The sequence below is a fragment of the Pleurodeles waltl genome, chromosome 2_1 (genome assembly GCF_031143425.1).
Source record: "Pleurodeles waltl isolate 20211129_DDA chromosome 2_1, aPleWal1.hap1.20221129, whole genome shotgun sequence".
Taxonomy (NCBI): domain Eukaryota; kingdom Metazoa; phylum Chordata; class Amphibia; order Caudata; family Salamandridae; genus Pleurodeles; species Pleurodeles waltl.
In genome coordinates, this window is record NC_090438.1 from 872,731,068 (window position 1) to 872,803,156 (window position 72,089).

Sequence of the window (72,089 nt, forward strand, 5' to 3'; positions counted from 1 at the left end):
TTCTCCACCACTGAAGCAGATGGCTTAGTGGAGGGAGTTGTACTGGCAGATTTCCTTACTGCTGACCAGAAGGACAACTGCATGTATCTCACTGGACAATTCTTTGACCTCTTCTGACTAGTTCCAGGTACAACTACCTGGTGTGAGCACACTATTGACACTGGAGACAGTTTACCTGTCAAAAGTAACATTTATGGACAGCCTGACCATGCCAGAGACTGTATCAAACAAGAGGGGCAGAAAATGTTGGACCTTGGAGTGATTGAACCCTCTGAAAGCCTCTGGGCCAGCCCAGTGGTGCTTGTCCCCAAACCCCATAGTAAAGGAGGAAATAAATACATTTGGTTTTGTGTGGACTATAGGGGTCTCAATCAAGTAACAAAAACTGATGCCCACCCTATACCCAGGGCAGATGAGCTGATAGATACACTGGCTTCTGCCAAGAATCTAAGCACTTTTGATATAACTGCAGGGTATTGGCAGACTAAGTTATCGGAAGATGCAAAACCAAAGACAACATTTTCAACCATTGGGGGCATTATCAGTTCACAGTTATGCCCTTTGGATTGAAAAATGCACTTGCCACTTTTCAAAGGTTGGTGAATACAGTCCTCCAAGGACTGGAAGTCTTTAGTGGAACATATCTAGATGATATTGCTGTCTTTAGCTCCACCTGGGATGATCACCTGGTCCACCTGTAGAAAGTTGTGGCGGCCCTGCAAAAGGCAGGCCTCACTATAAAGGCCTCAAAGTGCCAGATAGGGCAGGGGAAAGTGGTTTAACTTGGCCACCTGGTAGGTGGGGAACAGATTGCAACACTGCAGGGGAAGATCCAAACCATTATGGAATGGACTCCCCCTACAACTCAGACCCAAGTCAGAGCCTTCCTAGGCCTCACTGGGTACTACAGAAGGTTCATCAAGAATCATGGCACTATAGCTGCCCCTCTTAATGACCTCACATCAAAGAAGACGCCTAAAAGGGTATTATCAACAGCTAGCTGTTAAAATGCTTTTGATGAGCTCAAATAGGCCATGTGCTCTGCACCTGTCCTCAAAAGCCCTTGTTACTCCCAAAAGTTCATAGTACACACTGATGCTTCTGAATTAGGGGTAGGGGCTGCTCCATCACAGCTAAACACAGAGGACCAGGATCAACCTGTTGCTTTTATCAGCAGGAGGTTGGCCCCTAGAGAAAAGTGTTGGTCTGCCATAGAGAGGGAGGCCTTTGCTGTGGTCTGGGTCTTGAAAAAGTTGAGACCATACCTCTTTGGGACTCACTTTATTGTTGAAACAGACCACAAAGCTCTATTATTGTTTAAACAAATGAAAGGTGAATACCCTAAATCGTTGTGGTGCTCCATCTCCCTACAGGGAATGGACTACACAGTGGAACATAGACCTGGGAGTACCTACTCCAATGCAGATGGACTCTCCAGATATTTCCACTTAGACAATGGAGATTCATCTGGACAAGGTTAGCCTTATTGTCCCTTGTTTGGTGGAGGGGGTTGTGTAGGAAAGTACTATCTTTCTTGTCATGTTACCCCCAATTTTACATGTATGTCAGTATGTTTTTGCCTGTCTCACTGGGATCCTGCTAGACAGGACCCCAGTGCCCATAGTTTGTGGCCTAATGTGTATGCCTGTATAGTGCCTAACTGTGTCACTGAGACTCTGCTAATCAGAACCTTAGTGCTCATGCTCTCTCTGCCTTTAAATGTGTCACTATAGGCTAGTGACTACATTTACAAATTCCGATTTGCATACTGGACATCCCTTATAAGTCCCTATTATATGGTACCTAGGTAGCCAGGGCATTGGGGTTCCAGGAGATCCATATGGCCTGCAGCATTTCTTTTGCCACCCACAAGGAGCTCAGACAAACCTTTACACAGGACTGCCACTGCAGTCTGAGTGAAATAATGCACACATTATTTCACAACCATTTTCACTGCACTTAAGTAACTTATAGGTCACCTATATGTCTAACCTTCAGTTGCTGAAGGTTAGGTGCAAAGTTACTAAGTGTGAGGGTACCCTTGCACTAGCAAAGGTGCCCCCACATAGTTCAGGGCCATTTCCCCGGACTTTGTGAGTGCGGGGTACCATTACACGCTTGCACTACATATATGTCAATACATATATGCAGCTTCACAATGGTAAGTCTGAATATGGCCATGTGAGGTGTCTAAGATCATGTAATTGTCCCCCAATTCCAAATCTGGTAGTGGGGGGCCAATCCCATGCCAATCCCATGCATCCTGGGGACTCCACCATGGACCCCCAGTACTGCCAAACCCCACTGTAGCCCCAGCTGCTGCCACCTCACAGACAGGTTTCTGCCCTCCTGGGGACTGAGGAACTCAATCCCAGAAAGGCAGAACAATGCATTTCCATTGGGACGAGGGTGTTGCACCCTCTCCCTTTGGAAATAGGTGTTACAGGCTTGGAGGGGTAGCCTCCCAGAGCCTCTGGAAATGCTTTGAAGGGCACAGATGGTGACCTTCTTGCATAAGCCAGTTTACACCGGTTCAGGGACCCCCAGCCTCTTCTTTGAGGTGAAACTGGACAAAGGAAAGTGGAGTGACCACTCCCCTGTCCATGATCACCCCAGGAGCGGTGCCCAGTGCTTCTCCAGTGTGTTCCTGGCTTTTGCCATCTTGGATTCCAAGGTGTGGGGACACTCGGGAGACCTTGGAATGGCCAGTGCCAGCAGGTGACATCATAGACCCCTCCTGATAGGTGCATACCTGCGTAGGTTGCCAATACCCCTCTCAGGGCTATTTAGGGTCTCTCCTCTAGCTGTTTCCTCAGATTTAGCTTGAAAGACTCCTCCAGGAATCCTCTGCATTCTCTGCTTCAGCTTCTGACCGTCAGATCAAACGCAGACTGCTCCAGGAACCAATGTAACTGCAACAAAGTATCCAGGACGACTCCTGTGACCTGCAACTTCAGCTACAATCACCATTTGCAACAGTTTCCAAGGTGTACAGGCTCTGAGGACTGCCTGTCTTCACCCTGCATCAGAGAAACTGAAGGAATCTCCCGTGGAGTGACGGAGTCACTTCCCAGCTTCTGCAGGCAAAATTCTGCGATGACGACCGGTACTCCTCTCCTGATGACGAGCCTGCTCCCTGGAACACAGGTGGTGGACCGACGTGACCCAGACTGTCCTGAGGTTCAGCTGTCCAAATTGGGTGGAGGTAAGAGCTTGCCTCCCCATGCTTTGACAGTACCCCTGTGCACTGTGTCATCTCCAGCTCCTTGGGCATCTGTGCACTTCTTCCAAGACTCCTTCGTGCACAGTGTAGCCCAGGACCCCCAGCACTCCACACTGTGATAAAAATGATACCTCACTTGTGTGGGTAGGGCTAGTGCCTGCAACAGGAAATGCCCCAATATGCAATGTGGCACGTCACATTTTCCACTGAAAACTGGCTTGTTTTTTGCAAAGGGCCTAGCTGTGGATTTTGGATTCTAGCTCAGCCGGCACCTGAGAAAACCTAGCAAACCTGTATATTTTTGAAAACTAGACATCTAGGGGAATCCAGGATGAAATGACTTGTGGTGCTCTCTCTAAATTCTGTCACCCAAAATCCTTTCCAAACCTCAAAATGTGTCTAAAAAACATATTTTCCTCACATTTCTGAAATTCAAAGTTCTGGAATCTAAGGGGAGCTACAAACTTTCTTACACCCAGCATTTCCCCTAGTCTCCTCATAAAAATGGTACTTCACTTGTGTGGGTAGGCCTAGTGCTCATCACAGGAAATGCCTCAAAACAAAATGTGAACATATCACATTTTTCCACTGAAAAATGACTTGTTTTTAGAAATGTCCTAGATGTGGATTGTGGGCTCTAGCTCAGCCGGCACTTAGGGAATCCTAGCCAATCTGTAGATTTTTGAAAACTAGACTAATAGAGGTTTACAGGGTGGGATGACTTGTGTGGCTCCAGTCACATTTTTGTACCCAGAATCCCTTGCAAACCTCAAACGGTGAGAACAAAACATCTTCCTCACAATTCAGTGATGGAAAGTTTGGGTAACTTTAGAGAGTCACAAAAATCCTTCCCCGCGGCATTCCCCAAAATCTCTTCATAAGACTTCACAAGAGTCTCTCTGACCCTTTACCCATTAACCAATTCACGTAGCTTTTTCTTGACTCTCCCCTACAGACACAGATTTCTGAAGCATCTTTTGGCTGGAATCGATTATACTCAATCTACTGAAAGCTGTTTCACGTGCAATGTTCAGATTAATTTACTCTTAAAGAAAACTTGGCCATGAATTAATGAATGAGGGGGGCTTGTAAAGTGCACAACTATTCTGAGGAATGTCCTGGTGCTAATGGCAGAGCCCAGGTAGACAACCCTAAGCAGAGAACTTGCTGCCTCCCGGTGAGGAGCAAAGTTTTTATTTTTTTTCACAAAAAGAGAACTCAGAAGAAATCACGCATAATCCACAAAGAAGCTCATTCTAAACCTTGGCCACAAGGAAGGAATAGGCTTTACCACCACTTTGTGCCTATTTGAAGCACAGGATAATGAAAAGTGAAGCAGAAGAAGAGCGCAGCACTCTAGCGGGAATATTGTGAGCGAATCTTGCAGCCAGATATCCGGGACTAAACTAACCTACTGCCCTGGGAACAGGAAGAAGACCATGTGCCCCCTGAAATATTTCCAGCAGGATACACTTCAAAATCTGCCATGCAGTCCACAAGGCCAGTCATGAAAATACTCCACCTTAACATGGGAATATCCTTACCATTTGAGGAGGGTCAGGGCATCTAAAGTGTCACAAAATTCTTCTTTAAACTATCAAATTTAGAACTGCAGCAGCCAAAAAACAGGACTTCCTTGATGCAGCCTTGAGCGCTTGAAACTCTCTGAGACCTGATATTAGAACCCTACTGCTATTTCTTTTTTATATTCAAATTGATTAAGGTCCATTTACTCAGACAATACGGATACATACACTCAAGGTGATACTTATATATCACAATCAAAATATACCGACTACTACATTATGGCCCATATTTATACTTTTTGACGCAAAACTGCGCTAACGCAGTTTTGCGTCAAAAAAATTAGCGCCGGCTAAAGCCATTCTGAAGCGCCATGCGGGCGCCGTATTTATTGAATGACGTTAGCCGGCGTAGGGGAAAATGGAGCTTGGGCGTCAAGAAATGGGGCATGTCAGGTTGAGGCAAATTTTTCGCCTCAACCCGATTTGCGCCATTTTTTTTTCACTCCCAACCCCCATAGAAATGACTCCTGTCTTAGCAAAGACAGGAGTCATGCCCCCTTGCCCAATGGCCATGTCCCCTGGGCATGATCATTGGGCATAGTGGCATGTAGGGGGGCACAAATCAGGCCCCCCTATGCCACAAAAAAAACAAAAAAAAAACACTTACCTGAACTTACCTTAATGTCCCTGGGATGGGTCCCTCCAGCCTTGGGTGTCCTCCTGGGGTGGGCAAGGGTGACAGGGGGTATCCCTGGGGGCATGGGAGGGCACCTCTGGGCTCCTTCAGAGCCCACAGGTCCCTTAACGCCTGCCTTTTGCAGGCGCTAAAAAACGGCGCAAAAGCGGCCGTACGTCATTTTTTTTGACCCGCCCACTCCCGGGCGTGAATTTTGCCCGGGAGTATAAATCCGACGCACATGCCTCGGAGTCGATTTTTTAGACGTGAACGCCTACCTTGCATCTCATTAACTCAAAGTAGGTGTCCACGCTAAAAAATGACGCAAACTCCATGGACTTTGGCGCTAGACGCGTCTAACGCCAAAGTATAAATATGGAGTTAGTTTTGCGTCGAAATTGCGTCAAAAAAACGACGCAATTCCGGCGCAAACGGAGTATAAATATGCCCCTATATGTCTCATTCTAATCTCATTATAACACTAACTGAGCTAGGTTCTATGTACTATAATTATATGGTTGTTACAAATGGTCAAAATTTTCCACATAAATTACCCTAATACCCTTGTGGTCCAGGTTTATTATACATTGTTAAAAATCACTCCATACCCCCACAGATACCTTACATATTTCATAATTAGCTCACCACAAAAAAAGTTAAACGACATAGGAATCTCTATCCTATTCAAAGCTATGGATATAGACATGTATACGTTTTAATCAGAGTTTGAAATTGTGGATTTGGGTCACGTTTCATTCATTCACTTTGTCCTTTGATTTTCCTCTTCTAGTATACTGCTGTCTTTGAGTCATTCAACAATCACCTTCTTGATGTGAACTGCACATTTATGAGCGATTGGGTTATTAGTTGAGAAGACTGAGGGCCATATTTATACTTTTTGACGCAAAACTGCGCTAACGCAGTTTTGCGCCAAAAAAATTTGCGCCGGCTAACGCCATTCTGAAGCGCCATGCGGGCGCCGTATTTATTGAATGGCGTTAGCCGGCGTTAGCCGACCGGCGCTGCCTGGTGTGCGTGAAAAAAAAACACGTACACCAGGCAGCGCCGGCGTAGGGAAAAATGGCGTTTGGGCGTCCAAAAATGGGGCAAGTCAGGCTGAGGCAAAAAAATCGTCTTAACCCGATTTGCGCCATTTTTTTTTGGCGCCCAGACGCCATTAACATGACTCCTGTCTTAGCAAAGACAGGAGTCATGCCCCCTTGCCCAATGGCCATGCCCAGGGGACTTCTGTCCCCTGGGCATGGTCATTGGGCATAGTGGCATGTAGGGGGGCACAAATCAGGCCCCCTTATGCCACAATTTTTTTTAAAAAAAAATACTTACCACAACTTACCTTTTCTTCCCTGGGATGGGTCCCTCCATCCTTGGGTGTCCTCCTGGGGTGGGCAAGGGTGGCAGGGGGTGTCCCTGGGGGCAGGGGAGGGCACCTCTGGGCTCATTCTGTGCCCACAGGTCCCTTAACGCCTGCCCTGACCCAGGCGTTAAAAAGAGGCGCAAATGCGGGGTTTTTTGCCCCGCCCACTCCCGGGCGTCATTTTTGCCCAGGAGTATAAATACCACGCACATGCCTGGGAGTCATTTTTTAAGACGGGAACGCCTACCTTGCATCTCATTAACGCAAGGAAGGTGTTCACGCCAAAAAATGACGCTAACTCCATGAACTTTGGCGCTAGACGCGTCTAACGCCAAAGTATAAATATGGAGTTAGTTTTGCGTCGAATTTGCGTCTAAAAAAACGACGCAAATTCGGCGCAAACTGAGTATAAATATGCCCCTGAGAGTTTGACTCAAGTAATAAGCACAATCCTTGTTAGGGTGAACCAGAAAAGTCACTTACTTAACCCTCTGGTAGCTTCGCACAAAAGCAGTGAGGTTTGACTTAAAGACAAATTGTAAAGTATTTATGCAGCACTCAAACAGTAATAAAGAGAAAACACAACCCAAGAAGAATCCAAAACCAAGTTATAAAAAGTAGAAATGTGTGAATAAATAAAATGAAAGAAATCCTATAAGAACCAGAGTTATGAATTTTTAAAGTTTCAGGTAAAAATACCACCAAGACACACAAAGTGCCATTCATGGTTATGTGTTCTCACTGGTCTGGGTCCACATAACAAGTTCAGGCCAACCACAATGGGGCACGGTTTGGATACAAGGACCAGGTTTGTCTCAATGGAAAGTTCACCTTGTCATTCCATCGAGTTCCAGGCAAAGAGCCTCAACTAGAGTGTCTTGATGATCAGAGCCACAAGGAGATTGTTGTTGCCATGAAGAACTGGTTGCTATTGGAGCTTTGTGTTGGAGAGAGAGGTAGAGGATTGTTGTGATGTGAAGAGCAGGTTGCCATAAGATCCTCACATTTGTGGCCACCAGGAGCCCAAAACTTCTGGATTTTCACCCTGAGTCCAGTTCTTGCAGATTGGAGGGTTAAGGAGTACACTCTGAAACCAGGCAAGAGATCAGGTCCTAGGCAGGCGTTTCTTGGGAGTCAGACTCCAACCGAGGCCAGCAGCAGGGCTCAAGTAGGTCCAGTTGACACTGGTCAGCTGGGTTGTTGCAGGGTGGGCCTCTGGAAGCTTATTATGTCCCTATAGCTCAAATGGGAGGTCAATCAACTAAGCCTTGGATTCACCTCTTAGATCCCGGGTTCACGGCAGACTGGTCCAGTCTTTTTTCTTCAGGCTTCAGGGCAGTCCTTCTGAATCTTCCAGGAGTGTGCTAATGAGATGTTCTGAGGGTGCTTCTTTTATACCCAGTGACAGCCTGTGTGTGGGTGTTACTCTCTTTATCTAACTCTAAACTGGCTGTGGTCAGTTCTGTTTTCCTCTTCCGCTATGCCTAGCTTCAAACCGCTTAGGGAAACAAAGGGCATACAGGGCCAGGTGTTCAGCTGCATTTGCCATTGACAGAGTAGACAGTATCAGAAGTGAGGGAGGGGATGGTCATAGCTCTTATGCTACCCTTTGAAGCTCAGGCAGGGCTGAGTACAAACCTCCAGGCTCAGGAGAAAACACACCCCTCCCCGTACCCAAGTCCATGTTGTCCCCTGCCTGGACAAGATACACATTACACCACAGGAGAACCATTACAGTCATGTGACCCAGGACAATGGCAGAGAGGCACATTTGATTTAGGCAGTTAAATTGCAACTTTTTAAAAAGATTTTCAGAATAGTAACTTAAAATCTGACTTTACCATAAAAAAGATTTTAAATTACAATTAAAATGAGTGAAAGACGGACTACTCTAGCTGCTCCCAAACTGAAGTAATCACTTATTAATTGTAATAGGGTAACCCACAGTTAGTCTATGGGACAGTTACCTTGCTACAGTGAAAAATGACATTGGAGTTTTTCACTTCTAGGACATTTAAAACGTAAGTACACATCCTGCTTTTTAATACCATGCACCCACACCTATGAGCCTTTAAGGCCTATCTTAGGGGTGACTTACACGTGTTTTAAAAGGAAGGTTTACACCTGGTAAAAGGTTTATTTTTCTAGGTCCAAATGGCAGTTTAAAATGGTATTACATATTTTGTAGCGGCACTTTAGTGGATGGCACAATGAGTGCTACAAACTACTTAGTGCATTTAACTTACAGGCCCTGGAAGCCTGTAGTACCATTTGATAGAAAGTTACCAGTATATTAAGGGGCATATTTATACTCTGTTTGCGCTGAATGTGCGTAAAAAATTTGGACACACATTCGGCGCAAACCGTGCACCATATTTAAACTTTGACGCCTGACCCCGCGGACGTCAAAATCCCACTGTGTGCGTCATTTTCTGGATGCGGGAAACCGCCTTCTGTTAATGACATGCAAGGTAGGCGTTCCCGTCCAAAAAATTACTCAAACACCCATTCACCTTATTTATGCTACCGCGCAAAAATGACGCACGGCCGGGAGTCGGAAAATGAAGAACATCCCGAATAACATACAAAAATTAACGCCTGGGTCAGGGCAGGCGTTAAAATGGGGCAAACACACCTATATATAATGAAAACACACAGAAGAAACAGCAGAGCTCCAAAAGTAAGACATGGAGGTGCTTCTCATCCAGCGTGCACACAGATGCAGAGTACAGGACCAGCAACAGCAGCTTCCACAACACCACCGGGGACCCCAAAGGCAACGCAGAAGGCAGGAAAGTATATTCCACACCAGGACAACCCTTCATGGCCTCAGGGAACATGACATCATCCACAAGTACAGGTTGAACTGGCAAGCCGTTCAGCAGCTCCTGCACAACATTGAGCCACAGTTGGCACCCACCTTGCAGACACCCAGCACCATCCCAACAGAAACCAAGCTGCTAGCTGTACTACACATGTTGGCGAGTGGCTCCTTTCAAACCACTGGCACCCTGGTTGCTGGGATCTCATAGCCATCATTCTCCGCCTTCCTGCCCAAGGCATTGGATGCCATCATCACACTCACACCCTGCCACATCTGCTTCCCCAACGGGGATATATATTACTTCAAAAATTTGTGTAAGTCAGCGTCCAACACGGCAGGCTGCAACAGGGTCATGAAACCCTATAAATTATTCAAAATACTTCTTAAAAAGAAGACAGTGTCACAGCCACTTACTTGCTACAGTCCCAGTGTTCTTTATTCAGGCAGAAAAGCACTGAAAAGACAAAACTAATATTCTCCAACGCGTTTCAGGAGACTCTGCTCCCTTGATCACAGAGATATTCAGAAACCCCTTTCCATTATAACTAACATAATAAACATAAAAAATGGACTACATTTACTATCTAAAAACAATGGCAGCCATCTTGAAACCAAAAATTCTACACTAACCAATGTAACTAAACATTGAAAATAAAAATAAAAAATAAAAAATTAGTGCTTGAAAGTTGGAAATTAGTGTGACTTACTTAACCCACAATTACTACATGTTATTTTCTCCTTGTTATGTTGCGAATAGACTTAATTAGCTAATCCAATCTACCTAGTATGTATATACACATGTCTTAATAACACAATTATATTTATATTTCCTCCATACTTATTCAATTACCAATATTATAAACCAGTTATTACCTATACAATTAGTCATACCTCTTATGAGAATACTCATTTTATTAATATCCTTGTATTTGTGGGTAATCCAGCAATACCCTGGAGATATAATAGATCCTTTGCTTCTTATTTAATTTACATCTTCAAATAGAATCAGACATCATGTTTCTGCCATATATTTGTAAAAAGTCCAAGTGAACCTTTACATCCTTCCTGCCAATCATGGAAAGAGAAAATGTTAAAATTAACTAATTGCTAAATTAATAAACAGCTGAGTTTCAACAAATAATTAAAACCTCTGAAATTCTAAATACATTTATATTTTACAATAAATCAATGTAAATGCACTGATGATTCTTCATCCTTATTCAGACCCATAGGTTCCATTGTATTGCAACTGATAATCAACCTCGATTCCAATTTTCTTAAGTCCAAAGTCCAATTGCCACCTCTTGTTTTTCAATATAACCCTATCCAGGACCATAAATTGTAATTTACTTTCATTTTTATTGTAAAATTCTTTGAAATGTCTTGCCACAGGATAAGATTTATCCTCATTTCTAATTGCTCTAATATGTTCCAAAATGCGCTTCTTTGCTATATGTATGGTACTGCCAATATAACAATTATTGCAGGGACATTTTAGAGCATAGACACAATAGTCTGATATACATGAAACATGCTTTCTTATTTTAAACAATTTTTTAGTCCCGGGAAATAGTACCTCCTTGCAATTGGAACTGTATTTACATGCCTTACATTTACCGCATATGTAGAAGCCTTGAATAGGTTTTGTTTTCTCATTCTTGGATATTAAACTGTGGCTTAGCATATCTTTCAAGGACCTACTTCTTCTAAATGTGAAAGCCGGGTATTCATCCAGTAATTTACCTATATGCTCATCAGTCCTAAGAGCTAGCCAAAATTTTACAAATGCTTTCTTAATTTCATTTACTTTGTCATGATATGAAGTTATAAATCTTATCTGAATGTTTTCTTTCTTAATATCTTCCACCTTTTCTACCAAAAGGTCCTCCCTTTTGAACTGTCTAATCCTCATCACAGCTTTATCTATTACAGCCTGTGAGTAACCTCTTTCAGTGAATCTTTTGGTCATCACTTCAACCTCATTCTCAAATGCAGCTTCCAAACTGCAGTTTCTTCTAGCCCTTAATAGTTCCCCGTAGGGGATACTATTTATCAAGTTTCTTGGGTGACTACTCCTAGCATGTAATAGACTATTACCTGCGGTGTTTTTCCTATATGATTCACATTCCAATTTATCATTAACTACCATGATTCTCACATCCAAGAATTCCAATTCAGTTGAATCAATAATACAGCTGAACCTAAGGTTCAGTTCATTATTATTCAATTCTTCCACAAAATTCAAGGCTGATTCTTTACTTCCTTTCCAAATACAAAAAATATCGTCAATATACCTCACCCACAGGACTGCTTGGTTTTCAAAACCTGTGATGTTCCAGACAACATGCTCTTCCCACCAGCCCAGGTATAGACCCGCATATCTGGGGGCGAAGCAGGTTCCCATTGCACTCCCCTGGTCCTAACGGTATAGAGTGTTATTGAAAGTGAAAAAATTGTAAGTCAAGCACATCAGTACCATATCTAATAACATTTCTGTATGCAAAAGGTAAGACAATGAACTCGCCCTTAGAAAATGTCTAACTGCATCAATTCCCTTTTCATGTGGAATACACATATATAAACTATTCACATCTAGGCTCAATAGAAGAAAATCCTTTCCCATCCAATTCCATTAATTATACGTAGGAAATCTCTCGTATCCCTAATATAAGAGGGTAGGGCCTCCACGAAGGGACGCAGAAATTAATCTACATACTTAGAAACATTTTCCAACAAACTTCCCATAGAGGACACAATGGGCCTCCCCTGTGGTGTTTTTGCATTCTTATGTAACTTGGGTAAGAAATAAATAGCTGCCGTTATAGGGAATTCTACCTTAAAAAACGGTATTCTTCCCATTCAATCAATCCTGATTCTTTCCATTCATCTAGTTTCTCAAAAACCTTCCTCTTAGCCATTAGCATTTCATTTTTATCTACCACTGAATAATTCTCTTTATCTTGTAGTTGTCTTAAACCTTCCTTTATATAGTCATCCCTAGATAGGATTACAATATTTCCACCTTTATCGGATTTCTTAATTACAATGTTTTCGTCTTTTTGTAAGGACTCTATTGCTTTACGTTGTTTTCTTGATACATTATCATACTTAGATCTCCTTTATATACCTAAGAATTTTTAGACAACCAATTAAGCCCTTCGCAAAAACATTAATTGCATCACAAAAAAAAAGTTGATTTGGATTTGAAATTACTTGGACACCTCATGTCAACTTCAATACCCATCTGGGATAAATTTAAAATTGGGTCCTGTTCAGCCACAGTATTCTCATCTAATTCACATAACGTATGTAATAATCCAATATCTCCAATTGCCAGATTTGATGCCTTATTGGTACTACTTACATCTTGATCTTTAACTTTCGTTTCAAACTATTTTTTCAACTTTAATTTTCTCACAAAGAGAAAAAAGTCAATACGACTCTGTGTATAGTTGAAGGGCATAACTGGACAAAACGATTGTCCTAATGATAGTACTTCACGTTCAGTTTCCGAAATATATCTACTAGAAAGGTTGACAACCGTCCTTTTTTGCATTACTTCATTTACAGTTGACCTCTTGTCTGTACCCCCTGTGAACCATCTCTTGGTTCCCTGAAGCCTCTTCTTGGTCTTCCTCCTCTTCCTCGACCTTGCTGAGCTCCTCTTCCTCATACCATTTGGCCCATTGATCTCCCTTGGGCTATCAGGTCGAATTCCTTTAAAACACCGTCTTTTATTCCATCAAAATCCGATTGTGAGGAAACATCACTTTCACTTCCCTCACTGTCATGTGCTACTTGGGTCCCTTCTGATTGTTCTTTTGTTGCTACTTCTCCTGATGTTAAGTTTCTATCTCCTCCAGTTTTCATCATAAAGACATCTTCTTTTGACCTGTTCCTAATGACTTCATATTTTCTACCAAAGGTGAGAATCTGCCCTCTTTCATAGTCTGTAAGATCTCGTACAAACTTCTGTTGTTTCTTTGCCTTTAATACATCTTCGGCTTTACGCAATTTTTCATTGCATTTTTCCATTTCTTTCTCAAAAACCTCTGCAGTACACAGTTCTTTCAAATCCTTAGTTATTGTTGCAATTTCATCACTCAATCTTGATTGATCTTTTTAAGCATATTTGACTAATATGTTTAGCATGTTGATACTGCACTGGTGGTTATTTTCCATCCATTCCACCACCATTTCTGGATCAGGATTTTCATGAGTTAGTGTTATGAAAATCCTTAAACCTCTAGGAATTCTTCCACAGTCTATGTATTTTTGCAGAGTTACAGCTTCCCACCATTTTGACTGCTCTTTTTTACAATTTTTCCATAGTTTATTCCATAGTATCCACTGATTTTTCGATCCTCCTTCTTTATTCACGGATTCCAAATCGATTTTATCGACTGCATTGAATAGTGCCTCAGCTGCTGCTAAACGTGTAACATTTTTGTCTAGTGCCATAGTGCTTTCTGCCTGAATGTTCAAAATTATGTATATATAATTTGTAGCAAAACACTGTGATGATTCACAGTGTTCTTCCGTTGCTTTATACCAAACTTATGATAACGATAGCAAAAAATGCTGATAATACATTTTATAAGACCTTTTATAATACAGCGGTGTTTTTCTTATGTCTTCACAAGGGCACGTCTTGAACGATCGTGCCTCAAAATTGCCAATTCTTTGATGTACACATGAAAACCACGTGTATTTTAAACACAGAGTCCGACGTGCAATGTGTATTAAACTTCTAAATACACACGCGCGTGTCGAAAGACGTTCCACTAGCTTTCACCACTTCAGGTAAAAGAGACGAAACATTTTTATAATGCGCGCAAATATCTTTAAGCGCGTGTGGCTTAAATGTTTGTTATAGCACGTCTCCTTTTCTTTGTGTAAACGTGTTTTTTTGGCCGGTGACAACTCACACTACTGGCTTACACTAACTTCAAAGAGAGAAGGGGAAACAAATGTTTCAAACACTTGCTTCAGTTATACTGCACGCGTATTGCCTTATGCACGTCTGTCTTGAATGTTTACTTTAGCGTATTCCATTTGTTTAAACAAACGCGTGTAGCCGGTGCCTTCTCTCGCGCTGAGTCTTTGACAAGACGCACTTCAGCTTACAGTTTTTTATTGCCGTCCTTGCAGCCGATTGACCTAATTCCACTTGTCAGGATGAGCTAACATAATAAACATAAAAAATGGACTACATTTACTATAAAAAAACAATGGCAGCCATCTTGAAACCAAAAATTCTACACTAACCAATGTAACTAAACATTTAAAATAAAAATTAAAAATTTAAAATTAGTGCTTGAAAGTTGGAAATTAGTGTGACGTACTTAACCCACAATTACTACATGTTATTTACTCCTCGTTATGTTGCGAATAGACTTAATTAGCTAATCCAATCTACCTAGTATGTATATACACATGTCTTAATAACACAATTATATTTATATTTCCTCCATACTTATTCAATTACCAATATTATAAACCAGTTATTACCTATACAATTAGTCATACCTCTTATGAGAATACTCATCCACAAAATTCCTACCACCCAGTGATTCCTCACCTATTCTGATAAAAACACTACCCCACTTGAGTGCCTACACCTAGTGCCTGCGTCAGGAATGGATCACCCCAGGGTCTACAGCTGCCTCATATAAGGACCAACATTGACCGTTGTGTGATCTATTCCTGTCACGGGTACCAGGCCTACCCACACAAGTGAGGTACCATTTTTATTGGGAGACTTGGGGGAACACTGGGTGGAAGGAAATTTGTGGCTCCTCTCAGATTCCAGAACTTTCTGTCACCGAAATGTGAGGAACATGTGTTTTTTTAGCCAAATTTTGAGGTTTGCAAATGATTCTGGGTAACAGAACCTGGTCAGAGCCCCACAAGTCACCCCATATTAGATTCCCCTAGGTCTCTAGTTTTCAAAAATGCACAGGTTTGGTAGGTTTCCCTCGGTGCCGGCTGAGCTAGAGGCCAAAATCTACAGGTAGGCACTTTGCAAAAAACACCTCTGTTTTCTGTGAAAAAATGTGATGTGTCCACGTTGTCTTTTGGGCCATTTCCATTCATGGGCGCTAGGCCTACCCACGCAAGTGAGGTACCATTTTTATCGGGAGACTTAGGGGAACACTGGGTGGAAGGATATTTGTGGCTCCTCTCACATGCCAGAACTTTCTGTCATCGAAATGTGAGGAAAATGTGTTTTTTTAGCCATATTTTGAGGTTTGCAAAGGATTCTGGGTAACAGAACCTGGTCAGAGCCCCACAAGTCACCCCATCTTGGATTCCCCTAGTTCTCTAGTTTTAAAAAATGTGCTGGTTTGCTAGGTTTCTCCAGGTGCCGGCTGAGTTAGAGGCCAAAATCCACAGGTAGGCACTTTGTAAAAAACACCTCTGTTTTCTGTGAAAAAATGTTATCCACTCTGTGTTTTGGCCATTTCCATTCGTGGGCGCTAGGCCTACCCACACAAGTGAGGTATCAATTTTATTGGGAGACTTGGGGGAACGCTGGGTCGCAGGACATTTTTGGCTCCTCTCAGATTCCAGAACTTTCTGTCACCGAAGTGTGAGGAAAATGTGTTTTTTTTAGCCAAATATTGAGGTTTGCAAATGATTCTGGGTAACAGAACCTGGTCAGAGCCCCACAAGTCACCTCATCTTGGATTCCCCTAGGTGTCTAGTTTTAAAAAATGCCAAAGTTTTCTAGGTTTCCTAAGGTGTAGGCTGAGCTAGAGGCCAAAATCTACAGCTAGGCATTTTGCAAAAAACATGTCAGATTTCAATGTAAAAATGTGATGTGTCCATGTTGTGTTTCCTGTCGCGAGCTCTAGGCCTACCCACGCAAGTGAGGTACCATTTTTATCGGAAGACTTGGGGGAACACAGAATAGCAAAACAAGTGTTATTGCCCCTTGTCTTTCTCTACATTTTTCCCTTCCAAATGTAAGACAGTGTGTAAAAAAGACGTCTATTTGAGAAATGGCCTGTAATTCAAATGCTAGTATGGGCACCCCGGAATTCAGAGATGTGCAAATAACCACTGCTTCTCAACACCTTATCTTATGACCATTTTGGAAATACAAAGGTTTGCTCGATACCTATTTTTCACTCTTTATATTTTAGCAAATGAATTGCTGCATACCCGGTAGAGAATTAAAACCCATTGAAAGGTGCTGATGAACCTACAAGCCCTATATATCCTCGCAACCGGAAGAGTCCAGCACACGTAACGGTATATTGCTTTAAAAAATCTGACATTTCAGGAAAAAGTTACAGAGTAAAACGTGGAAAAAAATGGCTGTTTTTTTCAGCTCACGTTCAACATTTTTTTATTTCAGCTGTTTTTTTCTGTAGGAAAACCTTGTAGGATCTACACAAATGACCCCTTGCTGAATTCAGAATTTTGTCTACTTTTCAGAAATGTTTAGCTTTCTGGGATCCAGCATTGGTTTCGCACCCATTCCTGACACTAACTGGAAGGAAGCTGAAAGCACCAAAAATAGTAAAAATTGTGCTGAAAAATGTGGTTTTCTGATTCAAGTCTGTCCATTCCTGAAAGGTGGGAAGATGGTGATTTTAGCACCAGAAACAACCCTTTGTTGTTGCCATTTTCAGGGAAAAAACCACAAGCCTTCTTATGCAGCCCTTTTTTCCCATTTTTGTGAAAAAAATGAAATTTTCACTGTATTTTGGCTAATTTCTTGGTTTCCTCCAGGGGAAACCAAAAACTCTGGGTACCATTAGAATCCCTAGGATGTTGGAAAAAAAGGACACAAAGTTGGTGTGGATAGCTTATGTGGACAAAAAGTTATGAAGGCCTAAGCGCGAACTACCCCAAATAGCCAAAAAAGGGCTCAGCACTGGGGGGGGGGGGGGAAAGGCCCAGCAGCTAAGAGTTAATGGATTCCCACACGTCATTGGTGCCATTAATTGCAAACATGTACGCCTTGTGCGACCTGCTACAACTGAACATCTATACTGCAACAGGAAGCACACACACTCCATCAATGTGCAGGCCATTGTGGATCACCAGGGATTGATCACCAACATTGTGGCAAAGTATCCTGGGAGTGTACATGATTCATTCATTTTTTCGTCACTACACCATCAGTCAACACTTCCAGGATGGACGATATGGAAATGGACTACTTGTTGGTAAGTATAGAAGCCTACTTATGTACACACTGCACAGCAACCCTCTAGGACATATAATACATACACCACGACATCGACATGTGGTCAGGAACACACTGAGGTTGTGACACCTCTAGGCATGTCTGATATCCTCACCCAATGGGAGATACACCTAGGGACAAAGTACCGTTCCAAATAAAAACTGATGCCACTCCACAGACACAAGTGGAAAATGTAAAACAACACAATGACAAACACATGGCGCCAACTGGCATTACATCTGCGAAGATTAAAATTCAATAACACATCAATAACCCCCAATCAAACACCCTTCAAATCCATATGTACTGTGTAAGGGGTGTGGAATGTTATTTGCTGCAGGTCAAACACCATAACACACATAGCATTATGATGACTGCAGTAAAGGTCACATGCAATCATTATTCATCAAAATTAACACACACACAACAGATGTACTGCCATACGGACCTTCTGAAACTCAAAATGACAACCTCACAACCAAGTTAGCCAGCTGAACTAGACCATGTGCAGTAGTCTAGGTAGATGTTACAACCTGGGTCAACTTGCCAAGGGCAGAGAAATAGGTCTGCAGTGAACTTGTCACACATGTGAAATTAGTGTACAGTCAAATGTTAAGATCACAAGGTACGGAGAAGTTTGGCTAATTGTCACCTGGCAAAATCTAAGCGTCTCACTGATGGTTGAATTAATCTATGGCATATGTCAAAATGTATAGGATGTCCAAGGTACATAGATGCAAATGTGTTACCACCACTGTTGATTTGATTCTGTGCATGAAACTATCATCTCACCCCCAGTGAAGACACAGTGACACCTGTGTCACAAGTCACAATGCAAGGGAGTACACACTGTACTGCAACTCTCAAAATATACTGCTGACAACCAGTCAGCAGCCAAACACTCCTTCAGCTAAGGAAACAACCCAATGCTGATGGTACATCCTAGAAGCCTAGGAATCGACACAATAACACAAACACAAATGAGTCACACAACACAAGAGAACTACTGCCACGCAAGGTGATATTAATGGGGCAAGCTACATCAACATGATCTCAATCATTTTCTCTTTCAGCTGATCAGGAGTATGGGATCCAGCCATGGATTATGACCCCATTTGCCAACCCAAGCACTGCAGCACTTAGGAGGACACCCACCATAGTCGAGAGGACCTTTGGCATCCTGAAGTCAAGATTCAGGTGCCTCGACATCACTGAAGGCAGCCTCCTATACTCACCTGAAATGGTCTGCAAGATAATTTTAACCTGTGCCATCCTAAACAAAATTTGTGCATGAAGGAACATTCCCCTATTAGAACCAGAGCCACAAATGCCTGAAGAGGAGGAAAAGGAGGATGCTGGTCATCAACATGAGGGGGACCAACCAAACACAGCTGCAGGATTGCATAGGCGCCAACATATTGTCAACAATTTCTTTTGACTCAACTCACCATCACCACTGTTTTAACATATGTAAATAAACACCTATAATAATCACCATATCATGGTCTGGGTAATCATTTTTGCATAACATTATCTCTAACTAACAGAATAAAAGTGTAGCCTCATGAAGCATTGCTGATATACCGATCAGGACACAGAAATTTCCAAAGCAATTGTGATGCGTATGAATCAACAGTCACATTCACACACACTGTAAATGACATATATCCTGTACATTTCACCTTTGAAGGGCAATAGCAGAGGACCACACCTATTTCACACATACATGTTGGCAACATGGTTCATTGCAGCATATGGGCCACAACTAAGACACCATCAGTCAATAATGGAACAAAAAGCATAATACATGAGGCAGTGGATGTGCAATTGCATTAGTAATAGGACTGTATGACCAGACCCTTGACAGCAGTAACTGTTACATCACCTATCTTTGCAAGGACTATGTGTGACTAGAATTCCATATAAGCAGAAAATAGATAGCACAAGTGCCACAGCTATGACAAGCATTGCGCACATGACATTCCATGTACATGTCAGCCCATGTCCTAAGTCCTGACACACCCATGTTCACGGTCTCACCCAACCCGTCTTTAAGAGGTCCCTCGAATGGTAATATGTGTACCCAGATACTCCCTCCTCTACACACACCCATACTCACAATGTTAATCCAGTGTGCTTCACTCTTTAGTATGGTATGCCATAGTCATTTTACTTCTGTCTGCATGGACGTCAAGTTAAATAATGCACTGGCTTGTAGTCTCTAAGCCCTGTTATCACCTGTAGATTGCTTCCCATGTGAAAGGTACTGTTGGCCATTTGAACTTGAATCTCACCTACAGGACTTGTGAGAGACTGATGCAGCACACACCTGTGAGCACCTCCATGCAGACCAGCCATTTGAACATGCACTGCCCTTGAAGATGCTTGGAACAGCATAGAAGCTGCCATTTTTTTTATTACACTGTTATGCATTGCCATAAAAATCTGAGTGTAACACAGCCGTTGGGTTAATGTGTCACCTTCCAAAACAGAGGACAAACACAGTTTTCTATTTCAACTGTCTTGTTCCTCCTCTAACCAGTCTTAGTCAGATCTGTGAGTATGTACCTTGTGAAATGTCTGGATCCTGATTGACCCTGCATCCTGTTAGCCTGACTGGCTCCTGTCTGTGCGTTACCCTAAAGGTTCCTTGTGGCTACATTTGTATCATAGTTGCTTTCCCAACCCTCACATTCCTCCTGGGGTATTGTGCCAGGTGGGTCTACAATGCATACTCAAATACATTGTATAGCATAATCTGTTTATTTACCGTACCATTGTTGGGAACTTGTCTTCAAATACCCAAATCATGGCCTATCCCTTGTCTGGGTCTCATGTATGCATGAGTGGCAAATTGTGACAATGTACCATGGCCGTATGCAGAGATTGGGTATGGTGCCTCCAGCAGAACCAGCAACGTCAGATAATGTGCATGAAAAGTCCACACATGTTAGGACCCTTACAGTATACATGCTGATTCACTTTGATCACAACATATTGATGGGCCGTGCATGGTGAATAGCTGCGAGAATAATCAGCACAGAGGCTATGATGTTCCCAGATGCAGTGGGAATTTTAGAGGCCAACCTGTGTAGAAATGTTGTGATAACACCTGCCGGTACAAAAATCCTGAGATATTATCTTACTCAGCACATCAAGGTTGCCCTGTTGACAGTCTCATAACTCGTCTGCAGTTACAGGGTAGGACCATCCCCATGTGGGTTCTCAAATCCTCATTGGCTTGACTTCCATTTATATCAGAAGGATACTTAGTACATACAGGAATAGCCGCCACAGTCTCATGACTAGACCTGGACGTAACTGTGACAACATAGACCCCTAGAAATATACAGGCTAAACATTGACCCACACACATGAACCAGACACCTCTGTGCATTTGATAACTGGAAATATGTGGCCACGTGCTGCTTGGTCTGCTGGTCCTCCACTGCCACAGGAGAGTTGTGGCTCAGTTATATGACCTCAACTGTGGCGTGACATTATAAATGTGGTTTATCTTTGGCTCTCCGTGTCACAAACACAGTACCAACTAAGTAAGTACATATGCCTGACTCATGGTTGGTTCACTAATGTAAATGTAAATTAGCACTTGTATAGCGCACTACTCACCCGTTAGGGTCTCAAGGCGCTGTACTCATACCGCTATGGAACCCCTCCTGGCTTTTCCTTGTGAGGCGCCCACTCCTGAGCACCCCCAGGGTGAAGCCAGGCATCCAAGCGCTGTTGGGGCCGTTGTGGAGATTAAGCAAGCTATTGCCCAGAGTTGCAGAGTGGGACCCATGAATTAGATTAGGCACCGAGGCGAGAATTATCTGGTCAAGGGGAATTGAGCCCAAGACCTGCCGAAGCGGGACTTGAACCCTGGTCTTGAGCCAGATCTCTGCTTCAGGGTCTGCCGCTCTAACCATTGAGCCACACTTCTCCCTTTGAGCCACACTTCTCCCTAATAAGTGCCTAGGAAGCAGTATCCAACATTCCAGGACATGTGATGGCCAAGATTTGGACCATTGACATGAACAACCGTCTGCTATCTATACAGTGCATGCTTTGTCATTTGTGGTGTTTATGTTACCCAAAAAATAGAAATTGCAATAGTTGTTGCTACATGTGTGACTAACACATGTCCTCTCTCATTTCCACACTGACTTGCATCTGAGGGTTGGACACATTCACTCCACATGCATACAAGCATATTTGCTATAATGCATCTTGTGATGGTCACCCAGTGGGTCAACAACAATATTAGCAGCCAAAGCACACACATTGACCCATAGGCATTGAGTTATTGTACTTATGTGCGTCACCTTGCTATCCTCTCCTGATGCCAAACATGCCCAATTTGTGTAATACATATAGGTTGGCCACACGTTTGGCCATCTATTGCGTCAGTCAAGAGTGAAAATCCTGTACATGAAGTAGCGGATCATGGTCCGCAGTAGTATGATGTGTCACATGTGCCCATACACCATCATGCCCAAAGTGGGTGCAATCAGCCTGTCTCAGTATTGTCACAACCGTAATGTACCATTAAAATGGTAAACTGACCCAAACCAAGTTAATGGCTGAAATTTTACAGCATACGCGTAAAAAAATGACACTTATGCCCAGAAAATGATGCATAATGCCCTGAAAGGACCATTGGCCCTGAGCGGTATTTTCCACACTGTACCTCCGAAAATTGGTGAAGTTTGAAACAATTTTGAACCATATAGATGTGGGGTTACATTTTTTCCTGTGCGTCAATAAAAAATGACACGCAGACTGAATGCGTCATAATATTTTGACGCATGACAATAAAAATGCATCGCATTTTAGGCAGGAAGTGATGTCATAGGATATCCTGTTTACAGATTAGGTACAGTGGGTGTACTTTCACTTTGCAGTCTGTGATATTTCCTGACTGTGTGGCTGTGTCTCGATTTGTCTCTGTGCATTTAGTGATTTTGTCTCCAGTGTGGTCTTTTAATTGTCTTTTTGTGTATAATAACTGTCTGTGGTATCCTGTCTGAGTGTTTGTGTGGTCATTTGTGTTGTCAACAATTGTCTTTGTGTTGTTGGGAGTCTGTTGTGGGTAGTGGTAGTTTGGGGATACTTGGGCTGTGTTAGCAGTTTTTTTTTTTTTTTTTCCTGTCCTACTTTCCCCCTATTCTTCTTTGTTCCCCTTTATCCCCTATTTCTATTTGTATACCATTATGTTGGGTAGGCCTCGTCTTGGCAGGATGGGAGAGTAGAAGCTGGGTGGGTTCATTTGGCTGGTGTGCCATTTCCTACCCCTGATGATTGAGGTAGGTGGGTGTGTGATCCAAGGGTATCACACTGAGGCACGGAGGCTCCGGTGGGCAAAGGTGTTGCATCATCTGCATAGGATACACAACACACCAAGAAACGACCACCAGCTGAAGCACCGCTGGGATTACCTTGTCTCCAGGGAGCAAGATCTGCTGGACCACCTGGGGATTGTGATTGGTGGCCCTGTTGGTGAGTACAAATCATGTTCATGTGCACATTTAAATGCTCTGTAGTAGCAGTAGCTGATTTTTACAATATCTGCCAGCAATGTTATTGAGCGTGTGGAATGCTAGTGAAACATCCAGGACCATATTTCTACTTTGTTAAGGACCACAATTGCGATCTGTTTGGAAGAAAGAGCTCCACAAACTTACTGAAAACATTTGTATTTAGTAAGTCAGTGCCACCTTTGTGTCAAACAGCAACACAAATCAGGTATAAAATATGTATAGATATAAGCCACAGTTGCCTGTGAGGTATAGACTTTTCCAACACATTACCGTCATTTGTTGACGCAACAGCTAGACTAACTTTATAAACACAACAGGAGCCTGAAAATTAGTGCAGGCTTCACGTCAATTGATGATAGCAATGTGGCGCAAACATATGTCTCATGTGTGTTCGTGAGTGTGTCAGGAAACCGATCATGGAAATCCCGAAAATATTAGGAATTATTGTGCCCCTCCATTCATTTCAGATACATGTCTGATCTGGATTTGGACACATACATAACAAGTTCTAGCTGCGCTCAGCTAACATCTTAGACTGGTATTTGGAGTTTGTAGTGCCACATTTAAATTAGAGATGGCAGGCAAAAGGTATGCACGTGGGTTCATATCTCTATGGTTGGTGCAACTCATCATAGCTATGCCAAATCAAATGAAGAAATTGATACAAATTGAGGACTAACAACTGTCCCTGGCCCTCTGTACATTGTACCTGTGTGTCATAAATTGGTCATAGTCACAATGGCTGGTTGACTGGTAATGCAGTCCTCACGAAAAGTAGCTTTGGATGTCTCTCATGGATACACATAATGAGACGAATACATTCCATGATTTTGTCTGCCCACTAATAAAGGAGCATGTTTGCCACCACATGATAGTTAGGGCCATTGCATCTGTGCAGATATGTGTGTATCACTCACTGTAGTCACTGGGTCTGTACATGTTTGCCGTGGTGTGTAGGATGCAGTTTCATCTTGTTTGAAAGGCTTTACTTTCTGATTTAATCTTTCACATAGTATTTGTCTTCTGATTTGTTGTACAGTGCACAGACATTGAGCACATTTCTCCCTTCCATGCCTTCCAGGTGGACCGGCACCCTACACTGTTGGCAAGGTGGCTCGATTTGAGGACCCAGACATCTCCAGTAAGTGTTGATATTTCTGTTATGCGTTGTGTTTGCTGGTGATGTGTGATGGACTCCTGTGTGTTGGACACATAGCAAGGTGTGATGTGCTGGCCAATCATTTGTTTTGTTCCATGAGTGGAATATCATTTTATCACCATCTTTGAGTTGGCCAATCCTTATCGTATTGTCATATTTTGGTATTCTACAGTCCTGTAGGCACGGCAATGTGAATAGGGATGAGTCATGTGGATAAAACCTGATTCAGAAAAAGTCGCAGTGGACCATATTAGTGAATTAGTCAGCCAGTCAGACCCTGATTCTCCCACAATAGGGATGCCAAAGTCTTACCCACAGTCTTCTGCTTCCCTATTCACTAATGAACATGTCGAACTGTATGTTAAACTTCCTAGCAGCATGTAGCTCCACATGTAGTGCTACAAGTATGTGACACTTGAGTACAATGGCCTAGGTGTGCATGCAACTCATGGCCAGAGGTGTTCTTGAATCTCCCTGTTTGTTGTAAGTCATGGCATACTGGTAGTAAATGATGTGGACAAAGGTTTGCATTTCCAAATATGAGTGTTGATGGGATTGTCCAAGTGTTAGCTGTCTCCTATTTGGAGATCCTCCTTACCTGTGGTGTGTGTGCCTGGCCAAACCCATGTCCAGCTTTCCTAAGCTTCCTGGGTGTCCTTTTTGTTAGAAATTATTAGTTGATTGTCTACCTCCCCATCAGACACAGGCGTAGGGTTGTGAATAGTGTACCTAGGACTGATGATACGAGTTTGGTACACAGACATGTAAATCAGTAAATCACTTGTCTGAACCTAATATATCCACTCATGATTAGCACATGCTTTCTGTACTGGAAAGTCCATTTACAACTCGCAGATCTTGTGGCCCTGGATTGCCATCCAGAACTATGACATTTGTTGCCCTGGCAGTGGTGGAGGATGTGCAGCATGGTTTTTAGCTGACAACTGGCAGAACTTTGATGCCAAAATCATGCCAGTTGTTACCCATCTTGTAGGGTTTGGATGTGCTATGTGTAATAGGACCTTTGTAGGCTGACTTGCCATGTACTTCCTCAGGGACAATCAATGATCTCTATGATGATATGTCCTGTTACAAGTACATTAGATGTATTGTCTGATTTACTTCTTGTGCCATTTCACACAATGCAGTACCTAATGTTTGATTTTCTATTTGTCTTAACAGCTGCAAATATGACTCCCATCCAGGTCAGGGAGTTTCAACGGCGGGCAATGCGATACTGCCACATACTTGATGTTGAGTCTGGGTACCGCAACATGGCCCGCAGATATCGCCATGAACGAGCCTCCGGAGCTTGGAGGGCATTTGCACAAGGGGGCCCTTCTGTGTCTCCCATGGCCACCACCAGCAGCACCACCACTACCACCCAGGTGGCACCACAAGCAGCTGGGACCTTTGCGGGACCATCAACTGCAACTGCTCCAGGACCAAGCACAGCACCACATGCAAAGCAGCCTACAGCCATTGCTACAACACGGGCCCATACTTCCTCGGCTGGCACCCAGACCACCCCTGCTGCAGCCATTGACCCTGCTGTTTTTGCTGAGATGCAAATGATATTGGACTGTGTCCTAAGAAAGATGACCAGACTGCAGCAGGAGGTGGCACAGGTCATCCGGCTGGTGCGTTCCATCAAGAAGACCCTGAGGAGGGCCATCTTGTAGACATATAGACGGACATGATTCCCTCCCCACCGTCCTCTTTCCTGGTTCTTACACTTTGTGGGTTTAGGGGGCTTAGTGTCAGGTTAGTATAGGCTGTTAGTTAAGTTAGCGGTAGTGGGTGGGGCGTGGGGTTTTCTGAATATTTATACTGTCTATTTTTATGTGTGTGGGTGGGTGGGTGGGGGCAATGTTGGGGTTCTTGTGTTTAAAAAAAAAATCAATTACAAAATAAAAAAATACAAAAAAATATATATTTGTTTAGTATAGGATAGTATGTGTTTAGGTTAGTATCTGTTGTCCTCCATGTGTCCCGTCTCATAAGAGGGGTGGGGGGTTGATGTTTAGATCGTTTCGTTAAATGTGATAAGTAAGTTTAGCTTAGGTTAGTTAGGGACAGTTGTGGGTAATGAGTAGTTAGAGTAGATGAGGTTAGGTAAGGTCTTTCCCCGAGTTTTCACTTCTGTTTTTACTGTTTAATAAATATCTAGGTAACCCTTTACAGTATGTGTCAAATGCTTGTAGATCAGGGCCTTGGAATGAGTGAACAGTGTCTCTTTTGTATTAGAATTTGTGTCATATGCTGCAAACAAATCCCAACTGAGCTGTAACATTGGCAGCTACCCCAAAGCTACTTAGCGAAGATTCGGACATTCATTGCAACCACCAATCATGGTTACTATGGATCCCAAAGTGTGGTTATTTCATGATGTATGTTTTCAATGTCACATACTGTGCTTCCAGATTTAGTATTGGGAACACTGTGTTAAGTCTGACTGCAGTCTGATGTCCAAGGAAATCCTTATAAGGTGAGTGGTAGTAAGCTCTCTTGTAGTATAGTGTACATAACTCACATAGATCATTTGTTACACTGTTTGGCATGGTTACTTATTTGGATGTAAACTCCTACATCTTCATTCATGCAGTTTGGTGTGTGTTAGCTTAAATTTGTGGGAAATGTCACATACTTCACTGATCTACTGCACGGTTGATGTGTCACATTACACCGAGACAACATTTTTGTGTAAGTGTTATTTATTGAAAAGTGCTGTAGTGCTGTATATACATTGTCCATGATTGTGAGTCCATTATAGTGACATCTTCCATTGTGATCCTACACAAGTGCAAAAGGATATGCCATTGGACGTACTGGGGTGAAGTGTCAGACAGTGCAGTACAGGATTTGCCAATGAGTTAGTGAGAGACAATCACAGGGCAGGCTGACAAGATAAACAGTGGGTTGCAGAACAGTGCTTGAGTACATTTGTTGCAAGACTGGCATGTTACAAAGCGCAGGACCTTGGTAATAGGTGGCCATGTGGCAGGGACCAGTGCTACCAGGTACTCTTACGTGTGAATGGGATCTGTTCCTGGTCTTCATCTTCTGATGTGTGTGTTGCGTCCTCTGCCCTTGGTGGTGGTTGTGAAGGGGCAACACACACCTCAGTGTGTGTAGACGTGGAGTCAGACATCCTGGTAGCTGCTAACTGTGAGGGTCTTAAGGGCAGTACTGCAGCAAGGAGGAGCTGCTGGTTCTTAAGAATAGCAGCCACATCACGGTGGTAGGCAGCCAGGTCGGCCTTGAGGGGTTCATTGTTGCATTTGTGCACGCGTTGACAGGATTGCTGTTGTAGGTGTTGGGTCAACTGAATTACAGCTGTGCTGATTTCCTTCAGCCTTTTTTCTACTTCCTGCAAGATAGTTGTTCACCATTGCATAGCTGCTGCCTGTTCTTCAGATGATATCATGCACGAACGCACCCCCTCAAGGCTGGCTGCCATAGTTTGCATCCCCACCCGCACCTCCCTGGCCAGCTCCCGCTGTACTCCAACTACAGTTCTCTCAAAGCTGGTGCCAGTGTCATCAGAGTCCTCAGCTGTATTGGAGCTGGCAGGTCGTACAATTGGGGTGGTGGGTGGGTCCTCTGTGATGGCTGCTGTATCTGTGCTCCTCCTTGTGACTGAAGGTGGGGTCTGGAGGGTTTCAAGGACCTCCTGGAGGGTCTGCTGGCTGATATTTGTCAGCTCGTCATCATGTCATCAGGGTAGACAGGCATATCTGCAGGAGATCCATCGTCCTCTGCAATGAAATACAGTACAATTAGTGTGTCTGTGTTGTATCATTTGTAATGTGACATGCCTGCCTTGTGATTATTTTCACATTGTGATCTTGGTTCCTGTTCATTGCTCCTGTCTTTCAGATTAGCATTCTCCCAGTCCTATGCCCCACCTGCATGTCACATGTATTGTGGTCAGTTTGTGGACTTGTCAGCATCATCTCCTCTAGGTGTTGGTTCAGGCCAAATAGTGATTTGCCACATTCTTGTCCTACTCAACCCTCCGTCTACTTCCATTCTCATGGTGAGGCCTTTCACTGGCTGTGGGTGCTCTGATGGCACTAGCACCACACTTAACAATCTGGACCTGCCCCTGTCTCTGATCTTTCACAGCCACCTATATCTGGTTGAAATGTAGCATATACTATGTATAGCATTGTTGTGGCACAATATGGATGTCAGCATTGGCAATGTGTATTGCTGATGTTGGGGAATGTGTGGTACATTGGATTGCCCTGATAGTCGTAGCAGTGTCCTATTTCCTCCTCTGACTGTGCAGGTGTATTTCTGTGACCAGTTACATGTGTCCTAACCCTCAATGCTGTTGTCTGAGCAGTATGACATTTGGGATGTTGCATTGTGACCCAGGCACAGGGTGGACCCTGACATATGCAGCATGGGTATGACATTAGTGCTGTGTACCTCCTAATGTTGATGACATTGGCTGACGTTTTCCGGCAACGATGGACATTCACATTTGACAGGACTAGAACATTTGTCTTGATTTCAGGGGATTGTAAACGTTGTCATCCTGAACCCTCTAATTTGGGTGTTTTAGATCCATGGGGACGTTACTGCCATTAGCTACTTGACCAGCACACACAGTGGAGGTGGTAGTGGCAACTGTTGTCAATGTTACATTCCAGTTGTCGGTATGGCCAGAGGTTTTTAATTGGGTCCTAGTTCATGTAGGGAGTATAGTGGCTGACGTGTGACCGGATGCCAGTTTGTTGTTGTGCCCTTCCCTCCTGGCCTGGCTTTACCTTTGCAACATCCTTGGCATGGCAGCATACCCCCATGGAAAGGTTGTTGGTGTTGTGTAGTGGTGTGCCCCAGGTTTTCTCTGAATGGGCCATGCCCTGGTGCTGTGCCCCTTTACCCATGCCACTCCCTGAATATCATGACTTACATGCATTGTGTAGTAGGTATTTGTGCATTTAAATTCCCCATGCGACTTACCCTGCATGTGCGTTGTCTCCTGGTAGTCTGCGCTCTCCTGTCCTTGAATCCCTGTGACAATCTCCTCAGGAATGACGCCTGCGACCATCTCCTCCATGTGGTCCAGGGCCACCTGGTGTGCTGGACTCCCACCTCCAGTCTGCAGTGCTGCCTTCCTGTTCCTGGCCATCTTTTCCTTGGTCCTGCGCTTGCAGTCATGCCAGCGTTTCTTGCACTCGATGACTGTTCTGCAGACTTCTGCCACACTGTTAATCTTGTCAACAATTTGTTACCATATTGCCTCTCTCCTACTGATTGGCAACTTTGAGGTGACAAACATTTGGTGCTGGTGTGCCGTCACCTCTTTCACCAGAATTTCCTGCTCCTCTGCACTGAAGGAACACTTTCTTTTCTTCTTTTCCCTGTCCTGGGTCTAGTGTGGGTCCTCCTGGCTGGTTCCTGGTCTGTTGTCATCTTCCTGGGGTCTGTGCAAGCATCTGGGATCCATTTTGGCTCTCCTCTGCACAAATTGCTGTGTTTACGGTGAATTTTGGTGCAATTGAATCGAAAAACGCCTCATATCCGGTTTGCGGTGTCGTAAATCGTCTCACAGTCATTTCCGCTGCGTTAACGTCGTTTGCCTTTACGACGTGATGCTGTGGTGTGCTTTAGAGAAAATGACTCACATCTGTGGTTTGCGCCGCTGTGCCTCAAAGTATAAATTTGATGCCCGCACGGCGCAAAGAAATGGCATTAGCCGGCGGTAATATTTTCGGCGCAAAACTGCGTCGGCGCAGTTTTGCATAAAAAAATATAAATATGGGCCTAAATGTGCTGATAAGGGGTATATCAATATTATCCTGTTTAAGGGAGAGAGCACAAGCACTATACCCCTGGTTGGCATGTTAGAGTGCACAGCCCTAATGCCAACTAAAATTAGATCAGTTGAAACAGGTTGGGGAAGTCAAGAGGTCTGGGTGAATACCACCCAAATGTGTTAGGTCTAACAATATTGACCATAGCCAAGCCCAACAGTTGTTGTGTCAGGGGTTGAAGATATTATTTTCTTTTGCTTACCTTATATTACTATCCTTAACAAAATAATGTATCCTTTGAAAGTTGGGTTGTAAAGTTTGAGCACATGTAAGGATCAGCATAATGGTTTTGTGTATTTGTTCAAATCATATTGGGATAACTATGACACATTGCATTTTACTAACACACTTGTCCTGATGCCACCTTGAAAGGCTTTTTGATAATAGTCAAGTTGACCAGGAAAAGAGAAGTATACAACCACCAGAAAATGTGAAAACAATCCTTCACAATCATTGTACTGGATCCGAAGCCACAATGGAATTTGTTTCCCCTGTTGGGACTGTGAATTCCATTCCCTGCTCAATGGAAACATGCGATTGTGCAACCCCTTCCCTAAAAAACAAATCTAGATCCCTCAATTTTACAAAACTATAGACCCATCTCTTTGCTGCCAGCATTTGCTAAAATATTAGAAAAGCATGTAAATAGCCAGTTGTTCAACTATCTGGAGGACAATAACATCTTACACCCCTCACAAACGGGTTTTAGACCATTCCACTGCACCGAATCGTCTCTGATTGCTGTGATGAAAGGGGCGAGATGGCACCTTGATGATGGGCAAGCATCGGCAGTAGTGCTACTGGACCTGAGCGCCGCCTTTGATACAGTGGATCATAGTATTCTTCTCCGTCGGCTAGAAGAGATAGGTGTTACAGGCGCGGTATTAGGCTGTTGTAGTGAGTTCATAAACGCACGATCAGGCCAGGTACTGGATAGATCCTTCTACTCACAAAGTTTCAAAAGAAGATGGGGTGTACCTCAGCGCTCCTCCCTTAGCCCTGCATTATTCAATCTATATATGCGGCCTCTCGCCAAGGTTGTGGAGCCATTAGGTCTCTCTCTTATAACCTACGCCGATGACACACTATTGGGGTTTTCATTGACCTCTAACCAAAATTCTTTAGATAGTTCATTGGTTCCTGGCCTGTGTGCTATTTCCACCGGGATGTCAAAAGGTAAACTAAAACTTAATACAGACAAATGGAGGTCATGTTTTTGGGCCCTCCAGTTTTGCTATCGCCATCCTCTTCTGCTCTGCCTTATTTGAGAGAGCTCCCAGTTCCAAAGGAATTGTTAAGAGCCTTGGGATTTGGCTCGACCCATGGTTAGCCATGGACCAACAGGCAAAGAAAACCTCAGCCGTGTGCTTTGGCATATTCAGACTTTTGAGGAAGGTGTTGAAAATTCTTCCCTCCATGGCCAAGAGACTAATTATTCAGGCACTGATCAGTTCCCGATTGGACTATGGGAATGCCCTTTTTTTAGGGTCCCCAAAGTATGTTAAGAGGAAGCTTCAAGTGGTACAGAGTACGGCTGCTAGATTGATTTTCAATATCCCCAAACATGAATCTGCTCAACCAGCTCTTCATACTTGCATTGGCTCCCAGTTGAGCAGCATATCAAATTCAAGGCCTCATGTTATATACATAGGTCCTTACATGATAAATGTTCCCCACAATTGTGATCTTTGGCCACATTTACAACCCCTCGAGAAACCTCAGGTCCTCATCAGCAGCCTTAGCAACAGTCCGGCTTATAAAAAAGGCCAGATGGGGTGGTAGGCCCCTGTCGTTTCTAGCGACAAGGCTATGGAATTCTCTGCCTCTACCTCTTTGTCTCATCGACCAGGAACTAAGTTTTAGGCGGCTACTGAAAACATGGCTATACTGACTTCCCTCACTTTCGGCCGTCAGGTTCTGTTGAAGCTCTGGGAGGCCTCCGGGTAACTTTGCACTATACAAATTGATTTAACATAACATAACATTTTGTTAAGGAGTTTGTTGTTGGCAGGTCATTTTTGACTTTTCAATTGGAGTATATCCTTGACAAACTTCCTTTGGTTTCAGCTTTATGAATTACCACACCACACTACTGACATTGCTAGTCATGGGGGATCGAAGTATGTAGTACAAAAGTTATACCTACTCACAAAACACTGCAAGATAAAGCATGTGAGTGACACCATGCTAGTAAGCTTGTTGGTCACCCATGGGAGAAAAATACTCTAGAGATCCTTCTACAATAGTTTTGGTAGCCATCCATATCCAAAGATGCACAGGCCATTGTAGCAAATTGTGTAACCTGCACACAAGGGAAGAGTCCACATCAAGACCCTGCTGGCCTGTTACAGCCCATGCCCACACCACCTGTGCTTGGCACACTATGGCGGTCATTCTGACCGCCGCCCGCCATGTGGTCACCGCCAAATGGCTGCTCCGCGGTCAGGAGACCGCGGATGCCATTCTGGCTTTCCCGCTGGGCCGGCGGGCGACCGCCAAAAGGCCGCCCGCCGGCCCAGCGGGAAAGCCCCTGCAACATAGAAGCCGGCTCCGAATGGAGCCGGCTTTGTTGCAGGGGTGCGACGGGTGCAGTAGCACCCATCGCGATTTTCACTGTCTGCAAAGCAGACAGTGAAAATCTCCATGGGGCCCTGTTAGGGGGCCCCTGCACTGCCCATGCCAGTGACATGGGCAGTGCAGGGGCCCCACGACACCCGTTCCTGCCATCCTGGTTCTGGCGGTGTAAACCGCCAGAAATAGGCTGGCAGGAAGGGTGTCTGAATCCCCAATGGAGCGCTGCAAGCAGCGCCGCCATGGAGGATTCCCTGGGCCGGGGGAAAACCGGCGGGAAACCGCTGGTTCCCCTTTTCTGACCGCGGCTTTACCGCCACGGTCAGAATGGCCCTGGAAGCACCGCCAGCCTGTTGGCCCATGTATCCCTACAATTAATAGTCCATCTACATGGTCTTCCTTTGGTAGTCGTGTCTGACCGAGGAATGCAGTTTGTGTTAAAATTTTGGAAATGCCTTTGTCAGGAATTGGATATGGATGTCCATTTGTCATCAAGTCACCACCCACAATCAGATGGGCAAACTGGAAGAGTTAACCAGTAAAAGGAGCAATATTTGCATTATTATCTCCTAAATTCAGAAGTGGATTGGGCTGAGTTATTGTCGGCAGCCAAATTTGCATATGACAGTGTAATCCATGTATTCACTGAATAATCACCCTTTTATTGCAATTATGAGTATCATTCTCAAATGTTGGATTTGAGAGTAATACATCAGCTACAAGACCTTTTACAACAACTGAGCGGCATTCAAAAAATGTGCAAGACAACATTAGCAAAACAGACATACAAAATAAATGCAGACAATGGAAGACGTCAGGGACCAAACTATGAAGCAGGACAAAAGGTTTGGTTATCAACTGGACACTTACATTTGAAGAAAGCACAAAAGTTTAATCCAAGATCTGGGTCCTTTTACCATCATCAAAAAGATTATCTAGGTGGCAGAGAAGCTAGAAATTCTCACTTCACTACTGATTCACTCAGTGTTCCACGTCTCCTTTGTAAAACTGGTAGCAGACTCTATGCGGTGCCCAAAAAGACCCCTTCAGATATCAGTGGATAAAAAACTGGAGTGTGAGGTGAAGGCCATATTAGACTCGAAACAAGTATGTAAGAAACTTTACTAGTTGTTGGACTGGAAAGGTTATGGACCAGAGGATCGTTCCTGGGAAGCGGCAGGACATGTGCATGCTCCCTGATTGGTTTGAAGGTTCCACGATTGATACCCAAAAAAAACAAAACCAATTGGGAGGGCCTTGGGAGGGTCGTAGTGTTAGGCCTGCAAACCTGGATGTGCTGCAGTAAAGAGCTCTTAAACCAGTCATCTGCCTTTGCAATGTTTGTTGTAATCGCATAAGACTGTTTTACAGGTACCATCGCTTGTTTACAAAGACCAATGCTTTTTGGAACCAATGCTTATTTAGGACACAATTTGCTCGAGCCTCCAGCATCCCTATGACTCAAACTGGGTGTGGCTGGATGCAGCAGGTATTTAAACTACACCCGGCCTGAGTGAATTGCTAGCTGTAAAGGTCACCGGGTGTAGAGAAGGAGTCTCTGCTTCTCCACGTTTGATCCCCAAGTTCAGTCCTGTACCTTGGATGCACCTTTCTTGGAGTTGCAGAGATCAAGAGAATTGACTACTAAAAAGGCAGTAATGCTCTGCATGTATTCAAAAATCATTTATTTGTGAAAACTTGACACTTGCTGACATGATATTCGAAATTCAGAATGTTTGGAGCACGACATGCCTAAGAAGGCACATCATTGGCATTTAAGGTTACTGGGATGCTCGCCGCTAGTCACGCAATAACGCTTATGTTTGTGGCTTGCTATATATTGCCTTAAGGAAATGTGTGCAATTATCTTAAATAAAATGTATTGTGAATACGTTTGTTATCACTAAGTTAAATATGACATCTGCATAATTGGCGCAGGTGATACAGAAAATTCTTTGAATGACCTGAAAGTTTCATTGCTACACTGAACTTACGCTGTGATGTAACAGTGATAAAACTGATTGCTTGTGTTTTTTATATTAACCCTATATTCACAGAGTTTTACAAACATACTGTGATCTTTTGATATTAACCCTATGTTTCCAGAGTGCTACAAACATTGTACTATGCTCTTTTGATAGTAACCCATGTTCCCAGAATGGCACAAACATTACTCTGCAATCTTGTAATATTATCCCTATGTTTTTAGGGTGATCAAAAGACACCAAATGTGTGCAGTGCATAGATTAACCCATGAATGACTGTAAACCTAATTACCTGAGAACATGTTGTCGTTATTTGTTACCTATTTAAATGCCAATGGAGTTGAGTGAGTCAGCATCTTAGGAAATCTCAGCAAGATCATCAAACAAGATATCCAAGGAACAGCAAGTACATTTAGGTAGGCATTGATTAATGTGACATGGGGTCAATTTGGGGTCACAGTGAGAGTAGTCATAGATATTTTATTAGGTTCAAGGTTCTTATTTAATTACAGGTAATTCACATAGTTTCACGAAAGTTCCTAAAGAGAGGGAGAGCCATCTGAAGTGGGAAAGGGGAACCTAACGGGTACACCTAGCTTGCACATAGTAGTCAGAGACTAGTATATACATGGTTACAAGTTATGATCTGTTTGACTGACATATCATTTATTATAGGAAATTGTGGCTCTTCAAGGACCATTACCAGTTGTTCATGCCCCGACCTGTTGCTCCAGTGTCTCTCTCTCTCTCTCTCTCTCTTTTATCCATCCCCTTTCCCCCGGGGTGTTCCTATGTCGATCATGTACATTTAAGTGGGAGACACCTAACCTCTAGGAGGAATTGCGAATAAGCAACTTGTTCAACATTGTGTCTCTGTGGGACAAACAGATCAGTGATTGACAGCAGGAGAAGGGTTTGCATCTACCATCAGCGGGCATCGCTGATTGCCCTCAGGGAGGAAGAAGTCATCACCTTCTATCAGCTGCTCAGGGAGTCCATCATCCAACTGCCCCACCTCACTGCGTCCAGACTGCAGGCTACGGTCAACAGGGTCCCCAACATACCATCACTGACCAACCTCATGGCCGTGCTACATATGCTTGCATTAGGCTGGCTCCTTCTAGAACACTGTAGCACTTGTGGGTGGAGTGTTGCAATCATCTTTCTCAGCATTCCTCCCCTCTGTTCTGGATGCCAGCATCAAACTCACACCTCACCACATCCTATTCCCTAACACCCAGCATCTACAGCAGGAAATAAAACAAGGATTCAACATGATGGCTGGATTTCCACATGTTGTGGGTGCTTTGGACTGCACACATGCACAAATTGTTCCTCCTGCTGCAACTGAATACTTAGAAAAGAACGAGAAACATACCCACTCAATGAGTGTACGGACCATTGTTGACTATCGTGGGTTGATCCTGAATGTGGCGTCCAAATACCCTGGCATTGCACAAGATGCCTACATCTTCTGGCAGTCCAACATCAAATATAGATTCCAGGATGGACAAAATGAAATGGCCTGCTTGTAGGTAAGCAAACAGAAAGTACCTATCTGACGCAATAACAAATAGAAAAGGGGGACATAATACACAGGTAACTGTTTGTCTCCACAGATCGGGACTGCAGGATAAGGTCCCTCATACATATATGCACCATGTTCCAGCACGCAGATGTAATGCAAAACACTAATGCAAAACACCCTGACATACAAGTGAGCACATCTCAACTCAGTTTTTCACATGTTGTGTGATATAAAGGCACACAAACATGCATGTCAGCTAGGAAATTTGCCTAACAAATCAGTGTGCAAGTGAGATGTACCATGTACAATGGAGGGGGGTCACATGCAGCACATATGGGCAATCAAACGCGTCATGGCTTACACATCTGGAACTGTACAAGGCCTTTCTGGAAAAATGTGACATTTAATTCACACTCCGGTGGCACAGTGTGCAAGTTCACATTTACAAGGCCATGCAAAGCCACCTTGCATGGCTTTTCATGGCCTTGTAAATATGGACTCCTTTCATGCATAACACTATGTGGAAGTGGTGTTCCATGGGTTTTGCTTGGGGTGTGCCCATGCAACACCCCTAGTAGCTGAAGGTATCTGATGCATTCCAAGATTTACAAGGCTGGGAAATCAGCAGAATCTTACAACACCTCAGGGGTGGCATAAGTGTGATGCAGCAATGAGAAATATATTTATTTTCTCTCTATAGCATCCTCTTACTATGTGTGCTGCATTCTGAAGCACACATAGAAATAGGGAAACACCTTTTATGATTATTTTTGTGTGGGAAGTTGTCCTTTCCTACACAAAAACAATCATCCCCACAATACAGGCACCCATGCACCATGGTGCAAGACTGCCTGCATTGGCATTAGGCAGAGATTTTGTCACCGCTGTATGGAGAGAGGACAGAAAGGAGCCATATTTTGTATATACAGTGCATCTATGCCCTTCCTTGGTGGCACATGGCAGCACAGCAAGGCACTTGCTGCACTGTTCTGTGGCAGTGGTTCCGTAAATGAGGCCCTAGGTGTCCGATGACAAAACATGGTCCATGGGCAGGTGACATGTAACTGTACAAATTATAATGGTATGTAAAATAACTCCCATCTCACATGTGAAGTAGAATGCTACACACAGACATCAATTAACATGCTTCTGAGGCAGCAGCCTTGGCTGGAAGGTGCACCCAAATATACAAATTCTATCCTGAAAGCAAAGGGGGACACCTACAACCCCTGATGCAAGTGTAAATGTGTACTTGCTAGCCATCTTTTGTGTAAGTCCAATTGTAAGGACACCAAGGCCCTCATTATGACATTAGCGGTAAGTCCTGCTTACCACAATGCTGACTGCCGCCAACATACCACGACCGCGGTGGTATACCACCACCCATATTATGACACACACACAAATCCACCAGCCCAAAGGTCAGTGATAACCTGGCAGTACCAAAACCTACACCGTTACGCCAACAGAACTACACCCACAGCATTATGACCCACAAATCACTGTGGCGCACATTCAATGGCGCTAAACCATTGGCGGTATATACTGCTGTGCTCAAAATAAACACACAGATACAAAACAACACCACATTGGACTATTCAAATTACACACACCTGACACACATACACACACCACACCCACACAACTATAAAACACACACCCACACTACCCACAACCCCTTATGACTCAAAAACATTGCCAGTAGACAGAGATACAGAAAGAACACCCACACAACCAGAGCCACAGAACACCATCACCCATACACCATCCACGCACCTCACAGCACACACCCCAACACATCACCCCACACACTACACGCATGGCATCACAAAGACACCCCAGGTTCTCAGAGGAGGAGCTAAGGGTCATATTGGAGGAAATCATCCGGGTAGAGCCACAGCTATTCGGATCAGAGGTGCAGCAGACATCCATTGCTAGGAAGATGGAGCTATGGCAGAGAATTGTGGACAGGGTCAACACCATGGGACAGCACCCCAGAACAAAAGATGACATCAGGAAGAGGTGAAACGACCTACGGGGGAAGGTGAGTTCTGTGGTAGCAAGACACCAGATAGAGGTAAAAAGAACTGGCGGTAGACCCCCACCTCTTCCCCCACAACAAACAACATGGGAGAAGCAAGTCTTGGCAATATTGCATCCTGAGGGCCTGCCTGGAGTACCCGGAGGTAAGTCAAATCTCTACTATTACCACCCCTCCTACCTGCATGCCATCACATACCCCCAACCCTACCCTCACACCCATCACCCCACCACTACACATACACCCCACCATCACAACCCACTCATCCCAATACCAAGCCCTGCATGCACCACCAATGTATAGACATCACTCACAACCCTGCAGGGACACCTATCACCACAGCTTGCACACTAGAGAGAATCACCTGGCCCACTAAATAACTACTCACACAAGGCTAAGCTGACAGGGCACTCACAACCATGGAGGCCAACACACCCATGTACAAGATAGCACATGCAGAAACATTAACACTACATTTACATCCCCAGAGGTCTCCCACACAACGTCACCAGAGAGGAGTTGCTAGCAACATCCGGTCCCCCCACCGAAGAAGCATAGAGTGTTGACAGCAGTTCTGCTTGCCTGGATCAGGACAACCTGGCCCATCAGGGATCTCCAGACAGTCAATTACCCAGGCACAGTCCCATACTACCACAGAGTCTCCCCCTCAGGAAACACGACCACAGCACCCACTCAGCAGGCCCAAACCTCTGTCCCCGTGACACATCAATCAGCAGTGTGTCCACCACTACAGGGACCCCAGGACACCCTACAAGCACAGGACGATCAGGGACCTGGGGTCAGTGGCAGTAAGCACACAGTTCAGGGGACAGAGGCACAGGGCAACAGGGAAGCTGGGAGGACTGTGGTTCGACAGGGGGAGGACAGGCCCAGGGAACCAAATCTCCAGGAGGCACTCACCAACATCCTGGGAGCATACCACCATACCCAGGAGACGATAGGCCAGATATTATCCAAGTTGCAGGAGACCCAGTGGCTGCAGGAGGTTCAGTCCCTGGGGATGAGGGAGGACCTGAGGTATATCCACACCACCCTGGTCACCGTTGCAGGGGTGCTGGCAGACATGTCCAACACCATAAGGGAGGCAGTGGCACACCAATGGACCCCTGACACTGGCCAAAATGATGAAGAGCCTTCCACCTCCGCTGACGCTGGTGGACAGGAGGCCCCCCACAGGACCAACAGGCCACCAGCACCCCACCCTCTGCAGAAGGAAAACCACCAGGCAAAAGGTCTCTGCCGTCCAGGCAGAAGGCAGAGAACATTGCCAAGACCACCACCAGGAAATAGGACTCTCCTGATTGTCACCCTTGTGTCCCACTATGTCACCCTGTCCACCTTCAACTGCCATTGTTCCCTTTCCTATGCTCCCTTGGACAATGCACCTGTGATACAAATAGATTGGACTCTATCCTGGACTCTCCTTCATCCCCCACCCTATAGCAATACCCCATCCACTTACTGGCACATGAATAAACAACATTGTAAAAATTACAAGTATTGAATCTGTCAAGTGATTAAACTATGTTTTTTTTTCACAATCTGTAGACATTGCAATTCAACTGTACAGTAATGTATACTTAGGTATGACCTGTAGTTTGCTGAGGTCAATACATCAGGATCGAGAGTGGGTCACATATATCTGTAAATAGACATGTCAAAAGGTACAGTAAGTGGCCATAGTAGTGGGAATATCAGCCTGCCAGTTAGAATTTACTACACAAAACTACAATGGTAGGTGAAGTTACAGTGTCTTACCTGTGTGTCACTGAACGTACTGTCGAATGATTGATGTTCTGTTGTCCACATCCTCATCCTCTGCCTCATCTTCATTACTGTACACAAGCTCCACTGCTGCCACACACCCATCTCCAGCCTCATCCTCCTGCAGAAAAGGCACCTGGTGATGTAAGGCAAGGTTGTGCAACATACAATTTGCCACGATGATCTGCCACACCTTCTTGGATGAGTAGCACAGGGAACCACCTGTTAGATGGAGGCACCGAATCCTGGCCTTCAGGTAGCCAAACGTTCGCTCTATAATTCTTCTTGTTCGCCCATGTGCCTCATTGCAACGTTCCTCTGCCCTTGTCCTGGGATTCCTCACTGGGGTCAGTAGCCATGAGAGGTTGGGGTAACCAGAGTCACCTGCAAATACCGAGGGATACCTATTAGCTAGACACTAACCCTTAGGGCCAATCCCATACCCATACACCAACATCCACTGGGTGTGGACCATGGGCTCACCTATTAGCCACACCCGGTGCCTCTGGAGTTAAGTCATCACATATGGGATGCTGCTATTCCTCAGGATAAAGGCATCATGCACAGATCCAGGATACTTTGCATGCACATGGGAGATGTACTGGTCTGCCAGGCACACTATCTGCACATTCATAAAGTGAAAGCTCTTTCGATTTCTGAAGACCTGTTAATTTCTCCAGGGGGGACAAAGGCAATATGTGTACCCTCTATTACGCCAATAATGTTGGGGATATGTCCCACTACATGGAAGTCCGCTTTTACTATGGCCAAATCCTCCACCTGGGGGAAAAAAATGTAGCTGCGCATGTGTTTCATCAGGGCAGACAACACTCTGGTCAGCACTATTGGGAACATTGGCTGTGACATTCCTGCTGCCAAGCCCATTGTCACTTCGAAGGAGCCAGTTGCCAAGAAATGGAGCATAGATAGGACTTGCACAAGAGGGGGGATCCCAGTGGGGTGACGGATAGCTGAGATCAGGTCTGGCTCCAATTGGGCACACAGCTCCTGGATTGTGGCCCTATCAAGTCTATAGGTGACGATAATGTGCCTGTCCTCCATTATTGCCAAGTCCACCAGGGGCCTCTACATGGGGGATGTCTCCTTCTCCTATTCATCCTCAGCGGTTGTACTCTAGGGGGCAAAACAATGAGCATCTGGTCAGTTTTCAACATTTTCTAAATGTACAGTGCATTGCATTTTGTGACAGAAACAGTATGTTGATGTATATTTCCAAATTCTGCCTATGTGTGCTCTGACGCAGTTAGGTGCCATGGCTTGCACCCTCTGAAATGGCGGCCACTTGTCCTGTGTGGTTAGACAGGTGGAAATGAGGTAATGCAGCTGACGTTGTGCACCGTTGTGGGAGCCGGTCGAATACTGCCATGCAACTCCTCATTGGTTAACATTGGGACCTATGGGTTACAGTAGCCAATGGTGATGTACGCCGGTGGTGACAGTACACTCCGCCATGGATGTGACCGCCATTTTCTATCTGTTCACTCACTTGCTACCTGACCTTCAACAGGAGAGGACCTACACTGCTGCTGTGATCTGTGTCTGGAACTGACCATGGCTCGAGTGACTGGGGAGAGGGCCCCTGCCTTTACCGCTGTGGAGTTGGAGAGAGTGGTAGATGGGGTCCTACCCCAGTACCAAATGCAGTATGGGCCTCCAGTACAACAGATGAGTGCACTGTGAGCACGATGCATGGAGCATGAATACATGGAGTGCTGTATGTGAGGGCCTCGTGTAAGGGGGGGTGGATGAGGGGTGCTGGCCTGTGTGCTGCATGTATGGTGGTCAATGTATGTGCGTAAGGGGATGGGAGGAATACGGTGTGCCATTAGTGTAACAGGCCGGACGGTATGACTGATACCCCTTTTCTATGTGTATTTCCTCAGCAAAAAAAGGGTATATGTCATTCCATTGTGAAGGATGTGCTGACCCTGGGGGTCTATGGCACGCGGAGCACCCACTGTCGCAAATGGTGGGAGGACATGAGACACTGGGCAAGGAAGATGGTGGAGGCCCAGCTAGGGATGGCCTGCAACGAGGAAGGAGTGCCCGTCGAACCCTGACCCCCCTGATGTTCCGCATACTGGCGGTGGCCTAGCTGGAGCTGGATGGGCACTTGAGGGCATCACAGCAGCCACAAAGGGGTGAGTACGGTTCCGAATATACTACTTGCGCGTGGTCTCTGGGTGGGGGTTGTAGCCCTGTTGGTGCCCATATGCTAGGCGGGACATTGCAGGGTAGGTTCCATGTTTGGCAGGGGCTGATGAACTCCACCTCCAAACAAGCTAGTGGGCATCCAATACTGGGAAGGGTTCTGTGGTTCTCAGGTATGCAGCAACAGACGTTAGGTATTCCTGTCCATAGCCTGGTGACTAGAATTGTGACTGGTAGTGCATTGTCTAGTGCGTTGGGCTGTTCCCTGTGTGTTCTGTATGCCAACGGTGGTGTTGTTGCTGCCATTGACCAAGTGTATCCTCTCTCTCTCCCCCCCTTTTTGTTTTGTCACCCTGTCCTTCTGTGCATTAGCATCATGTGGCGGAGGAGTAGAGGCACCGTCGACGGAGGGAGCTGCATCCCACATGGCCCATGCGTCCGAATCTACCAACGGTGAGGGCACCAGTGGGACGGAGGAAGAGGGGAGAGTTCTGAAAGTGATACCTCCTCCGATGGAAGCTCCCTAGTAGTGGTGGACAGCTCTGTGGCCACCCCAACTACAGGTACAGCCATCACCTGTACCAGCACTGCCCTCTCAGTAGCCCCTCAGCGAGTTTCCCATACTCGCTCACCCAGGAGGGTGGGCATCTCCTTCGCCCCAGGTACCTCAGGCCCTGTCTCAGCTAGCCCTGCTGCCCTGAATGAGGAGGCTATTGACCTCCTGCGATCCATCTCTGTTGGGCAGTCGACCATTGTGAATGCCATTCAGAGGCTGGCAGGGCATTAGAAACAAACAAATGCATTCCTGGGGGGCATTCACTCGGGCATGGTGGCCCAACAGAGATCACTCCAGGCTCTAACCTCCTCCCTGATGGCAGCCATTGTCCCTGTCTCAAGCCTCCCCACTCCAACTTCCTCTGCCCAGTCCCATTCCCCAGAACCCCAACCTATCACAAGCTCACAGGCAGACTACCATGCACCCAAGACAACACACAGGAGTGGCTCAGGCACACATAAGCACCACACATCATCTCACAGGCACTCACACAAACACCATCCAGATGCAGACACTCCAACATCCACTGCCTCCACTGTGTCCCCTCCTCCTCATCGTCCACCACCCTCCCAGCAGCGTCTCCACTCACACCTGCATGCACTACAGCCTCATCCACTACCATCACCATCACACCTATCACTACACAACCCTCACTAGTAGTCACCACCCCCACATCCATGCACACGTCCCCTATGTCCTCTCCCATTGTGTCTGTGCCTCCTCCTCCCAAAGTACACAAACGCAAGCACTCAGACACCCAACAGCCATCCACCTCACAACAACATCCAGCCCATGCACTTGCACCCAAACACAGCAGACAGACACCTCCTACAACCACTCCCTCTTCCTCCACTCGAAAACCTTCACCCTCTTCCCGCCCCAGTGTCCCTAAGAAGCTTTTCCTCTCTGGCATTGACCTCTTCCCTAACCCTTCCTTCATGTCAGGCCAGGGTGGTCAGAACCTAGGCTAGCACCTCAGCCACCCAGTCCACGGCCACTGTAGTTTCTTCAGCTACTGCAGGTGTGAGAGACTCCATCAACACTGGCAGTATGCCTGCACCAGCTGCCAAGGGGATGGGCAAGGATGTACCACCAGCTGCTACGGGCAAGGATGCATGTTCTGCTTTCCCTCTTATCTCATAACCAAGCTTACAGAACCACACTGTAATGCACTTCTGAGTTTAAAGAAGACATTTATTGTTATTAATTCCCCACCACGAGGTTCCTGAGAGACGAAATTAGTAGATTGGAATCACACATTCAAAAGTAGTCACAGCAATGAAAGCAAAATATATCAAAGTACTTCTCAGTTGCAATGTACACAGCAAATATAGGTGATTATATTATACCATAACTTCAAAGCAAAGCATAAAAGTCAAAATTCATCACCGTAGGGCCTATCGCTCAGCTTCATCTTTCTGGGGTCTGCAAGTTGATGACTCCGGTCAACTGCAAAAAAGAGATTCTCTACCCAAACGGGAGATAGGCAAATGACATCTAGCTCCTGTCTGAAGTCAAAGCAGATTCAATATACCCTGCTGTAGCCCAGAGTCATCCTTAAAAGCAAACTCAGTGTGAGAACCGAAGAACCCTGGAGAGTGGCCAATTCTCCCGAGCCCCCGAGCTCTCAGACTGGATTGAGAGGTAAACACAAAATCTACGTGCTCTTATCAGCTAAGGTCTGGTGTGAAGAAAACAGCTTGGTCCATCTTGTGGAAAAACACAGCTTGGAAAAACACAGCTCATCTGCAATGTCTCAACTGCAATGTCTAACCCCACATTAAAGCCAATAGGCAGCTAACCTAAATATCAAAATTAATGTCTAATGTCGTGTCAAAGCCAATAGGCAGCTAAACTGAATACAGAATGTAATGTCTAATGCCATGTCAAAGCCAATAGGCAGCTAAACTGAATACAAAATGTAATGGCTAATGCCATGTCAAAGCCAATAGGCAGCTAAACTGAACAAAACATATAAGGGGGTCATTACAACCCTGGCGGATGGTGTTAAAGGTGCGGTAATACCGCAAACAGGCCGGCGGACAAAAAAAGGGAATCATGACCCTGGCGGAAACCGCCAACAAAGACAGCCATTTTAACACACCGCCCACCACAGCGGTACAGACAAGCAGCGCAGCGGTCACCACCAACAGACAGGCGGAAGACAATGTACCGCCCATAGTATCACAACCCGCCAATCCGCCACCTTTTCCGGGGCGGATTCACCGTGGATAAAAACACGGCGGAAACAGTTTCTGCAAAGGGAAAACGCTCACCTGAACACATCCCACGAGGAAGGAGGACACCATGGAGCCGGAATTACAAATCCTACCGGCCCTTGTATTCCTACTCATCTACGAAGACCAACGCCGGCGCCGGCGAAGACAACAGTGAGTACTGCACCTACGACATGGGGGGGAGGCAAAAGTCAGGGGGACACACATGCAACACCCCCACCCCCACCCTCGCACATTACAACACACACACAAATGCATTTACAAACATCACAGTAACAACCCACAACCCCCCCGGAAGAATGCAAAGACAAAATGAAATCAGTTCAAACATTGTAATGTATCAATATACATGTTTCAAATATATACAGATATATATAAAATCATTCAAAAGTACATACATTACGAGAGGTAGTGCAGATATGCACATATCAATGTCCGTGCACCACTAGTCCAAAAATGCATGGGCGAGGCCCACACAAGATACCTGTCCACAAACGGAGAGAACACTGCCGGGGCATCAGAGAGAAATACAACAGGCACCTCAGGGGGAAGGGGAGGGGGGGGCACCTCAGCCGGATTACAGCACGACGCCACATCCACGACTGGGCTCCATGCCCATTGATGTATCCTGGGGAGTGCAAAGCCACAGTCTCTCAAGTCTCTACAGTGGGTGGGTTGCCCACTGGACTATCCTGGGGAGTGCAAAGCCACAGTCTCTCAAGTCTCTACAGTGGGTGGGTTGCCCACTGGACCATCCTGGGGAGTGCAAAGCCACAGTCTCTCAAGTAGATAACAGCTTCCACTGGTTCTGGAGGGGGACTGGTGCCCAGAGTGCTTCATCCTGTGAAGGACAGACAGAGTGGATGGATCTCTCCCCTGGTTCTGGAGGGGGAATGGTGCCCAGACTGGATTAGTCTCCCCATGACAGTTCCTGTCCCGTCACTGTCCCAGCTGCACATGGGATAACGATGCTTGATGTGGCGGTCTTTTCCTTCTTCAGCGGTGCATGCCCTGTTCAGCGGTGCTTTGCCATGGCGGTCTCTGCACTGTTCAGCGGTGCTTTGTCATGGCGGTGTCTGGACTGTTCAGCGGTGCTTTGCCATGGCAGTCTCTGGACTGTTCAGCTGTGCTTTGCCATGGCGGTGTCTGGACTGTTCAGCAGTGCTTTGCCATGGCGGTGTCTGGACTGTTCAGCGGTGCTTTGCCATGGCGGTGTCTGGACTGTTCAGCGGTGCTTTGCCATGGCGGTCTCTGGACTGTTCAGCTGTGCTTTGCCATGGCGGTGTCTGGGCTTTTCAATGGTGCTTTGCCATGGCGATCTCTGGACTGTTCAGCTGTGCTTTGCCATGGCGGTGTCTGGACTGTTCAGCGGTGCTTTGCCATGGCGGTGTCTGGACTGTTCAGCGGTGCTTTGCCATGGTGGTCTCTGGACTGTTCAGCTGTGCTTTGCCATGGTGGTGTCTGGACTGTTCAGCGGTGCTTTGCCATGGCGGTGTCTGGACTGTTCAGCGGTGCTTTGCCATGGCGGTCTCTGGACTGTTCAGCTGTGCTTTGCCATGGCGGTCTCTGGACTGTTCAGCTGTGCTTTGCCATGGCGGTCTCTGGACTGTTCAGCGGTGCTTTGCCATGGCAGTCTCTGGACTGTTCAGCGGTGCTTTGCCATGGCGGTCTCTGGACTGTTCAGCGGTGCTTTGCCACGGCGGTGTCTGGACTGTTAAGCAATGCTTTGCCATGGCGGTGTCTGGACTGTTCAGCGGTGCTTTGCCATGGCGGTCTCTGGACTGTTCAGCGGTGCTTTGCCATGGCGGTCTCTGGACTGGGCATTGGTGTGTGGCATGACGTTCTCTGGACTGGGCATTGGTGTGTTGCATGATGTTCTCTGGACTGGGCATTGGTGTGTGGCATGACGTTCTCTGGATTGGGCATTGGTGTGTGGCATGACGGTCCCTCATTGCCCAGCGGGGCTGTGGCTGCCGTGGCCCTCCTGGGCAATGACTCCGGCGGTGATCTCCTGACCAGTGACGATACTTGGGCCCTCCTGGGCAATGACTTCGGCGGTGGCGGTGGTCTCCTGACCAGTGATGATACTTGGGCCCTCCTGGGCAATGACTCCGGTGGTGGTCTCCTGACCAGTGACGATACTTGGGCCCTCCTGGGCAATGACTCCGGCGGTGGTCTCCTGACCAGTGACGATACTTGGGCCCTCCTGGGCAATAACTCCGCCGGTGGCGGTGGTCTCCTGACCAGTGACAATACTTGGGCCCTCCTGGGCAATGACTCCGGCGGTGGTCTCCTGACCAGTGACAAGACTTGGGCCCTCCTGGGCACTGACTCTGGCGGTGGTCTCCTGACCCGTGACGACGGTGCTGGCGGTGGCGTCCCGGCCGCCGGGAAGGATGCCGCCCTTCTCCGCCGTGATGCTCACACCAGGCTGTGCAGACTTCTTCTGGTCCTTCCCCACCTTTGGAGGAGTCACAAGTGACTCTGCAATCCCCCTGGGACCCCTGTGAGTTGTTTTGCCTCCAGGAGTCTTCACCCGGTCCTGTCAGCCACTTTCCAACTTCAGAGCCTTTACAGGGGGTGGACTGGCTCCGTGTCACACTGCCTGCCCTGGTGGCCGGTGCACTCCACACACCTTGAACACGCACCACTGGTACTGGAGGCTTTTTGGCTGAGGCGCTACGACGGGACTGATGAATTGGAGGGGAGGGGTGGGGGCAAAAAGGTCAACTTTGCAGAGGGACAGTTTCTGACGAACACTGGGAATGGTAGCTGGAGGGGGTCTGGGAGTGGAGGAAGAGGAGGTGGTTGTAGGAGGTGTCACTTTAGGTGTTTTGGGTGCAGGTGCAGGTACTGGAGGCTGTCGTGAGGTGGATGGATGTTGGGTGTGTGGGTTCCCGCGTTTGTGTACTTTGGGAGGGGGCGTCACAGACACACTGGGAGAGGACACAGGGGACGTGTAAATGGGAGTGGAGGTGGTGAGTGCAGGTGAGCGGGGTGTGGTGCTGGGTGTTCTGGTGCGAGTCCTGGTGCCTGTAGATGTAGTGCATGCAGGTGAGAGTGTAGATGACACTGGGAGGGAGGAGGCAGACGGCGAGGAGGAAGACACAGTGGAGGCAGTAGATGTTGCTGTGTCTGCATGTGGGTGATGCTTGTGTGTGTGCTTGTGGGTTGTGTGGTACCTATGTTTGCCTGAGCTACTTTTGTGTGTTGAGGTGTATGCATGCTTGTCTGATGGTGTGCTTGGGACAGGATGGGGTACAGGGGATTGGGTCTGGGTGGAGGGAGTTGGACGGGGGAGGCTAGAGACAGGGACAATGGCTGCCATCAGTGCTGAGGCCAGAGTTTGCAGGGTTCGATGATGGGCAGCCTGACCAGAATGAATGCCCTCCAGGAATGCATTAGTGTGTTGCAACTGCCTTTCTACACCCTGGATAGCATTCACAATGGTAGACTGCCCAACAGTGAGTGACCTGAGGAGGTCAATGGCCTCCTCAATGAGGGCAGCAGAGGTGACTGGGGCAGGGCCTGAGGTGCCTGGGGCGAAGGTGATGCCCACCCTCCTGGGTGAGCGGGCATGGGGCGAATGCTGAGGGGCTGCTGGGAGGGCGGTGCTGGTAGGGGAGGTGGCGGCTGTACCTGTAGAAGTGGGGGGCACAGATGGTGCCGCCACCACAAGGGAGCTCCCATCGGCGGTCGAGTCCGTGTGGATGGTGGGTGATCCGGTGACTGACGTGAAGCTCCCCTCGCCCTCCGTCCCACTGGTGCATTCTGAGTCCGTGGTGTGGCCCTCCATGGCCATGTGGGATGCAGCTCCCTCGTGCCCCGGTGCCACTGTACCTCCGCCTGATGATGCTGATGCACAAAAGAACAGGGAGAGCAGAAAAAGGGGGGGCGGGACGACAGAAGAAAGACAGGTTGAGTCCATGGCTTACTGCTACTGTTGGCGGACAATACAGACACAGCAGCCCCCTGCACTACGCCGTGCTCTTGGCCTCTACAGAAGCAAATCCAGGGATCTAGCATACATGCCTATGGTGGACATCTGCAAACATGGATGCCACAGGGGCATCTATACCTGTGCTTGGGCCACTACTGAGGGGGGTTCGAGTGCCACATGCCCTACATTACGGAGGGGCCTAGCCTACGTATTTCTGCCTGGCCTAGGTACACCCACAGCCCTCCTCCCTTAGCCAGCCCCTCAACTGCGCGCCAAGTACCCAGAATGAGGTTGTACTCACCCCCTTGTGTCTGCTGTGATGCCCTCAAGTGGCCATCCAACTCAGGGTAGCCACCGCCGGAACATCAGGGGGGTCATGGTGCGACGGGCACCCCTCCCACGTTGGGAGGCCATCCCCAGCTGAGCCTCCGCTGTCTTCTTGCTCCAGCGGCGAATGTCCTCCCATCTTTTCCGGCAGTGGGTGCCCCGTCTCTGGTGGACCCCCAGGGTCCGGACATCCTTGGCGATGGCACACCAAATGTCCTTCTTCTGGTGGGCGCTGACCTACATGACATGCACAAGGGAAGAAGAGAAGTCATTACCAACTGCATTGTCGATGTGAGTGTCCCCCCTCCCTGCCCTAGCCATGTGGCACATTCATTCACATGCATTAATGTTCCCTGAAATCTGTCCCCTTCCCTCTTACAGCCAGCCCTCTCCACCCAGGCCTAGCCCATACAACGTGCTACCTGTGTACTAACCTGTTGGTCTGGAGGACCGTAGAGTAGCGTGTACTGGGGGAGGACCCCGTCTACTAGTTTCTCCAACTCCTGAGCAGTGAAGGCAGGGGCCCTTTCCCCAGATGCAGCAGCCATCGTCGCTTCCAGACCGAGGTCACAGCAGCACTTGCAGTGTAGGTCCTCTCCTGTCGAAGATCAGGTATCTAGTGATTGAACAGATAGAAAATGGCGGTCACGTCCACGGTGGTGACGTCCACGGCAGTGCGTATCATCACCGGCGGCGCACTTGTTCATTGGCTCCTGGGACCCATAGGGTCCAATGTTAACCAATGCAGCATTGCGCCGCGGTCTACGACCGCCTACCGCGACGGTGTGAAACGCCAGCGCAGTTACCTCACAATTCCATTGTCCCAGTTTAGAGGTCAGGCAGCCGCCATTTCAGGGGCCCACATGGCTTCATTTACTTCTGCGTCACACATAGCTAGGCCTACACTCACCACACATACAGGAAGGGTTTTGTGTATGGTGTCGTGTTCTGTGTAACTGTGGGTACATACCTGGAAAAAAGTTGACTCTGTGGTCGCTGTTGTCCTTCCTAGGCACCGTCAGTTGGGACAATTGAGAAGATGGCAGAATCCTCCAGTTTACCGACCGCTGGTGGACCTGTTGACAATGGAGGAGCGACATTTAATCATCACCTTCAGGTTTGACCGTGCCACAATCCAGGAACTATGTACCCAGTTGGAGCCAGACCTGATGTCACCAATCCGCCATCCCACAGGAATCCCCCTTGAAGTGCAGGTGCTGTCAGTGCTCCATTTCCTTGCAAGTGGGTCATTTCAAACAACAGTGGCCATGGCATCAGGGATGTCCCAGCCTATGTTTTCCAACGTGCTGTCCAGAGTGTTGTCTGCCCTGCTGAAACACGTAAGGAGCTACATCGTTTTCCCTCATGTGGAGGATTTGGCTACAGTGAAAGGTGACTTCTATGCCCTTGGACATATCCCCAACATCATAGGTGCTATTGATGGGACCCATGTAGCTCTTGTACCCCCCCGCAGGAGTGAACAGGTGTACAGGAACCAGAAGAGTTATCATTCCATGAATGTACAGATGGTATGTTTGGCAGACCAGTACATCTCCCAGGTTAATGCTATGTTCCCTGGCTCAGTGCATGACGCCTACATCCTGCGGAATAGCAGCATCCCATATGTGATGGGTCAACTCCAGAGGCACCGTGTGTGGCTATTAGGGGACTCTGGTTACCCCAACCTGTCTTGGCTTTGACCCCAGTGAGGATTCCCAGGACCAGGGCAGAGGAACGCTACAATGAGGCCCATGGGCGGACTAGGAGGGTGATTGAACGCACCTTGGGCCTCCTGAAGGCCAGGTTCAGGTGCCTCCATATGACAGGTAGTTCCCTATTCTACTCATCGAAGAAGGTGTGCCAGATCATCATCGCCTGCTCGATGCTTCACAATCTTGCATTGCGACGCCAGGTGCCTTTTCTGCAGGAGGATGGTCCAGATGCCGGTGTTGTGGCAGCTGTGGAGCCTGTGGACAGTGATGAGGAGGAAGCTGAGGAAGAAGACATAAACAACAGGCAGTCAGTCATACAGCAATATTTCCAGTGACACACAGGTCAGAACATTTTCATTTTTACCATTACATTCACTGTCACACGTCTTTCTCTATCCTGTGTGTAATTTCATAGCATTATTTGGTAACTGAGTTGTACCTTTCCATTACGGTTTCACAGGTGTGGTTAACAACGTGTGTCATCTGCATGCATCCTTCAAGGACTTGTGATGTGTGACATAGGTATGTTGCCTTTACAACTAGAAACGCATTTTGACACTGTCATTGATAATACATTTTACCAAATCATAGACTGACTCAACATTGTTTTGTGGTTCAAGGGTGTTTATTTAAGTGCTCAAAAATAGAGGGGGGTTGTAAAATGGTGATGCTTTATGGTGGAGGAATGTCCATGGCAGAGTCCAGTCTATTAGTCTCACAGGTGCACTCCCCATATGGGCATAGGAAGTGGAGCTGGGGCAGTTAAAGCATGGACAGGGTAACAAAGTGGGACAGTGGGAGGACAATCAGGGTGGTCTCATTTCCTGGTGGGGGTGTTGACATCTTGCTCTGTCCTGTTCCTCAGGGACGGCTTGCGTGGTGGTTGTCCGTCTGCAGGGGGTGGGGTGCTGGTGTGGTGGTCCTGTGGCGGGGCGTCCTGTCCACTAGCGCCGGCGGAGGTGGTGGGCAGTTCATCGTCCATGCTAGTGTCAGGGGCCCCTTGGAGTGCCACGGTGTCCCTCAAGGTCTGCTGTATGTCCTTCAGCACCCCTACGATGGTGCCCAAGGCGGAGCTGATGGTACTGAGCTCCTCCCTGAACCCCAAATAATGGTCCTCCTGCAGGCGCTGGGTCTCCTGAAACTTGACCAGGACCGTCGCCATCGTCTCCTGGGAGTGGTGGTATGCTCCCATGATGGAGGAGAGGGCCTCGTGGAGAGTGGGTTCCCTTGGCCTGTCCGCCCCCAGTCACACAGCAGCCCTCCCAGTTCCCCTGTGTTCCTGTGCCTCCGTCCCCTGGATCGTGTGTCCACTACCACTGCCCCCAGGTCCCTGTTGTTGTTGGGGTGGTGGGTTATCCTGGGTTCCCTGTAGTGGTGGACACACCGCTGATTGACCTGTCCTGGGTACGGAGGTTTGGGCCCGCTGGGTGGGTGCTGTGCTGGTGTTACCAGAGGGTGGAAGGTCAGTGTTGGGCTGTGCCTGTGCAAGGGGAACCGACTGTCCCGAGGCCCACGATGGTCCGGGCTGGTCATCAATATCCAGTAGGGCAGAGCTGCTATCCTCACTGTGGGCCTCTTCTGTGGGTGGAGTGGAGTTGTCTGGACCCTCCGGTGTGGTGACGGTCCTTCGTGATCCTACAGGGGCATAAGAGCTTGATTATTGCATGTGTGTGTCTCATGGTGTGCAATTGGTGGCTCACCGTGTACCCCAGTGCAAGCATTCCTGTGTGGGGGTTGGCTGATGATGGTTGGGGGGGTTTTCTGAGTATGTGCAGCAAGCATGCTTTAGTGATGGGTGTCCATGCTTAGTTGTGTCATGCAGGGCTTGGTATTGGGATGTGTGGTTTGTGTTATTAGTACATTAGTGAGGAGTTGGAGTGATAGGGGAGGGGGTGAGGGTGGGGGTGTATGATAGCATGCAGGTAGGGTGGGGGATCTGATATTTAAGATTTGACTTACCTGTGTCCATTCCTCCACCGACTCCTCCGAGGCCCTCTGGATGCATGATGGTCAAGACTTGCTCCTCCCATGTTGTTAGTTGTGGGGGAGGAGGTGGGGGTCCGCCGCCAGTCTGCTGAACCCCAATGTTGTCCCTGGAGACTGCTGAACGCACCTGCCCCCGTAGGTCATTCCACCTCTTCCTGATGTCCTCCCGATTTCTTGGATGCTGTCCCACAGCCTTGACCCTGTCCACTATTCTGCGCCATAGCTCCGTCTTCCTGGCTATGGATGTGTGCTGCACCTGTGAGCCAAATAGCTGTGGCTCTACCCGTAGGATTTCCTCCACCATGACCCAGAGCTCCTCCTTGGGTAACCGGGGGTGTCTTTGGCGTGACATGGGGTGCTGTCAGTGTTGATGTATGTGGTGATGTGTAGTGGTGTGTGGTGTTTTGTGCGTGGATGTTGTGTGGGTGATGGTGTTGTGTGCCTCTGTGTGGTGAGATTGTCTATTTTGTGCTGTCTCTCTGGCCTTCGTGAATAATTTTTGGTCGTAGGTGTTTGTGGGTGATGTGGGTGTGTGTTTTATATTGTGTTGGGTGTGTGGGAGTGGTGTTTGTATGTGTATCAGGTGTGTGTATTTTGAATTGTCCAATGTGGCAGTGTTTTGGAGATGTGTGTGTATTATGAGCGCGGCGATGTGTACCGCCAATGGAATACCGCAGTTGAAAGACCGCCGCGTGGATTCGTGGGTCCTAATAGCATGGGCGTGTTTCTGTTGGCGTGGAGGTGGAGGTTTTGTTTTCGCCAGTTTAACACTGACCTTTGGTGTGGCGGACTTGTGTGGGTGTCTGAATTTCGGCGGATTCCGAGATGTGTGTCATAATAGCTGTGGCGGAATTCCGCGGCAGCGGCGGTGTATTGGCGGTCTTATGCACGGCGGTAAGCACCTTTTACCGCCAATATTGTAATGACCCCCATAATGTGCTACTGGTGAACATTGAGCAACTAATATGCGCAGTGGTGAAACACAAAGTCATTGGTCAAACACAATTAATAGCATCACATTCCACCCTATGACCAATGAATTTTTGTTCATACCTCTTATTTCAAACAAAAACACAAAAAACATCAACACAAAAAACATTAGAAGCAAATCAGATTTGAATGATGAAAGCAATCACTGTAAAGCAATGAAAGTGGATTAACATATTGTTCTCATAACCTTTCACATCAGATACATCTACACAGAAATGACTGAAACTTATATACTCTGACTGGGATAATAACTGATTGAACAGTGTCTCTAAAATAGCAATTTGATGTAGCATGAGTTCCACTCTGGTAAAGGAACACGATCCACCTGAAAGGTTTGCTGACGAAAGTCAGAGTTCCACACAAAAAAAACACAGACAGTTAACTGTTAAGGTTGCTTAGTCCCAGTGGAAGAATGTAATCAAACAAGTTGAACTTGAACTGAAGGCGCAAGTTGCGCAAAATGGATCTATGGGGTTTGTACTTAACTCAATAAGGTTCAGGTTGGGGGTTTGGTCCCTTCCCCGACCCCACACGCACACACCCGAAGGGAGACCACACAGCACACTCAAAGTCAGTGGCGAAACATAGGATCTGCAAAAGAAAAAAGTATGACTTTTCTTGCAAATAACATTTGACATCTGAAATGTGCCCTTCCTCTTCCTTTCCCTGTTTTATAATCAGCAGGACGTTTTTGGGGCCCTTTGTTATGATTTCTGCAGGTTCTGGAGGGTCATTTGGGGCTTCAACCCACACCTCAGCACTGAGGTTTTCATCTGCTGTACCACAGCTTCCCTTTCCTTGCACTGTTAGAAGGGCTGGGGCAGACTCCTTCTTTACCAAACCTCCATTCACTGAACTTTTGACAAGTTGGGCCATTCTGTCTCCAATTTGTATGAATGAATCAGATTATTTTCTAGTTATCAGCATCATTTTGATTTCTCCTTGGTAATCTGCAGCAATCACTCCCCCTAAAACCTGATCAATTTGCCATATCTGTTCTGGTAACTTTCCTCCCCCCAACTGATCTTTTACTGTACGTGGGACAGATTCCTCTTGTGCGTGCTGCACAGTATTGATCAAATCTAGGGGGATGTACATCTCTCTAATCTCTGCCCACCTGTAAGTGGCTTTTTCTCCCAGCTGCCCACATTACTGGTGCACCCACTTAGCTATCCCCACTAAGTCAGAATTCTGGGTGGACACTTCAGACTCTGAATTTTTCCCTTTAACATCTGCAAGGGAATTAAACCAGTTATGTACAAGCCATGTGGAAAACCAAACGGCTAAACCATTGGCCGTGAACCAAGAATCAGTGTAAAAATGACTCATCTCAAACAGCTCTTGCTTTAAAGTCTGACACACATTGTACAACGCTGTTCCTTCTCCTGTGCTAGAAAACAACTCTTCAGTCAATGAATCATTAGTTAAACACACATGCTTTTTATCCTCAGGGGACATGAATTCAAATGGTGCACTCAATTTCACTGATGACTCTTTTACTTGTGGTACTCCCTGCACCCTATCCACATCCTGAAAAGGGGCTTGTGACACCTGTTCATGTAGGGCTGCAGTGACTCTAGCCCTGTCTTGCATGTACCAGATCCAGTGTATGATACTAGCCTCCTATGCCTGTCCTAATCTGTGAGATTTAGGTGAATTCATCACCCACTGCATGCTTGATATTTCAGTTTCCATACTCCAAAGTTCCAGGGGCACTCTTTTCTTCCTCTGTTCCTGATTTACATGTAAATCAGTGTTTCCCTTTTGCACTGCGCAGAAACCTAGGGCCATATTTATACTTTTCGACGCACAACTGCGCCAACGCAGTTGTGCGTCGAAAAAGTTAACGCCGGCTAACGCCATTCTGAAGCGCCATGCGGGCACCGTATTTATACAATGACGTTAGCCGGCGTTAGCCGGCGGCGCTGCCTGGTGTGCGTGAAAAAAAATGACGTACCCCAGGCAGCGCCGGCGTTGGGGAATATGGAGCTTGGGCGCCAAAAAATGGGGCAAGTCAGGCTGAGGCAAAATTATCGCCTCAACCCGATTTGCGCCATTTTGTTCGACTCCCAACCCCCATTGAAATGACTCCTGTCTTAGCAAAGACAGGAGTCATGCCCCCTTGCCCAATGGCCATGCCCAGGGGACTTCTGTCCCCTGGGCATGGTCATTGGGCATAGTGGCATGTAGGGGGGCACAAATCAGGCCCCCCTATGCCACAAAAAAAAAAAAAAAATTACTTACCTGAACTTACCTTATGTTCCCTGGGATGGGTCCTTCCATCCTTAGGCGTCCTCCTGGGGTGGGCAAGGGTGACAGGGGCTGTCCCTGGGGGCATGGGAGGGCACCTCTGGGCTCCTTCCGAGCCCACAGGTCCCTTAACGCCTGCCCTGACCAGGCGCTAAAAAACTACGCAAAAGCAGCTGGACGTCATTTTTTTTGACCCGCCCACTCCCGGGCGTCATTTTTGCCCGGGAGTGTAAATACAGCGCACATGCCTCGGAGTCAATTTTTTAGACGGGAACGCCTACCTTGCATATCATTAACACAAAGTAGGTGTCCACGCTAAAAAGTGACGCAAACTCCATGGACTTTGGCGCTAGACGCGTCTAACGCCAGAGTATAAATATGGAGTTAGTTTTGCATCGAATTTGCGTTAAAAAAGACGACGCAAATCCGGCGCAAACGGAGTATAAATATGCCCCCTAAAGTCTGAATTATTTCATTTGCCAAATTAAAAACACGCAGCTGCTTATATTTTTTCCTAGTGACTTTATACCAAAGTGTTAAGATTTCACTCAGATGAGGGCTATACTGTTTTCAAAAATCAAACAAGCTCATGAAACTCGGTGTCTCTTGCTTAGTGCAAATAGTAAGAAACTCTAAAATCCTTTGTTTTACTTGTGCCAGTAACTGCACATTTTGCAACGGTACTTCTGCCATGTAATTAATTTTTGTTTGCAGAAGCGGTCTTTAAATAACATACTGAGCTCTGTTCTCAGAGTTATCTGTTAAGGAATGCGGGGTGTTTTACTCTATGCTCTGCTCACACGGAGGCTCAGACTGGCTCACAGCTGTCTTAACCCCCCCATTACTGGAATGGGAAAAGCCAGATTCTTCTAAAACAGCGGTTTTGTAGATTTCAGCATTATCTTGCAATAATGTGTTCTGGCTAATTTGCTCACGTAAATTAAAATTTTGATGTTCTAACTGCCTACATCTCTCCTGCATTTTTCTGTAAGCAGATAAAAGTATCCAAACCCTTCTGTCAAGAACAAAAGGAACATCATTTCTTTCAAAAGGCACATTTTCTAGATATGCTTTATCACAGCAAGAAAACATGTTTCTCATAGCACCATAAGGCAGTTTAACTTCACATGCATTTTCAAACATGGTCTGCTGTGCTTCTGTAATTCTCTAAACAACAAAAAAACAATTGCACTTTTAAATAGTGCACTTCGAAACTCCAATTTGACTCCCAGACTGACGACTAACAACAAAATGTTCTGCTTTCCCTCTTACCTCATAACCAAGCTTACAGAACCTCTCTGGAATGCACTTCTGAGTTTAAAGAAGACATTTATTGTTATTAATTCCCCACCACAAGGTTCCTGAGAGACGAAATTAGTAGATTGGAAGCACATGTTCAAAAGTAGTCGCAGCAATGAAAGCAAAATATATCAAAGTACTTCTCAGTTGCAATGTACACAGCAAATATAGGTGATTATGTTATAGCATAACTTCAAAGCAAAGCATAAAAGCCAAAATTCATCACCGTAGGGCCTATAGCTCAGCTTAATCTTTCTGGGGTCTGCAAGTTGATGACTCCGGTCAACTGTGAGAAAGAGATTCTCTACCCAAACGGGAGACAGGCAACTGACGTCTAGCTCCTGTCTGAAGTCAAAGCAGATTCAATCTACCCTGCTGTAGCCCAGAGTCATCCTTAAAAGCAAACTCAGTGTGAGAACCAAAGGACCCTGGAGAGTGGCCAGTTCTCCCGAGCCCCCGAGCTCTCAGACTGGATTGCGAGGTAAACACAAAATCTACATGCTCTTATCAGCTAAGGTCTGGTGTGAAGAAAACAGCTTGGTCCATCTTGTGGAAAAACACAGCTTGGAAAAACACAGCTCATCTGCAATGTCTCAACTACAATGTCTAACCCCACGTTAAAGCCAATAGGCAGCTAACCTAAATATCAAATGTAATGTCTAATGTCATGTCAAAGCCAATAGACAGCTAAACTGAATAAAGAATGTAATGGCTAATGCCATGTCAAAGCCAATAGGCAGCTAAACTGAATACAGAATGTAATGTCTTATGCCATGTCAAAGCCAATAGGCAGCTAAACTGAATACAAAATGTAATGGCTAATGCCATGTCAAAGCCAATAGGCAGCTAAATTGAACAAAACATATAGGGGGTTATTACAACTTTGGAGGAGGTGTTAATCCGTCCCAAAAGTGACGGTAAAGTGACGGATATACCACCAGCCGTATTACGAGTCCATTATATCCTATGGAACTCGTAATACGGCTGGTGGTATATCTGTCACTTTTGGGACGGATTAACACCTCCTCCAAAGTTGTAATAACCCCCATAATGTGCTACTGGTGAACATTGACCAACTAATATGCGCAGTGGTGAAACACAAAGTCATTGGTCAAACACAATTAATAGCATCACAAGGCACCACCAGCATACAAGGCGAAGGGCAAGGAGGCACCACCAGCATCCAAAGGCAAGGGCAAGGAGGCACCACCAGCATCCAAAGGCAAGGGTAAGGAGGCACCACAAGCATCCAAATGCAAGGGCAAGGAGGCCCCACCAGACGGCAAGGGCAAGGGCAAAGGGCCTGCCCCTGCAGGGAGGATGGACAGGAGGCCTGGTACTGTGACAGAATCTGAGCCCCCAACACCAACCATGGAGCTTCAGCCATCCAAGGCTGCAGGGGAAGGGCAGGAGCCACCCCTAACCACTGCCAGCACTGACACCAGCACCGGCACTGCCACCACTGTGCTGCCATCATCACCGCCACCTGCACAGCCACCTGCACCACTGCCAGCTGCAGCAGCCACTGACACCCATTTGAGAGACTGTGACCTTGCACTCCTAAAGATCTGTATCACGGGGCACAAGACTCATTCCAGACCCAGTGGACAAAGCCATCCACTCACTCCTCCTTTGCAGGATGAAGCACACTGGGAACAAGGCCCCCTTCAGAACCAGTGGTCGAAACCATCCACTCACCCCCTACTTGCCAGGATGAAGCACATTGGGCACGTGCCCCACTCCAGAACCAGTGGACGAAGCCATCCACTCACCCCCTCCTTACCAGGATGAAGCACACTGGGCACAAGGCCCCCTCCAGAACCAGTGGAAGAAGCCACCCACTTGAGAGACTGCGGCCTTGCACTCCCCAGGACGAAGCAGTGGGCAAAACACCCACTAGAGAGACTGTGGTCTTGCACTTCCCAGGACCAAGCAGTGGGCAAACCACCCACTAGAGAGACTGTGGCCTTGCACTCCCCAGGACAAAGCAGTGGGAAAACCACCCACTAGAGAGACTGTAGCCTTCTACTCCCCAGGACCTAGCAGTGGGCATACACACACTAGAGAGACTGTGGTTTTGCACTTCCCAGGACCAAGCACAGGGCATGTAGCCCCCTCCAAGACAAGTGGTGTTGTATTATCTTCCGGCTGAGGAGCCCCCTGTTCCCTGTCCCCCTGAGGTGCCTGTGTATTTTCGACCTGATACCCCTGCAGTGTTGTCTCATTGTTGATGCAGGAATAAGATGGGGCCTTGGCCTATGTGATGTGGCCCTGTGGCCCACGGACATTATGGACTGGGCATTTCCCCTCCATTTGTATATCTGTAAATACTGTTTTGAATTTTGAGGATGTATTTTTGGAATTTTATCTTATTACACTCACTTCAGTCACTTCCTTTTGTCCTTGCATTATTCCAGAGGGGTAAGGGATGGATGTGTAATGTTGTTGCATCTGTTTGTGTGTATGGTGTTGGGGGTGGGGGTCACTCTCTTTTTGCTCCTCCTTCACTATGTGCAAGGCGGCAGTACTCACCGTGGTCGTCGTCGCTTACGTTGGTATTTCTGGTGTAGGAGGAGGTAGACCAGCATGGGGAAGATCTGCAGTTCGGGCTCCTTGGTGGCGTGGTTCTTCGCTGAGTGTCCAGAGGTGAGTCATTTCCATTCTGTGTACTGTTTCTGCTGTGTTATTGATGTCGTTGGTACAACACCAACATCTGGGGATGAGCACGGATCTATACATGTGTCTGTGTCAGCTATGTCTAGCATGTCACCACCAACCTAGGCTGGACAGACAAAAAAATAAGTCACATCCACATTATGCCTCACCACACATATTGTGAACACAAAACATTTAGTAGACTTGAGCAATCGAAATCAGCCACCATCTAAATCTGCTGCAGAAATAAGACTGTCAGAAAGTTGAATTGTATGATATATCTGACCATGCACTGCTTTTGACATACCATACAGTGAGTGAACAGGCCTCTGCAAACCTCAGTACACTGTTGTGGTCGACATATCATGTGGTCATACTTGGGACAAGTGCATTATAGAACCAATACACATAAGACAATTGGGCAGGACGTATGCAAATACAGTAATTTCTAAATGAGGATGTTGTTGGTTTTTTACATTTCAGCTGACCAAAGATATAGCATCCAACAGTGGGTCATGACACTGGGCCTGATTCTAACTTTGGAGGACGGTGTTAAACCGTCCCAAAAGTGGCGGATATACCACCTACCGTATTACGAGTCCATTATATCCTATGGAACTCGTAATACGGTAGGTGGTATATCTGCCACTTTTGGGACGGTTTAACACCGTCCTCCAAAGTTAGAATCAGGCCCACTATTTGGAAACCCACAAACTAAGACAGAAAAGGTTTTCAACCAGACGCACAGTCATGCCAGAGACATTGTTGAGCTGACATATTTCCCCTCCTTGGTCTGCAAGATTATATTGGCCTATGTAATACTGAACAATTTTGTGTCAGTACAAATGCTCCATGGGACGAGGAGCACGAGGCATCAAGGGAAAAGGAGAACGATGAGCCACCATATCAATCTGATCTCTAGAACACTGCTACAGGTGTATGGAGACATGCAACATTGTGCATAACTTCTTCACTTAAGCACATGTGACTGAAGGCATGACTGCCAAACATGTAAATAAATGAGTCAATCTAACATATGTCTTGGAGGTTCTGTCACAGACCCACTTAAAAACTAACACACCCAATCCAGGAAACCAAACGTAGGCCACAACAGTTGGCAAACAAGTGTGAACACTGGCATCACCCTCAAAGTACCAGACACAATGCACTGGTCTCTGAAAACTGTCGTGGGTAATGTATCTATTGCCGGTCGAACAAACATGTTGAACTGAAAATACTCATATCCCACAATGAAAAGGAAAATGGATAGATATGAATCACCATTTGATGAATTAGGGCCAAACTGTATGGCGTAGTATGTAAATAGAAGACATAAGCTGCAACAGTGGATCAGTGCGAGATACGTGTCAACTCAATGGGTGATAGAGTTATGACACGCCTGACAAATCACAACATCAACATCTTTTGAACTGACATATATAACAAATAGTAAGTGTATCACAGTCAACAGTACACCTGTATGTGTAGCACAGTGTCCAACAAATATGTGATCATTTTTCATGGATGCCAACCAAATGGCATAGCACGTCACATACTGTTGCCAATATGGCTGAGGACATCAGAACACAGAATGACTTGTAAATATATTTGAGACCATTAGCTGTAATGACCATTCCCCAGTCCACGCCTACTCACTGTGCACCTGACAAAGGGCGTAGACTGAAGCTGTGGGTGAGTACTCCTCACAATCATACCCATATGTAAAATCAGCAGAGTCATAATCATCTTCTAAACAGGACCTGCCATATTCTGATGGGGACTTCCAGAGTACACAAGTATTACTTCAGCAGTCAGGAAATGTTTGAGGGCAAATTACTCTACTCACCACCAAGAGCAACTAGACCAATACTAGTGTGATGCAAAGTGCAGAACACACGTGCAGAGCATATTCTCCCATGGCCCAATGACAATGAGGAGTATGTAGGATGGGAAGATGAGAATGGTGAAGATGGGGAGCAAGCACAAGATGTAACATCAATAGCAACAACAATGCTGAGGTGCCATATACTAGTCATGTGTGTGGTACATGCATGAATGACTCACATATTGTCAGAAGAGTGTGATTACAAGAAAAATGCATCTATGTAAGATAACACATATCATCACAACCAGTGTATAGCCAAATTACCTGCCCTGTCACAGTGTGAGAAAGTCATCCTGTTTGCATATACAACCAAATTTGACTTACTGAAAATGTTGGTGACTGACGCTGGCTGTAACCTGGGTCTGCTAATCAGGCCTAGGGCCACTACTTTGGATAAAAGGCATATGCAGAAATGGTATAAGTACAACTGCTAACAACAGACACCTGTAAGTCCCCAGTAGTTAATAAGGCAAGGGGGAATCAAACTGTAGGAAAGTACCATCTTGCCTGGCATATTACCCCCATTTGTACATGTATGTAAGTTTGTTTTTGCTTGTCTCACTGGGATCCTGCTAGCCAGGACCCCTGTGCTCATAGTTTGTAGCCTGAATGTGTTTACCTGTGTAGTGACTAACTGTGTCACTGAGGCTCTGCTAATCAGAATCTCAGTGATTATGTTCTGTCTGCTTTTAAATTTGTCAGTATAGGCTAGTGACCACTTTTACCAATTTCAATTGGCACACTGGAACACCCGTATAATTTCCTAGTATATGGTACCTTGGTACTCAGGGTATTGGGGTTCCAGGAGATCCCTATGGCCTGCAGCATTTATTTTGCCACCCATAAGGAGCTCAGAAAAATCTTACACAGGACTGCCACTGCAGCCTGAGTAAAATAATGCACACGTTATTTAACAGTCATTTTCACTGCACTTAAGTAACTTATAAGTCACCTATATGTCTAACCTTCACTTGCTGAAGGTTAGGTGCAAAGTTACTAAGTGTGAGGGCACCCTGGCACTAGCAAAGGTGCCCCCACATTGTTCAGAGCCATTTCCCCCCAACTTTGTAAGTACGGGGACACCATTACACGCGTGACCTACATATAGGCCAATACCTATATGTAGCTTCATAATGGTAACTCCAAATATGGCCATGTAACATGTCTAAGATCATGGAATTGTCCCCCACTCCATATCTGGTATTGGGGTGCCAATTCCATGCATCCCAGGGGCTCTACTATGGAACTGGAGCTATGAGGGCTTCTTTGCACATTTCCACAAAATCCTGCATACACAGCCAAGCCTATGCCCCCAGCACTTTGTCCTGTGATGCTCAGCTCCCTGAGTTGATATCCGGTGTTGTGGGACCCTCTTTTGCAGTGTTGAGATGACCACCATGTTTAGACTTCTTGAACCCGTGTTCAAGGACTTCTGCGGGTGCTTCCTGCTTGTGCATGGGCTCTCTATATTGCTGAGGGACCCCTCTGTCTCCTCTCCCAAGTGGTGACATCCTGGTCCTGCTTGGGCCCGAACAGCACCCTTTTTCTCCAATCAAGACTCTTGCAGCTACAAGGCTTGTTTGTGGTGTTTTGCCAAAGAAACAACTCTGCATCCTCCAGCACTCCGTGGGACATCTTCTGCATGAAGAAGAAGTTCCTAACACCTTTTGTTGTTGCAAAATATTCAGCTTCCATCCAGAGGCAGCCATTTTGCACCTTCATTTGGGGTTTTGTGGGCTCCTGCCCCCCCCTGGACACTTTCGCGACTCTTAGACTTGGTCCACTTCCTTTTCAGGTCCTCAGGTCCAGGAATCCATCTTCAGTGCTTTGCAGTCTGTTGTGGTCTTTGCAAAATCCTTTATCATGACTTTAGTGTGTCTCTGGGGAAATAGTAGTACTTTACTCCTACTTTCCAGGGTCTTGGGGTGGGTTATCTTGGACACCCTCAGTGTTTTCTTACATTCCCCGTGACCATCTACACACTACACTAGCCTAGGGGTCCATTTGTGGTTCGCATTCCACTTTCTTAGTATATGGTTTATGTTGCCCCTAGGCCTAATGCATCTTATTGTATTCTACAGTGTTTGCACTACTTTCTGACTGTGTTACTTACCTGATTTGGTTTTCTGTGTTTATTTTGTGTATTTTACTTACCTCCTAAGGGAGTATATCCACAGAGATATTTTTGGCACATTATCACTAAAATAAAGGGGCATATTTATACTCCGTTTGCGCCGATTGTGCGTCAAAAATTTTGACACACAATCAGCGCAAACGTTGCCCCGTATTTAAACTTTGAGGCCCGCGGACGATGTGTGCATCATTTTTTGGATGCGGCAACCCGCCCTGCGTTAATGATATGCAAGGTAGGCGTTCCCGTCCAAAAAATGGCTTAAACGGCCGTGCGTCGTATTTATGCTTTTGGGCAAAAATGACGCACAGCCGGAAGGCGGAGCCAGAAAATGACGCACAGCCCGATTTGCGTCAAAAATTAACGCCTGGGTCAGGGCAGGTGTTAAAATGGGGCAAACACACCTGTATTTAATCAGAACACACAGAACAAACAGCAGAGCAGCAGAGCAGCAACAGGGAGCCATGGAGGTCATTCTAATCCAGCATGCACGCAGACGCAGAGCCCAGCAGCAGCAACAGCAGCTACAACAACACCAGCAGGGACCCCAAAGGCAGCGCTGAAGGCAGGAGAGGATATTCCGCCCAAGAACAACCCTTCAGGGCCTCAGGGAACACGACATCATACAGAGGTACCGGTTGAACTGGCAGGCCATTCAGCAGCTGCTGCAAAACATTGAACAGCAGTTGGCCCCCACTTTGGTGACACCCCACACCATACCAACAGAAACAAAGCTGCTTGCCGTACTCCACATGCTGGCAAGTGGCTCATTTCAAACAACTGGTGCCCTGGTAGGCGGAATATCACAACCATCATTCTCCGCATTTCTGCCCAAAAGTACTGGATGCCATCATTCGCCTGACACCCCGCCACATCTGCTTCCCTAACACACTGCAGAAGCAGCAGGAAACTAAACAGGGGTTCTACGCAATCAGTGGCTTCCCACACGTCCTTGGTGCAATCGACTGCACACATGTACGCCTTGTGCCACATGCTGCAACTGAACACCTCTACAGCAACAGGAAGCACACACATTCAATCAACGTGCAGGCCATAGTCAATCACCAAGGAATGTTCACCAACATCATGGCTAAATATCCTGGGAGTGTACATGACTCATTCATCTTCTGTCACTGCACCATCAACCAATACTTCTAGGATGGACGGTATGGCAATGGACTACTTGTTGGTAAGTACAAAAACCTACTTATATACACACTGCACAGCAACCCTCTAGGACACACAACACATACAACACAACAGCAACATCTAGACAGGAACACACTGAGGTCCTTACATCACTAGCCATGTTTCTTAAGTCACCATTGAACCTGTCACACATCGGATTTTACTGTACAGCCTAATGTGAAGACATTAATGAGTGTGGCTGCCGAAATCTCACCTTGCAAATTGTAAGTGTCCCAATGACCTTTACATTAATACATTGCATAAGTCTAAAGGTATAGGATGTCCAGGGTACTTAGATATGGACGTGTTAACAACACTTACAATTTAAACTCTACATTGAACTATCAACTCACCCCAAGTGAAGACACAAAGACACCTGTATCACAAGTCACAATGCTAGGGAGGGCACACTGCACTGAAATTCCCAAAACATACTGATGACAAACGGTTAGCAGACAAACACTTGCTCAGCCAAGGAAACAACACAATGCAGATGGTATAGCCTACAAGTATAGGATGTCACATCAGTACACAAAAGAGTCAAAGACAACACAAGACAACTACTGCCATGAAAGGTCTTTTCAATAGTGCCAGCTACATCAACATTATCCCATTCTTTTTCTCTTTCAGCTGATCAGGGGTATGGCATCCAGCCATGGATAATGACACCATTTGGCAACCCGAGTACTGCTGCAGAGCGTGCATACAACGAGGCCCATAAGAGGACACGCAGCATTGTCGAGTGGACCTTCGGCATCCTCAAGTCAAGGTTCCGCTGCCTTGACATCACTGGTGGTAGCCTACTATATTCCCCCGAGATGGTCTGTAAGATCATACTAACATGTTCCATCCTGCACAACATTTGCATCAAAAGGAACATTCCCCTCCTGGAACAAGACCCATACATGCCTGAAGATGAGGAAGAGGAGGATGCTGCCCTGCAACATGAGGGGGAACAACCAAACACGGCTGCTGGAGTGCGTAGGCGCCAACACATTGTGAACATTTTTTTAAAAATATTATCACCATCACCACTTAATGAACTATTGTAAATAAACACTGATAACAAACACCACATCATGGTCTGGCTATTCATTTCTGAACACCTTTAGCTCTAAATATCAGAAGAAGAGTGTCGCCTCATGGAGCATTAATGATATAACAATCAGGACACAGAAAATTACACTACAAATGTGATGCCTATCATACAACGGTCACATACACACACAATGTAAATGACTGACATCCTGTACAGTTCACCTTTGAAGGGCAATAGCTGAGGACAACACCTATTACACACATACATGTTGGAAACATGGTTCATCGCAGCATATGGCACACAACTAAAACATCATCACTCAACTAGGGGAAAACAGGCCTCATACATCAGGCAGTTGACATGCTTTTGCTTCAGGAACAGGAATGTATGACCAGACTCTTGACAGCAGTAATTCCAACTACATACAATCTTTGCAAAGACTATCTGTCACTAGAGTTACACATAAGCAGAACATACACAGCACAAGTGCCACACATATGACAGGCATCCTGCACATCACATCCCATCTACATGTCAGCCCTTTTCTAAAAACCTTACACACCCATGCGCCTGGTCACACCCCACCTGTCTGAAGAGGTCCCTGGAATACTAATATGTGTAACCTGAGATTCCGTCATCTACACACACACACTCAGAAGAGTCATCCAGTGTGCCGCACCCTTTCCTGTGGTCTACCATTGTCATAGTACTATCTCACTGCATGGAAGTCAGCTCAAATAATACACTGGCTTGGAGTTTTTAAGGCCTGGTACCACCTGTAGATTGCTTCCTGTGTGAAAGGTACTGTAGGCCATTTTAAAGCAAATCTCATCCGACAGGACTTGTGAGACACTGATGGAGGCCACACTAGTGATCACCTCCATGCACATCACCCAAATTTACATGCCCCGTCCCTGCTGATGCCTCCTACAGCATAGATGTTGTCATTTGGGCAATTACACCGCTAAGCATTGCTACTAATGTTGCCGTGTAACACTGTATCAGGGTTCATGTGTCACCTTCAAAATAACACAAGACATACACAGTGTGACATGTCAACTCTCTACTGCTCCCTCTGATCAGTCTTAGTCAGACCACTGATCATGTCAATTGTCAGCCTGACTGGCACCTGTCTGTGGGTCACCCTAAAGATACCCGGTGGCCACCTATGGACCACACTTGGGGCCATATTTATACTTTTCGACGCACAACTGCGCCAACGCAGTTGTGCGTCAAAAAATCTAACGCCATTCTGAAGCGCCATGCTTATTCAATGACGTTAGCCGGCGTTAGCCGGCGGAGCTGCCTGGTGTGCGTGAAAAAAAATGACGTACACCAGGCAGCGCCGGCGTAGGGGAATATGGAGCTTGGGCACCAAAAAATGGGGCAAGTCAGGCTGAGGCAAAATTTTCGCCTCAACCCGATTTGCGCCATTTCTTTTAACTCCCAACCCCCATTGAAATGACTCCTGTCTTAGCAAAGACAGGAGTCATGCCCCCTTGCCCAATGGCCATGCCCAGGGGACTTCTGTCCCCTGGGCATGGTCATTGGGCATAGTGGCATGTAGGGGGGCACAAATCAGGCCCCCCTATGCCACAAAAAAATAAATAAATTACTTACCTGAACTTACCTTATGTTCCCTGGGATGGGTCCCTCCATCCTTAGGCGTCCTCCTGGGGTGGGCAAGGGTGACAGGGGGGGGTCCCTGGGGGCATGGGAGGGCACCTCTGGGCTCCTTCCGAGCCCACAGGTCCCTTAACGCCTGCCCTGACCAGGCGCAAAAAAATTACGCAAAAGCGGCTGGACGTCATTTTTTTTGACCCGCCCACTCCTGGGCGTGATTTTTGCCCGGGAGTGTAAATACGGCGCACATGCCTCGGAGTAAATTTTTTAGACGGGAACGCCTACCTTGCATATCATTAACGCAAAGTAGGTGTCCACGCTAAAAAGTGACGCAAACTCCATGGACTTTGGCGCTAGACGCGTCTAACGCCAGAGTATAAATATGGCGTTAGTTTTGCGTTGAATTTGAGTAAAACAAAATGACGCAAATCTGGCGCAAACGGAGTATAAATATGTCCCTTGTTGTCCAAAACCTCTCTTTCCTCAGAGGCTAATTTGTCATTTGCCTCATCAATGTATACTCAAATACATTGTATTGCATCATCTGACTTTTATTTTTACCATATTTGTGACAGTGCCCCTGAATAGCTAAATCATGGCCCATCCGTTGTCTGGGCCTCATGAATGCCTAAACTACAAAGTGTGACAGTGTACCTGGGCCATAGCCTTTGATAGGGTACGTGGCCTCAAGCAGAACCAGCAACCTCAGATAATGTCCATGAAAAGTCGACACATATGAGGACCCTGACAGTTCACACGCTGAGTAACATTGTTCAAATAATAGAGATGGCTTGTGTGTGTTGAATACCAGCCATTTTATTCTGCACAGAGGCTATGATGTTTCCAGATGCATTTCCATCCACAGAGGGCAACTTGAGTACAATTGTTGCAATGACACATGCTGGATCCAGACACCTGAGACATTCTCTCACTCAGCACACCTCAGTTGCCCAGTTGAAAGTCTCATTACACGTCTCAGTGACAGGGTGGGACCATCCACGTGTAGGTTACCATGTCCTCTATGACTTTACTCACATTTAGCTCCAAAGGATACTCATTAGATACACGATTAGCTGCCAATAACTCATGATGAGACTTGGACGTTACCGTGACAACATATACCTTAACAGCTGATACAGGCTCAACATTGGACCACACACATGTACATGTACCATCCAATCAACAAAATGGTTGCAAGCAGCCTATCACAGTAGTGTCCCAATTGTAACCTAGCATGAAGATTGAAACATGCCACTAAACCAGGTAATGCATAAAGGGCCACATACATCAAAAACCTATTTGCTATCATGACATAAGGAACGTTTAGACTTTGCTATTAAATCAATGCTAAATGGTATGTCAGAATTCTCTAAAGAAGTAATAGTGCAAACTTCAAATGGGCAAATGGTATTACAGATTTGCAAAAAGAGAATCATACTCAATTTGCATCTATGGGCCTGCTGCCAATGGTTTTGGATTACAGAATTTTGGAAAACCTTTGATAAATTTGCAAGTCAGGAACAGCAAACCCCAGGGTGCTGTGGGCCTAAGTCCCCCTCTGCTCCACCCCAATTAAACACTTTTTACGGACATGTGAAGCACACACATGCTTAAGGTGCATGTGTGCCCTACATGTCAATAGTGAAACATATTTTAGCTAAATTAACTCGTAATTAGCACATGGTTACCCCCAAAAAAGGTTTAGGCGACAATTGCATTACCTAAATGGCCCTTTTGCTATTTGGAATAGCTTGATACATGTGCTCACAAATTAGCTAATGAAGACATCCTGTTAGCTCTTTCATATTTTGAAAGTTGCAATCAGCAATTACCTACATGTGTGCGCAATTATGAGTAATATCCATCATGGCCAATCATTATTATTGCACTGTGAATACCTTCTATACATCCTATAAGGCACATTTGCTTTAGCTAACCCCAGTGTTTATCACTTAGCACCGTTTGGTAATGGAAAATTCCATTACTCATTTGGACATATGAAATACATATTTGTCATTATGCGTCATATTTTCACGCATACAGATTGTGCGTCATAATTTATGAAGCACAGGACTGCAAATAATGCAGAGTCAAATTATTTTTTTATAATTTTATATAATATTTGGATGCGGCTTAATTTTCACCTCTGGAACTGTAAATTATGCCGCAAACAAATATTATTTAACAATTATTACAAATATTTTGACTCAGCATTATTTGCACTCCTGTGCGTAAAAAAATATGACGCACAACCTGTATGCGTGAAAATATGACGCATAATGGAAAAAAACGGCAGCCATGTTATGCAGGATGTGATGTAATAGGATATCCTGTTTACAGAATCAGTACAGTGGGTGTACTTTCACTTTCACTTTGCAGTCTCTGATTATTCTAGACTGTGTGGCTGTGTGCAAAGTGTTGTCCTGTGAATTTGTGCTTTTGTGTCCAGAGTGCCATCTTACTTGTTGTTTTGTCATCAATATATTGTTGTAGAATACTGTCTGAGTGTGTGTTGTATAAATTTGTCCAGTCCCAGTGTTGTATTTATTGTCTGTGGGAGTCTGTTGTGGTTACTGTTATATAGGGGATAGTTGGGCTCTTCTATTTGTTAAGTTTTCTTTGTATTTCCTCACTCAAACTTTCCCCATTTTCCCCTTTATTTTCTTTTTTACCACTACTTTTTCCCCTTTTTCTGTGCCTAAATGTCTGGTAGGCCACGTCTTTCCAGGATGGGTGAGGATGAATTGGGGGGGGTTCATATGGCTGGTTTGCCATTTCCTCCCACTGATGCTGGAGGCTGGGGGTAGGGTGATACAGGGGTATCATACTGAGGCCCGAAAAGTCCGGTGGGGGAAGGTGCGCCATCACTTGGTGCGTCTGTATGGGAGCCAACGGAATGCGCATCAACTGAAGCACCGCTTGGCTGACCTGATCTCCAGGGAGCAAGATCTGCTGGACCACCTGGAAATCATGATTGGTGGCCATGTTGGTGAGTACAGATCATGTAAATGTGCACAATTTAAAGCTGTGTAGTGACATGAGATGATTGGTACCCAATCTGCCAGATAAGTAGCTGACTGTGTGTAATGCTAGGGAAACATACAGGGTAATTGATGCACTATGTGAAGGATGACAAATGCTAGCAGTCAGGCAGCTCATGTTTTTCACACTTACAGGTTGCTTGTTGCTGAATGTAATGTAGTGCCGCCTTTGTGTCAGACAAGCGAAACATTAATGACACAATCAGGACTCTACAGGTCACAATTGCCAGTGAAGTATGGATGTAGTAACATACCTACATATGTTGACGCTATAGCTAGACTGACATTGGAAAGCCTACATGATGCAGAAAATGAGTGCTGCCTTCACGTCAATTGATGATAGCAATGTGGCCCAGACATATGTCTCATGTGTGTCTGGTGAGTGTGTAGGGAAAGTGTTCACGGAAGTGCTATGCCTGTTCGGGATTAATGTGCTCTTTCATATTTTATTGATACATGCCAGATCTGAACATGAACCATATTTGGAAAGGAGTCAGGTGCCCTCAGCTAACATCTTAGACAGGTATATTTTGTTACTTGTGCCAAAATCCGATTAGGGATGGCAGTCCAAAGGTATGGACTAGTGTGCAAACATCTATGTTTGGTGCCAATCACCATTGTTTGGACACATGAATTGATGAAACTGGAACAACATGAGGTATTGCCAAAGTAGCTGGCCCTCTGTACCATGTACCTATCTGTCACAAATGTGTCATGACCACATAGGCTGTTTGACAGGTCATGCAGTCCTCAGGTAACCAGCCTTTGGATGTCTCTCTTGGATGCACATGATGAAA